General features: G+C 50.8%; 1 protein-coding gene across 7 annotated transcripts; it reads right to left on the bottom strand.

The window, feature by feature from the left end:
- Positions 1–1,274: 1,274 nt before the first annotated feature.
- Positions 1,275–36,438, bottom strand: VIPR1 (vasoactive intestinal peptide receptor 1). Of its 7 annotated transcripts, none has more exons than XM_033212196.1 (13): positions 36,361–36,438; positions 24,518–24,623; positions 18,985–19,092; positions 12,722–12,828; positions 11,210–11,313; positions 10,583–10,715; positions 7,860–8,013; positions 7,261–7,321; positions 6,924–6,990; positions 6,460–6,551; positions 3,741–3,870; positions 3,461–3,502; positions 1,275–2,755 (listed from the first exon to the last, which is right to left on the bottom strand). In XM_033212196.1, the coding sequence occupies exons 2-13, from the start codon at positions 24,576–24,578 to the stop codon at positions 2,564–2,566; spliced, it is 1,251 nt and encodes a 416-aa protein (XP_033068087.1). In that variant the 5' UTR covers positions 24,579–24,623; positions 36,361–36,438; the 3' UTR covers positions 1,275–2,563. The 7 variants fall into 7 exon arrangements, with proteins under 7 accessions (XP_033068087.1, XP_033068085.1, XP_033068084.1 ...); XM_033212194.1 differs by lacking the exon at positions 36,361–36,438 and adding an exon at positions 35,538–35,774 and having other exon boundaries at positions 11,210–11,310; XM_033212193.1 differs by lacking the exon at positions 36,361–36,438 and adding an exon at positions 35,538–35,772.
- Between the last annotated feature and the right edge of the window lie 24,510 nt (positions 36,439–60,948).

Genomic DNA, 60,948 nt, shown 5'->3' with positions numbered 1-60,948 from the left:
TGGTGTAAGCGTGTAGTCCCAGCTACTCAGGAGGCTGAGACAGGAGAATTGCTTGAACCGGAGAGGCGGAGGTCGCAATGAGCCAAGATCACACCACTGCACTCCAGCCTGGGCGACAGAGTGAGACTCCATCTCAAAAAAGAAGAAGAAGAAGATGCTCAGGGAAGAATGAAACAAGTTCTACATGTCCCAGCTCAGCTTTTCTACCACCAGTATCTCACAGGTGGTCACCACGGCTGGTCTGGGCAGGGGTGGGGGCTACTGAGAATGTTCTCTCTAGCAGTCCTGGGGATACCTGAGGTCAAGGTTAGGGACAATGCCTCCTTCTCAGTCTTATGACTGACCATGCACAGGGCAGGGCATGGAGTGTGAATCTAGATGGAGAGACCGTGCCACTCCTGGATATGCTGGGCAACTGATCAAAGAGCATTTCCCTGGAGGTGCCTCTGCCCATGGCTCACAGTCACTTCTATTCCGACCTGAACACCCCTGACTCTGGCCTCTGAGGATGCTGGTTGGAACTGTCATTGATGATGGGTCCTGGGATGGTACTGGGTCAGACAAGGCATTGAAGAAGCTGGGCAGGCAGATCTGAGCCTTCACCAGCCCATTCTGACCACATTTTACCAGCTTGACATCCCTCTCCTGCTCCTCTAGCAAGTTTGCAGGAGGTGGGACCCAAGGAGGTCAGCATGGGCAACGGCTTTGGAGACATCTCTTGCTGACTGATGTTATTTGCCATACTGCCTCTGTGTCTAAACCTTTTTATTAGTGGCATATTGTCTCTGCTCACTCGACTTGTGTTGGTGACATTTGTTTTGTCCACTACCTAGCTCCTCTTGGCTAAGCCCTGGGTAATCGCAACATGGTCATCCTAGACCCTTGTTTGCAGGAATGACTGCGGCCTGTGAAACACTCACACTCAACAATTTCTGGGACTCTGGGCAGCTCTGCCAGCTGCTTTGTATGATATGAGATTATAATGGTCTTTTTGGCTGGATTTAAGGAGTGGGGGGCCACAATGGGGACCTGGTCTTACTTCATCACGCGCAGAGGAGAGAGGATACCACTCAAAAATATGGGAGCTGAAGGCCCTTAGAACTGTGAATGCCTCATATGAAAATATGGATTTCTGTCAAAAGCCAAAAGAGTGGAGGCATCTGGTTTCAGTAATGTATTAGATCACCCATCCTTTGGGTGGGGGAATATGGCTCCAAGTTGGAAGCTGGTCCCATTTTAGGCCATATGAGAACATCAACCACCAGGGGAACCAAGCCAGACCAAGCCAACATTTATTGTTGCACAAGCCTGTTGCAGTCCTGAGGGGATCTTCTGAGGGAGGTGTGGGTAGGAAACTGAGTGGCCACCAGGGTGAAGGGCAGACAGAGGAGGCTGTGACCAGCAGGCTCCTGTCCAGATGATACGTGGGCTGGAGGCCTCCTCGCCACACTCCAGGGAGGGTGGGGTGGGAAGGGAGATTTAGGGATAATGGTATTAATAATATAAGTGGTAAACAAATAACCAAGAGGATCCGGCTGGTTACAATACACAAAAGTTAGCAGTAAGAGTCTGTGCTTTCACTTTCCTATCAGCCAGATCTGAGTTCAAATCCTGTATGTGTAGCAGGGTGAGGTACTTGTTCTCTGTCAGAGCCCATGGGTGCACATCTCCAAGCCTAGTTACAACAGTTGGCACATAGGTTGGTGGACAAGGAGGGCAGCTCTTGATTCCTGTTGCTTCCACAGCACAGAGGGATGGGTATGGCTGGTGTGACAGATCCCACTTGACAGATGAAGCCACTGAGACTTGCAGAGCAGGTAGGCTTAGTCTGAGATCTCGCATTCGCTGGTGGCTGCCTCCTCATTTCCCAGAGGCTTCAGAGTCCCTCAGTCCTTGGGTTGCATCGTCCTCCCACCAGACTGACCCTGGGGCCACTCCACTTCGGTAGGGAACCACTAAGACAACTGTGGTCCCCAAACGAAAACTCCAGAATAACCCACTTTGAGGAGCTGATAGTTAAGCGTAAGAGAGAATGGGGGTAGTGAGCTGCATCTTTAGTGAAATGCCTGAGTGGTAATGCTTAACCCAAAGGAACTTGACAGCAATGGTGAAATTTCAGGCACTGCCTTGGTGTTGGTGCTGGTGACCTTCCGGGGCAGAACCTTTCTGCCCTCAGATCACACCGGCGTTGTTTGAGGATCACCGGTTGCTTTCCTCCGATTGGGCAGAGGAGCTAGCAGGGGGCGAAGTCAGGATGAAAGTATGTAGACTTTTTGCCCTTGATTGGCGCAGGGAGCTTTTGGAGGAATCTGATGACTGAGTTCCACCTGCAATCTTCCAGGAGAGGCGCTGCCATCTCTCTTACTTGCCAGAAACGCTCCAGGCAGGCGCTAGGGCTGCGTGCTCTAGGAGTGTCCGGACCAGAGACCAGGGGGCCGGGGGGCAGCCTCCGAGCCCGGGGCCGGGGCTGGCCGCGCCCGGCGAAGGCCTCTGTCCCCGGCGTCTGCCGGGGTGAGTGGGAAGGGGCGGGAGGGGCCGCCTTGGGCCCCTGGGATCCTGGTGGTCAGACCAGGGAGACTTCGGCTTGGAAGCTGGAGGAGCGGCGGGCACCGGGGCTGACGCGGGTCAGCATGGAGACCTGCGTGCTGCACGTGGCGCTGTTGCTGCCTCCCGACGGGTGCCGGTATTTGGGGTTCCAGCCCAGGACGCCCTGCAGGTGCCAGCGCCGCCATTTCCGCCTCAGCTCCGCCTGCACCTAAGAGAGGGGAAGGTGGTCAGGTCCGCTGCTGTGGAGCCTCTTCCACTGCTGATTGGGCTGCCCTGGACTTAGGGTTCTGAACTAGCCAGTCTTATCCTCTTCAGGAAATCAAAATGGAGAGACCCCGATGCTGCCTTGGGCGGTGCACACTTGGGACTGGGTTGAGGCCAGGTTCAAAATGAGGCCTTGGAATGGTAGGAGGTGAGAGGCAGAGAGGATCCGAGAATACAGTCCAAGGAGAGAGAGGGATATGCTGCCTAGGGGTGCCTATACCACAATTCTTCCCATGCTGGGTCTCCAGCTCACTTGACTGGGTTTTTGTGTATAGTAACCAGAGCTCCACAGCAACTCAACCTTCATTGGAAGCCTTACCCCTCACCACTCATTGCACACAGCCACTTAACTAGGTGTTTCTCAAACTCTGTTGTGCACAGGAATCCCCCTGGGGTTTAGTAAAAACCTGTTTGTTTGTTTTTTTAAATAATTATTAAAATGCAGATTCTAAGCTAGCAGGTCTGGGGTGGTCCCAGAGATGTGCATTTTTAACAAGGGCCTAGGTGACACCAGTGCTACTAGTTTGAGGACCATACTTGTAGTAGCAAGGTTTAACCCGTCCTTGCTCTGCACATATCCCACCAGTGTTTCTGGACCCTGGTCCTGGGAGTTCCATTGCCTGAGCACCAAGGACTGGGAGGGGCTTACCTCACCATTGAGGAAGCAGTAGAGGATAGCCACCACAAAACCCTGAGAAGGAAGAGTGCAGGAGAGGTGAGGTAGACAGACAGGAAGCCCCCAGCCCTGCCCCTCCCTTGGCTCCAGCCCCTGTGTTCCCCTGGTTAAGGAAAGAGCTAAGCACAAAGTAGGTGCTTATCTAATACTTACTACAGTAAAAAGATTGGAATCCAGTGGCAAGGGCCAAGACTCCAGGTTGAATTCCCTTAAAAGCCAGGGAAGAATGCAGCCTTAAGTCAACAGCCCATACCTGGAAAGACCCCACGACGAGCTCAAAGACCATCTTCACTTCAGGCTTAAAATTGTCAGGAAAGAAGGCGAACATGATGTAGTGCACTCCAAACAGGGGGATCAGCAGGAGTGTGGACCTGGCCAGCCTCCTGGAGACAGGGGAGGGACAGGGCATGGGTCTATGTGTCCACACATGTGGATTTGATAGGGCATGGCATGGGGCAGCTGGAGGCACAGAAGATGGAGACAATGACCAGGACGTGTGAGGATGGACTGTAGGTTCCTCTAAATATTATGCCTTTCTCTGTTCCTGTTCCACAGCTGCAGTGCCTCTGCCCTTCTGCCCCCAGCGCTCCTGGCCTGGAGGGAAGCATGAGAGAGAAAGAAACCCCCTCTATTCTCACCCTTCTGGAGGAGAGAGGGTAAGAAGTAAAGGAGAGTCCAGTGAGAATGATGCTAACAGAGACATGTTAGCTGAAATCCACTATTGGGAGTTCTGTTGCCTGGGCCCCCTGGTCTGGGAGAGGCTTACCTCATCATTGCAGTAGAGGATACTCTCAGCCATCAAGAGCAGTAGAAAATCTCTTAGGCAACAAGAGATTCTGGTTCTTCCTCTCCTGGTCTCAGTTTTTCCAATTTGTATAATGCAGTAAGTGTATGCTTGACATAGTCAAATTATAGAAACAGGGGCTCACTATGAACTTGGAAGTGTTTTGGGTACTATGAAGCACAGTGCATCCATGAGAGACCATGAGAGAAGACGTACTAGGAAGCAAGTCTTTCTAACTGGGGTGCTGACCACATATGCCCAGGGCCACTTGGGAGGGTGATGGGGACCCACGTTCATGCCTGATCACCAGGGACAACCCAGAATTAATCAGTATCACCCTCTGTCTGTGTTTTTTCTGCTGTGTCTGCTTCTCCAGAAGTTGCCAGCTTCTCTGGGATTGCATATACTCCCAGCATGCTCTGAAGGACCAGATTCTCCTTCACAGCCTTGTATGGTCAGTAGGGTCAGTATTCATTCTAAATGCTCACCCCCCTCCCATGGTCCAGGGCTCTTCCTGGTTCAGGCCTCCCAGCCACCTGACCTCATAGCTGATTCAGGCAGTGTGAGCCCATAGATCCCTGGCTAGGAGAGGTGGGATGTGGATAGGGAGGGTCTCTGACTCTGTCTCTCCTGTCTTAGCAGTCAGTCCAAGGAAGCCTAGTCCAAGGCCTGAGGTCCCACAGCAAGCTGGGGGCAGAGGAGCTGGCCTTGCCCATCCCACCCCTTCCTGGACCTGGTTCTCAGCGATGCCAAGATCCTGAGCACTGCCCACGCCTCTTCGGCTGCAAAACTATCCCACGCACCCGAGGCTAACAGATGGAGGCTTTCTTTAAATCAAAGGCTTATGGGGAGGTGGAGAGTGGGAGCTGACAGCCTCTCCTTGAGGAGCTTCATCTCCGACTGCCCCCACCCCTTCTGCCTGCTGACAACTGTTTCCTTTCTGTCTCACCACACAGACCTGGCCCTGACCATGGCCAGCTCTGCTTGCTTCAGATTCAGGCCCTTTTGTACCATTGTAAGTTGGGGGAAATAAGGTCCCATCGGCAAAGGAGAGGATGAAGGTGCACAGGCTCAATGTGCTGCCCCTTAGCTGCAGACCCCCACTGAGCCTTTCCTTCTCAGACAGGAAGGGAAGCTCCGCCCACACACCTGGCAGGAGAGAATGCGGTCACACCAGGAATGTGAGTCTTAGTCTCATCAGGGAGAATCACAGGATTCCAGAATAGAATCCTAAATCCAGCAGCATGTGACATTCTAGCCAGGAATCTTAGAACCACAGCACAGACTCTCCAAAGAGAAGGCAGGCCGAGAAGAATCCCAGGGCTGGAAGGCCTTGTGGGACGTCCCGGGTTTGTCTTGTGTGAATAGCACTGATACTCAATCTCCTACTCCCATCTGTGGGCATGCAGACCCTACCTGCCTTCCCACAGCCTCGCTTTTCACATGTTTCATGTTTCTTTAGCTCTGTCTTCAAGCCTTGTTGCTCCCTCAAAAAACCTGCCTCTTCCTCCAGTCTTCCTAAGCAGGGGGAACAGTATTGACACCTTTCCAAGCCCTGGTCCATGGACACTGTGGCCTCTTCTCCCTGCCCATGGTGACATGCTCCAAAACCCTCGAGGAGAAGGGAGTGTATGTCAGTTTCCTCTCTGTAAAATAAGGATAATTTTACAGGGCACTGTGTGGATGAAATGACATGATGCATGGAAATCCCTTAGCATGTGCCTGGCATGTAAACTGCAGGAGTCATCATTATTACTGAGGAATACTGAGTCCTGAACATGGCTGTCTCATTGGCAGACTGGGGTCTCCCTGAGGGCATGCATCTACTATGTGTTGATTGCACCCCTTTTCCATGCGAGGCACATGCCAGGGACTGGGCACATGGTATGAACAAGACATCGGTGTCCTCTTGAGCTCCCTGGATTGGCAGCAGATGCATACCTGGGAAGGATGCTAGGTGAGTGTGGGCAGGAGATACATGTGTGGGGCTCTGAGTGCAGCCTGGTGAGAGTGGGGCTGGAGCAGGGGACGGTGGTGGGCTGAGCCAGGCCATGGTGGAGTGGGCAAGAACAATATGGCTCCTTGGTGACTCTGGATGTTTGGGGTGGGAGGACTTCAAGGAGATGTGGGATGATTTGAGGACTGGGGATGGAGGTTCTGGGGGCTGAGGCACTAGGCCCACACTCACGAGTATGGACTGCTGTCACTCTTCCTGATATCTGGGGGCCGCAGTTTCTGAAGCAGGATTCGGATGATGCAAATAAACAGGATGAAGTTCACCTAGTGGGTGAGGACCCAAGTTCAGGCAGTCAGAGTGGGAAGGCTGAGGTGTCCAGGCCCCTCGGCTGCTGGCCTGTCTTCTTTCCCAGGGTCTTGCTGCCCCTCTCTCTATCTTACCTCTCCTCTGGCGCTTCCCCTTTGGGCAGGCCATCCAGGAACTCTACCTCCTTCACATCCCTAAGAACTGTGCTCCCAATCCGCTTACACTCAAGGAAGAACTGGTGGGACAGGGGTGGGGATGATCCTGCATTGGGCATTAGGAAGCTACGTTTCCGTTCTGACCTAGATACTAATTTCCTGTGTGACCTTGGGCTAAGTTGCCTGCCCTTTGGGCCTATTTTCCCATCTCCAGGTGGTGGGAGGGTACCTTACCAAGATGGAGGTGAGGATGGGGCCCTTTATGATCCACCACAGTGAGGAGTTGATGGTGTCCCAGCACCTGAGCAGAGTGTGGGGAGGAATGAGAGGGTCTGTCCTCAGCCAGAGAGAGAATCAGCAGCACCTCCCCCAGTTGTCCCCAGCTCTGCTCCTGAGCCCTTTAGCGGCCCCGGGCCCAGAGTCTGTTGCTCCCCAGGTCCTCCTCCAGCCTCCCCTCTGGCCTGAGAGCTGTGGTTTTTGTCCACTCACCAAGGCCACATGGCATTATCATCCCACCCAGGGGCCTGCCCAAGTGATGGCGCCTGGGGGAGTGTGTGGGGCAGCAGCTCACCCATAATCCTCAAAATGGATCCTGGCGATAGTCCACACTATGGTGAATGTGCTGGGTACCCCTGTCAGGCCCAGGGAGAGTGATAGAGCAGAGAGGGCACAGGAAGCAGGGGTAGAGGGCATGAAGGAAAGATTTCGGAGAAAAGCAGAGAGAGGGAGGGAGAGAGAAAAGGGTGGGTTGTCAGGCTGTTGTCTTTGGTTGCATAGGTTGTTCACCGCGGAGGGATTCTCCACTGAGGGGGTGAAGCTGTATGCCTGAAGGGCTCTGTCTACCTAGATGGACATTCTCTTTCCAATTGTGACAGAGGCCCTCTATAGATTAGCAGTGGCCCTGTGTATTTCGGGGGCTAAAGGGAAATGGAAAGATGTTCACAAAATCTGTCCCACAGGTCAGCCCTAGGTGCAGCTGCAGCCTGAGGGACTTGTCCTGGGCTCAGACATTTTGAGGACTTTCTCGACACTTGGCTGATATTCTTGCAGGCAGGACCTGCAGCTAAGCAAGACGTAGGACTGCAAGCCAGCTTGGCACCCTTCCCCTAGGGAGTTTTCCAGGCCTTGCCCCCTCTGTCCCCAGCCTGGAAGCCCTCCCTGGTACCATACCCCAGCCGATGAGTATGTACCCCCAGAAGTACTTCCGCTCGGAGAAGAAGGAGACGGCAAGCAGGGTGTACAGATAGAGGCCCTCCACCAGCAGCCAGAAGAAATTGGCCATGACGCAATATTGGAAAAAGACCATGGCTGCCTTACAGCCCACCTACAGGGGGAGGAGAAAAGACAAGGTTCACTGGGGCTGTCAAGGGTCCTTGACTGCCAACACCCATGTCTGGGGGGACAAACACAGTTGCAGTGCAGCCAGTTTAATTTCTTTGTTGTTTTGCATTATCCCCTTAAAAATGTACTCATTGGTTTTCCCATTTTCCCTAATTTTAGATCCTCTGATACTTTGGGATAAACTGGTGATTTTAATGATCCATCCATCAGTTCATCTATTCATCTTCCCATGTATACATCTACCCATAAGCTCATTCAATCATCCACCCACCTATCCACGAATCCATTTATTTACCTACTCACCCACTAAACATTCACAATCAACGCATCAATTTATCCATCTTTTATCCATGTATCCATCCATCATCTATCATCTTCCCATCTATCAATCCATCCACCTACTCACCTATCTCTCCGTTCATCTACCAACTCATTCAGTCATCTACCCATCCATTCATCTCTGCACCCACCCATCAATCCACTCGTGCATCCACCCATCTATCTACCTACCTGCCCCTCTGCCCATCATCTGTCCAATCTTCCTTACTTTACCCATTTATCCTGCTGCCTACTTAGCCATCCACCAACCTGCCCATCCACACCCCCACCCCACCCACTCATTCATCTAATGTCAATTTGTATTGAAGGTAGCTGGAAGGTATGAGGGAGAATTCTTGCCTGAGTTTGCAAGAGTCTGCTGAGTGTGGTGGGGTGGAGGGCTGTGGACTGTGGAGTGGGGCCCAGATGGAAGTGTGGAGGGAGACTGGGACTGAGAAGAGGGTAGACGATGAGGAAGTAGAAATGAAGAAGAAGAGAAGAGGGGAGGGTTGGCCATTCCTCCTGGGGTTCAGAGGACCTAGTGGAAGAATGGTTTTCTCAGGCAGACGAGGACCATGAAGGAGTCAGGGAGACCCATGAGTAGGGCAATCATGGACCTCTGGGTGGCCCTCTTGGCATGACTGGAAGGTATTCTGGGCCTTCTGTCCCCTCCCAGAAAGTCCCCCATTTCAGATCAAGCCTAGATGTCTGTGAGCCAGGGCTTAAAGCCACCCTCCACCAGGAAACTGTCTGGCTTCCACTTCCTCCTGTACCCAGAACATTGGTTCCCACCCTTCCTTCCTGTACCCTTGGTTTGAGAGATCCTCAGAGAGAAGCCTCCCCTCCCCTAATGCCCGTACCACTCCCTTCGGTTGGAAAGTCCTTCCTCAGGTCTCACTTCAGTCCCTCCAGTTACAGGAGTTCTTGCCTTCCCATCTTCCCCCCATTTGCTTTTGGAGAATAACTCAGCTCTTTTTTTTTTTTTTTTTTTGAAATGGAGTCTTGCTCTGTCGCCCAGGCTGGAGTGCAATGACATGATCTTGGCTCATTGCAATCTCGGCTAATTTTTGTGCATTTTTAGTAGAGACAGGGTTTCACCATGTTGGTCAGGCTGGTCTTGAACTCCTGACCTCGTGATCTGCCTGCCTCAGCCTCCAGAAGTGCTGGGATTACAGGCATGAGCCACCACGCCCGGCCATAGCTCAGCTCTTTACCAGGACAGTTATCTGTGCTTCCTTCTAGTCTTAGAAAAGCTTTGCAGTAATGAATCAGGAAGCCAGTCTCCATAATTATCCTTAACATGTGCATAGGAGGCAGCAGGTTCCTCCTCAGGTCCTGTGGCTTGCACTGCTCATGTCTGACTTGGCTTCTGGGACAGAATCTCTGAGAAGCTCTGGGAATGGCCAAGGTGGGTCCCCTAGATTTTCTCTCCCCCTTGTTGAAATGCCTGAGATTTCAGTATGATCATTTCACTCTTTGGGGAGAAGGTACTGCTGACCCCTGATATAATGCACTGCCTCTGGGGTTATGCATGAAGCAAGGAGATACTGACCACAAGGAATGAGTGGGAGCTGGGCTGGTCTCAAGCTCTCTGTCAAAGCTTGAGGTACTCAGAGAGGGTCCCTCAGAATCCCTTGGAGATGGCTCCCTTAGTGACTGGCAATGAATTCCTTAGATGCTCCCTTTACCTCTCTTCCTTAGGAAGGCCCAGAACCAGCTTGATGTCAGGATCAGAACAAAAGAGGAGGAATGCATATGTTTGGACCTACTCCAGATGGCACGGGGATGGGGGGAGTAGGAAAAATGGCATGGTGAACAGAGCCCTTGCTATGCAGGTGACAGAGGGCAGAGTTGGAAGGAATGGAAGTCCTTGCACGGATGGGGACACTGAGGCTGTAAGTTCCCCAAGGCCACATAGGAAGTTAGCAACAGGTGGTACAGGGGCTCTGGGCTGTGGCCATGAAGTGTCCCATTTCCCATCTGCTTTTCTCACTGGTGGGGGCAGGTCCGTGAGCTCCCAGATGGGTGAGCAACATCTTCTGTTGCCAGAGGGGAGTGTGATTTGAGGAGCTGCCAGGTGGGGTTGGGTGGGGGTTGGGCCATCCTTGGATTGAGGGGTGGGATGGGAGGGAAGAGTGAGGAGGGAGAGGGAGAAAGAGGGGAAGAAGAGGAGATTGCGGTGGCTAAAGATAAGGGCGAAACTGAGGGAGGTGGGCCAGGGCCAGGGTCCTCACCGAGCCCTCGGAGCACCGGTCTGACTCCCCGCTGTCGAAGAGGGCCAAGTCTTTGATGAAGACAGCAGCAGCTCTCAGGATGAAGGATATGAAGAGGTGCATATGGATGTAGTTCCGCGTGCAGTGGAGCTTCCTGTGTGGGGTGGGCAGATCTGGGAGGCCAAAGGGGCCTTGGATCCCCACCCCAGTCAATGCTGTCCTATGCTCTGAGCAAGGGTGGGGCAGGGGAGCATGTGTTCTCCAGAGGGCAGGCCCTGCCTTGAAGGGGGTCCCATCCCGAACTACGAGCCCCACCCCCAGGTACCCCATCTTCCTGTGCAGCTGGGCTCCCAAGTGCCTCAGCCTCGTGTGTGACCCCAGAAACCTCATTCCTGTGTGCAGACCCCACCCTCTGGTGCCCTGTCCCCAAGTGCAGGGCCATCCTAGGGGAGACTAGGTTGCAACACATGGAACAGCTCGGTCATCTGCCTTTCCCAAGGGAAGCTGGCCTGGCAGTAGCTGGGGACTGTGTGCTGCTGGGGGGCGACAGTGGAGGGGTCAGGGCATGCCTGTGCCACACTGGGCTCCACTGTGGGAGGGACACTTGCCAGGTTTCCTTTGAGGCCTGTCACTTGGGCTGGACCTCACCTGAAAAGGCTCAGGATAGCTGTGGCGACCAGAAGGGTGGCAAGGGACAGGCCGTAACCGATGGTATAGCCGGTCTTCACAGAACCGTAGAACACGGTCTGCTGCTGTTGGAGGGACAGGGAGAGGCTCTTGGGTGGTGGGGTGGGAGGCTCATCTAGGAGGTATTGGCAGGGGTGGGGTGCCCTACACACTCTGCCTGCCCACTCCTGCCTCAGCAAATGAGCAGGCTGAGGTCTGGGGCTCCCAAGAGCAGCTGAGCGGAGCTCTTCAATCCCCTGACCCCTCGCGCCCTGGTTTCCACAGACAGGGCAGGACTGTGTCTTAGGGTGGGGTGGGGGTTGAATGTACTCCCTCTCTTTGCGTCTTTACGAGGGACAAGTTGGTGAGGGAGAGAATGAAGACCTTGCACGTCCCTTTTGTTAATTTCATGTCTCCAGCCATGTGCCCGGGTTCCCTTCTGTGCCATCTCTGAGCTGGGCACCCTAGGGGCTGGGTCTGCTTGCCCTTCAGACACCCCTTGAGGCCCTGTCTCTGTGCAGGGAGGAGAGGCATGCAGAGGTTGCAGGGTGTCAAAGAAGACACTGGCACTAATGTCCCATTTTGGGCTCTTGGGAGTTGGGGTCGGTGGGATGAGGGCAGTCTGGCCTTTCTTGGGAAGGAGGGCAAAGCTAGACCCCGAGCGTGTCTTGCTTGGTCCCCTCTCCTGATGCCCTCCCCATGGACACAGGTGCAGTGCAGCACAACAGCCACTAGGCAAGTCCCTCCTTCCTCTCCGCCTCCCACGCCTGCCTGAGAAGAGTCAAGTGGTTAAGAGGGAATGAGGGCCTATGGCTCCAGTGGGCTTCAAAGGCCTCTGAAGAAATTGCTGCCCTTGGGGGTGGGTGGAGTGAAAGCCCGTCTGAGAAGGGCGCCTGAGGGTGGGGCAGATGTCATCGCAGACAGACACACATACATGCATTTGCACCCTAAAGCAGTGAGGGGCTCCTAGCTGAGGACTCCAGCCTCCCCATCAATGTCCTTACCAGGTTCCCCAGTCTTTACAGAGGCCACCTATGTTTTAACTGCTCTGGGACAGATATCTGTCCTGGGACTGAGGACAACAGGCTCTGTCCCTGTTCCTGACTGGCTATTTGGTAGCCAAGGCTCGTTCCTTCCAGGAACCCCTCTGTTTCCTCTCTGGATGAGATGGGGTGTGGTGTCTGCATGCCCTGCCAACTCCCGGGCTGAAGTGAGACTCCCATGAGGCAGTGGGGCGGCCCAGCCTGGGGGTGCTGCTTCAGCTTTCACTGCTCTGGGGGCCCCTCCTGTGGGAAAGCCTCCTTCCATACCCTGTCAGGGGGAGCCAAGGGTTGGGACCCCAGAAAGGCAGGCCCGGAGGAGGCTAGAGGAGGGCAGACTCCAGGAGTCCTGCTCCCACACAGACAGCAACTGCATCCCTTGGTGGGAGAGATCAAAGTCGCCTAGGTGGGCCCCGGAACTCTGCAGGTGGGGTGGCGGTGCTGTGAGGCCCACCTCGTCCAGACTCGCTGCCTTGTCATCCAAACCACAGGCAATGGGGTACGGGCCAGGCTCCAGGTGTGTCCAGCCTTCGTCGGTGCAGCTGCGGCTCACGTTGCGGCCTGGGTGGAGGGCAGGGGCAAGGACAAAGGCTGAGGCTGGGAGCGGGGACCTGGCTGTCTCTGCTTGAAACAGGGCAGAGAATTCAGCCCTACTCCCACCAACCCTGGTGCTGTCAGGCTCCAGCTGCCCTGACCCAGTTACCCAGGGCACTGTGGGGGCACCCGGGGCAGGGAGAAGCCTCTTCAGGGCTCCTGCACCGATGACAAAATCAGAGCAGACATTCTTGGGCTCAGTCCTTTTGTTATGGTCTGAACCTGACCCCAAGTACAACATACACTCTGATCCTTGTCATAGACCCTGCCTGGATCCTTGTCACAGAATGATTCCTGACCCTTGCCGTGAGCAGAATGCTGACCCTTGTCACAAGGCCACGGCTAGGGGAGGGGGGCCCAGGCCTGCCCAGGCCTCCCCAGTCAGCCTGCCTGGGCCTGTGGGGCTGGGTTTCCTCTCACACCTGGAAGGGCTCAGATGTGCTGCTGGATGGGGAGCAAGGGTGTGGGGATGAGGAGGGGTTGGGTTTGGGAACACCTGATAAGCATGCAGATCTGAAATCCTCATGAATGGAGAAGCCAGGAGCTCCTGGCAGGGGAACCTGTGCAGGCAAAGGCATGTGAGAGGGAATCAGGCAGCACAGCATGGCAGGGGCTTGGGGCTGAAACAAGCAGAGGCTGAGGCTCCAGGGAAGCTGCACTGTCCACTGTCCTCAGAGGCTCGAAGCTGCAGCAAAGGGGCAGGACCGCTTCAGGGCTATGTGAGGTGAGGGGTACCACTGAGGGTCCCCACTCTCCAGCACTGGGGAGGTATCCTCTCCCCAGAGAGGGAGAGAATGGGGTGAATAGAAATTAGATGAGCCAGAGAAGAATCTCGCTTCCCCATCTTCATACCCGTTCATCACCGCCACCGCCACCGCCACCACCATCGTCACCATCAGCAGCATCACGGTTGTCAGCCTCATCACAACAACAAGTTTTGAATACTTTTCAAATATCAGCGCTGGTCAGAGCACTTTAGGCACATCCTGTTTAATGTCCTCAGTCATCCAATGAGGAAGGTAACTCAATTTCACAGTTGAGAAGTGGAGGCCCCAAGAGGTTGGTTACTCGCCCAAGGCCACACAGAGAGGACAGAATAGAGCTGATCTGGTCTCCAGAGTCTTCCCAGGTAAGCTTGGTTCTCACTTTCATGGAGGTGACCTGAGGACTTACTGTGGTGACCAGATAAAGAGTTGCAGGAGGGTCAAGCTGTCCTGTGAGCTCAGGAAGGGTCACTGGGCACGTGTGTTTATTTCCAAACTTGGCTGTATGCGCAGAATATACCAGATGATTCCATATTTGCCATTTCTGTGAATCTTCCTGGCAACCCTTGGAAAGAGGTCTTGTCACCCTACTTCATGGATGAAGAACTGAGGGACAGCTGGGGGTGGGGATGGGACAGCCAGGAAAGAGCAGCTGTGGGCTGGGTCTATTTCCATTGCGTGGCCCAGGGAGGGCAGGAAGGATTTGGCTGAAGAGGAGGCATTCGACTGGGCCAGTTTCCTGCCTTGGCATCCCCTTTTCTGCCCTGGGCTCCCAACCTCACTGCTGCAAGAGACTCCTAGGAAAGGAGAAAAACTTTCAGCTGTCCCTCTGCGCCCCTGTCAGCTTCCCATCATTTCAGTCAGAGGTGGGCCTGGCCCAGAGCCTTCAGCCCAGCCCCTCATCAAATGGCAAGCCCTTCCTCAGCTCCAGTTCCAGGGAGCTAACTGCAGGCCCTGAGGCCCTGGCTCCCACCCACAATCTGATTCTTTTGAGGACTTCCCCTAGGAGACTTGGGCAGGTAGAAAAGAGGGTTAAGGGCTGCTTGTGGTGGCGCATGCCTGTAGTCCCAACTACTCAGGAGGCTGAGGCATGAGAATCGCTTGAACCCAGGAGATGGAGGTTGCAGTGAGCTGAGATCACACCACTGCACTCCAGCCTGGGTGACAGACAGAGTGAGACTCCAACTCAGGAAAAAAAAATGAGGACTAAGGCCAAAATCACCCAGCCTTGAAGCTGGGACACTGGAGCTTTGGGCTCCCTACGCACCAGAGGGACCAGGGCTTGAGGCCAGGCTCAATGACATAGCAAGCATCTGGTATCACAAATTATGCCAGCAAACCTGGGTGACTCTGGCATGTACACAGCAGCTTCCCATGCCGCTGTATTTGTGTGTGTGTGTATGTGTGTGTATAGTGGCAGAGGTGTTAGGGTAAACATTAATGTGTTAAGGCTAGGAATTGGTAGTTTTTATTATCCCACCAAAATATGGGGATCCCAGGGTTAAGAGAGGTTAAGTGATTTGTCCATGGTCACACAGCAAGGGAGCAGCAGGTCTGAGATGCAGACCAAGGTCCGCCTGACTCCAGATCTTTCTGGGCTCCCAGCAGTGGACAAAGAGACACTCTGTTTTCTGGAGCCCTGGCTGCCATAGATGGTGGAGGAGAGGAAGGGAGGGGACAATGGGTCATCTTTGGGGCTAGGTGGCCTCTTTGAAGAGCGCTGGGACTGTGGTCAAGGCCTCATAGCAAGCTGCTCTCAAGGAGATCAAAATGGCAGTCACCATGGGATCCCAAGCAGCAGCCAAGAGTCTCCCTCCAGTCTGGGCCTGGAAACCAGCAGGCCCTATATCTGGAGGGGGGACATGAAGGGCAGGAGGGAGGTAGCAAGGGACTTTAACCCTGTGCTGGGAGGGACATCACACTGGAGGGGTCAGGGCATGCGACAGTGGGGGGGTCAGGGCATGCCTGGGCCAGGCTGGGCTCCACCATGGGAGGGACACTTGCCAGGTCTGCTTTGAGGCCTGTTACTTGGGCTGGGCCTTACCTAAACAAGCTCAGGATAGCTGTGACAACCAGAGGGGTGGCGAGAGCCACCTTTCTCCCAGTCTCCTCCCACTCACTATGTCTCAAAAAGCAGTCATGGCCCCCGCTTGTGCCTAGGATCCTCCACTCAGTGCCTGGAGCCAAGAATTGAGGAATGATCCTCTCCCTCTTCTCCCCCATCAGTCACCAGCCCTTTCTCAGCTTCTTCTTCCCCAGCACCACAACCACCTCATCTCCCCTGGATTAAGTAGGAGCCCCCTGCTTTCCTGTCAGCTCCACAGCCTGAGACAGCTGGAAGGATCATGCTAACACCCAGACCTGACCGTGGAACTCTCCTGATTCCCTGCCGTGGAACTCTCCTGATTCCCTGCCATAGTGCCCCATCCCAGCCAGCAAGGATGAGCTTCCTAGGCTGGCAGCAATGTTTTCTTATTTACACATCATGATGCAGGTGGTGGGGGAAGGGAGGCATCCCATAGACCCCACAGACATGGTTAACATAGACTGTACATCGAATTTTCTCAGCCAGAATGGCTCTCCCATATTTATTTTTTAAAAAATCTCCTCAAATATTTGAAGGTAGATGCCAGGCATGGTGGTTCACGCTTATAATCCCAGCACTTTGGGAGGCCGAGGCGGGAGGATCACGAGGTCAGGAGATCAAGACCATCCTGGTTAACACAGTGAAATCCCGTCTCTACTAAAAATACAAAAAATTAGCCAGGCGTGGTGGCAGGTGCCTGTAGTCCCAGCTAATGGGACGGCTGAGGCAGGAGAATGGCATGAACCCGCGAGGCAGAGGTTGCAGTGAGCCAATTTGCGCCACTGCACTGCAGCCTGGGTGACAGAGCGAGACTCTATCTCAAAACATCAATATAATAAAATAAAAATAAAGAAGGGAGCCACCATGAACATTTTGGTGCCTTAATGAGCTATTCCTCACCTGGCCAAACTCCCTCCTTCAGGTATTTTATCCAGCCTACATAGATGACTTTTTTTTAACTCTCCACAATTTTTATCTTCTATAAGCTTTCTTTTAGCTTTCCCTGTAGAACCAGGTCCCTTCCTGTGGGTAAACTTCTTCCCAGGTCTGTTATCTAAAAGGGTGTGAGTTGGTGTTGCCATCATCCCTACCCTACTTGCAAACTTCCCTCTTTGGAATTTCAGGTCGGTTGCCCACACCTTAATCTACTTGCTCAGGAGAACACCGTCTTTTTTCTGTTTTCAGTCCCTAATCGCAGTCTCCTATTTCTCTCCACCATTTTCAGAGACCAGGCCCACAGAGTGTGGCTGTGTAAGTTGTTCACTGTACAAGGGCACCTGGCTGGTAGGTATATAGTGCTTGCCACTAGGTGGGCTCTAGTGAGAGGTCATCTCTGCCTGAGGAAGGACTGACTTTTTCTTGTCAGTCCAAAGGCACCGTATGGGCCCCATTGATGGCAGCAGCCTCAGGGTTAGCTAGATGGTGGGCTGGAGTTCAGGTTCTCAAGGGCAGGAGCTGCCTTGACATATTCCAGCAGGGACAGAAGGAAGAGCCACGGGGAGAAATGCAGTTAGCAGAGTCTCGGGGAGAAAGGCAATTAGCAGGTGCTTCCGGATCAGAGAGAAGGCTGGTTTCCAGGCTCAGTGATGGCGTGCACTGTGAAACCTGCCAGAGGAGCTCATTGTTATCTGCCCAGGCACTGGGTGTCCCTGAGGAGGTGGCCAGGCCAGGTGGGCATTGGCCTGGAATATGGCATGGCTGTAACCTTCCCAGACTCCTCAGGAGGGCTTTAAGGTCTGTCTTTCACCACTGAGGTCACAACAGCAGGCACTTGGGGGCAAATCGGCTTATCCCAAAGAGACTCTGGGATCTACCACACATCCCCACTTTACAAACAGGGAAACTGGGGTCCAGGGAGGAAAAGGCCACCTGGAGTGAGAGACGCATGAGTTCTGTTCGCTCTCTGAATAATTATCTAGGTTTTGCTCCTCATGAGTCCTCCCCACCCCAGGCCTGCCCCTCCCCCCATGCTCCCCACCCAGTCCTGCTCCCTCTTCCCCAAGGCTCATTAAACCTAAGCCTAGGGTGGGGCCTGCTTGATTCCTCCCTGCCTCAGTCACGCCCATTCTCTCCATAAACTCTCCCACTTCTCTCCTGCACTGAGCTCACTACCTGAATTCAATCCATCATCATTTCCTGCCTGCCTTGTGATTGGGTTTTCCTGTTTATACTCTTAGAATACTTCCTTCTCACAGAAACCAGTTAGAAATAAAAACCTAAATTGGACTTTGTCAGTTCCCCGCTTAAAACCTCCCACTTCTCACTGGACTTAGGAAAAAGCTCAAGTCTTCGCCTCTGTCCTCAAGGCCCTGTGTGGTCTGGCCTTGGCCCACCTGTCCCTCTCCTTCCTCCCCCGCCCCGGCACTCTCCCTGCTCCAGCCACACTGGCCTTCACGGAGCTTCCTTGGATGCTTATTCCACGGGCTGTTGATTCTCTCTCTCAATTGTTTGCCTGGTGGCTCTTTCTCACCTCCAGGTCTTCAGATTGCAGCTGAAGTGTCACCTCAGAGAGGGACTGTTTGTGAACCTCTGCCTTAAGTTGATCCCCACTCTCCTTATTCTCTCGTCCAGCACTTTTTATTATTGATGATACATCTGTTTATTTCCTTACAAAATGTCTCTCCAATGAGAACGCTAGCTCTGGAAGAGCAGCCCTGGGGGCTGCTTTATCCTCTCCCCACTGTGTTTGTCCAGCTCAGCGCCTGGCACACGGTTGGGTGCTTCATTCACTGCACAGAAGAATGACTGAATCTATATTGTAAACCTCTTTAATGACTCACTAGCAAGAAAGCCACATCCTAAAGGGGCTCCCCCTTTTCTTTTCTGCCTCATTCTGTGGACATTCTATGGACATTCATTTAAGTGGAACATGACAAGGTGTGTAAGCAAAGTCATGTGGTGGCTTCATGGAGCCCAAGAGGTCATAGGCTCCAGCCTATGACTGGAATCATAGGCTGAAAGACTGAATCATGACCAGCCCAAGACAACAGGACTATGGGAGCCATAACTTAATCAAGTACCTGTCAGTCAATCAGTCATCAATTGTTGAGCAAATATTTAGTGAGCCTTTCCCATATGCTTATCTTTATGTGAAGAGCTAATCAAATCCCGTGAGTTCTTTAAAGACCCAGCACCACTGCCTCTTCTGCCGGGGAGTCCCTCGGATTGCTCCAGCCTCTTTGACCACTTTTCTTGGGCTTTCCACTTCCTTGAGAGGTGAGTCCCACGCCAGCCGGCACCACTCACCTCACCTTTTCAACCCAGGGGTCTTACCTTGAATGGGGGAGAAGAGCTTGAAGATGAGGGGACAGGCCAAGACAACAACCTGGCCCCGAGGGGTGGCTGGCCAGCAGGTGAGGTTGTCCCACATCTTGCTGCAGCCTATGGGGTAAGGCAGAGGACACATGGGTCAGCACAGTGCGGGTGCCTCCAGCCCTGGGGCCTGAGGCCACTCTCTTCCTCTCTCTGCCAGGCTCCCACCTCAAGGAGCCTCCAGTCTGAGAGGGGAGGCACAGGCCTGCCCAGGCTGCATGGGGCCTGTCCTGACTGGGAGGCAGGGAGGAGGCCTGACTACAGTTCCTTGGTCCTTAGTGAGGGATAGAGCGCCCCCTGGGGATGTTTCCAATGGCAGTGGTGGTTTTGATTGTTACAGCAATGTGGGGGGGCCTCACTGGCATTTGATGGGCAGCCGCCAGGGATGCCAGACAGGCAACTCCTGCACAATGATGAATTGTCTCACATTCTGCATGGCTTCCAGATGAGCCACTGGCCATATGTATAGGTGAAAACCTTTCGTAATGAACAGAGCCTAGACTCTTACACCATTTTACATATAAACACAAGCCATTTACTTTATTATTTATTTACTTATTTTTTGAGACGGAGTCTCGCTCTGTCACCCACGATAGAGTGCAGTGGTGCAACCTTGGCAACCTCTGCCTCCTGGGTTCAAGCAATTCTCCTGCCTCAGCCTCCCGAGTAGCTGGGACTATAGGCCTGTGCCACCACGCCTGGCTAATTTTTGTGTTTTTAGTAGAGACAGGGTTTCACCACATTGGCCAGGCTGATCTCCAACTCCTGACCTCAAGTGATCCTCCCACCTTGGCCTCCCAAAGTGCTGGGATTACAGGCGTGAGCCACTGTGCCCGGCCAACACAAGCTATTTATTGCACAAGTTTAACATACATGGAGTTTTCCAGGAATGCAGGGAGGGAAGATTGTATTTTGTTTTGTTCTGAACTTCACTAAGAGTTGTTCAATGTTTTGGAAAACCATGATACCCATAGCAGTACTGCCTGTGATACTTGAGTCACTGATGCAACTACTTGTGTCCATCAGTCTGCATTTGTAGGCCTTGCATTCTCAGGGTTTATATTTGTAGGTACAACCTTCAGACTACATCTAGTGTGATTATGCTTGAATATGTACATGGTACTTTATTATAAATTACTTTCCTTTTAATATTTATCTTACAGTATAGCTAGAACTTTATTTTTAATAAAGTGGACGGGCGTGTGTCCTGAATTTCATATTATGATAATAAAGGAGGCATTAGAAAATGTTTTGAGACTCTGTCTCCAAAAAAAAAGAACTACGTGCACCCCAGTATACGCATCACCCCATCATAGTCTCGCTCTGTCGCCCAGGCTGGAGTGCAATGGCGTGATCTTGGCTCACTGCAACCTCCACCTCCCGGGTTAAAGTGATTCTTCTGCCTCAGCCTTCTGAGTAGCTGGGATTACAGGTGCCCTCCGCGACACCCAGCTAATTTTTATAATTTTAGTAGAGACAGGGTTCTGTCATGTTGGCCAGGCTGGTCTCGTACTCCTGACCCCAGGTGATTCACACCTGCCTCTCAGCCTCCCAGAGTGCTGGGATTACAGGCGTGAGCCACTATGCCCAGCCCACACCTAGTTCTTGAACAACACAGATTCCCCCATTGTGGTCGGATTGTGAATTGTGATGGAGGGGAATAGTTAGGGAACAAATTCAGCAAAAACCCTCCATTGTGGCCACATTCTCCGCCACAGCTATCAGCCTTGCAGAGCCTGGCCAGTGAAAGATGCACAGTGGGGTCTTCAGGGGTCTGCTTTAATAGGCACATGCAAATGCCATCATTTAGTCTGTTCAGGAGCTGCATGCCGCTGAGGGACTAGGACTGCTCTGGACCGTCCCATGCAGGAGGCTTAATTGTCTCTTTGCAATCCTGCCAGTCCCATAGATTTGCTCAGAAAACTCAACCCCTGAGCCAAAGTCAACGCCAGCTTGGCCAAGCCCAGCCCAGCCCAGCTCAGGTCCAAAGGTTCACAAGTTCCCAAGAAGGGGGTCTGGGAAGAGGAGGTGGAGGGACATCCTTACTTGGGGAAGAGGCTCGGGACTCTGTGTGTTGGAGTGGGCTGGCAGCAGCAAGGGGCACCTTCTGGGGCTGCAGCAGTCAGGCCACACCTATAGCTGAAGCCTGAGGAGGACCCCTGGATCCCCAGGGCTTGACCAGAGATTGCAGCCTCCCTTAGTCATGGACCCTGACCACTTTTCCCTGTCTTGAGGGCTCTTATGGCCTCACGCTGGCTGCCAGTCCCTCTTCCATTCTGGGCCAGCCTCTCTGAAAGCTGAGTAGGGGCACTTCAGGTCAGTCAAACCCTGCTGGGGGTTCAAGATCCTGTTAAGAATACCAGCAAACACTCATATAACCTTTGCATGTGCCAGGCACTGTTCTAACCTCTTTGGATGAATGACTTATTTAACGCTTCCATTTTACAGATGAGGAAACAGAGGCACAGAGTGATTAGACAAGCAGCTCAAGGTCATGTTGCTGGTAAGCGGTACAGTATATTCACATGTTCCCACTCCTCTTGGTTGGAAGGGCTGTCATTTCTCTGGGAATTTTGCTGCTGCTGGACTTTGTTTACCCCTCTCTGACAGCACTGGGCATGCCCTGTTATGCAGACCGGCTATTGTGTCTGGGTGCCAGCTTGGGGTAAGGGTTGGTGAGGCAAGGTGAGGCGGGGCCTCTGCTATGTCATTCTGTAGACTTGTGTGCACACAGAGATACACACAGTGACATTTGTGCTGGCGGCCAGCACAGGCTGGGGAGTGAATCTGGGGCTGGGTCTCTGGCCCTGAGTTCTGCTTCACTGTGGTGGGACAGAAGAGAGGAAACCAGGCCCTGCCCTTGGGAGGCCACACTTGGCCTCAAGGAATCTTAGCACAACCAAGGCTGGGCTGTGAACTAGTGCTGGGGTGAGGGCAGCCAGCAGGGCAAGGGAGCAGGACGAGAGGCCAATATGAGGGACATGGTCTCGGAAGCAGGGGACGGGGTGACAGCCATGAATATACTTGGTAACTGGAATGGCCTGTTGTCCTGGGCTAGGCAATGGGAATATTTCCTGTGTACCTGCCCTAATGAGGCTCCGCAGGTCCCATCACACATGTCACCGGGCCTATAGAAATACAGGGCCCAGGCTGGCTGTGTGTGCCCATAGGTGGGGGTGTGCCCCCACCAGGAAAGCCCAACCCAGAGCTTGGGGTAAGGGTTGGTGAGGCAAGGTGAGGTGGGGCCTCTGCTGTGCCATTCTGTAGACTTATGTGCACACAGAGATACACACACTGACATTTATGTGCCAGTACACAGAACACCAGGCACACATGCAAACATGCACACATGTACACTTACCTGAACACAGGCAACAGACACAAGCAAATGGGCACAGAGAGACACACAACTCACAGAGACATACATTCAGAGAGACAGACATGTCTGGGGATACTGCTGACACTCACACTGATAGACATGCAAGCCAACACACAGAGACACAGCACACTGGGCAGACACACCTACGCATGTCCAGAGATGGCATGTGCCCATGCTTAAATAGACACATACTTCTGACTCACAAAGATACTCAGAGTCAGACACAGAGCTATAGACCCCAGAGGCACAGACGCAGCTCCAGACAGACATGGGCCAGGAGTGCATACTTAGATGTGCATGAACATGCACAGAGCCCTGCACAAGGCCACGGACAGACTCATGTCCACAACCTATGCCTGCCCTTCTCTGCATCCCAGCCTGGCTGCTGGTGACAGGGTGTTGGCACCCAACGGGAACGCTGTGCCAGCAGTGACCTCATCAGAATCACGAGGCTGGCCTGCCCCTCGGCGTGGGAGGTGCGCAGTGGAGTCTAGAGTCTGGGCCTCTCGGGGCTGCCTATGATCCCACCGTTGGGGCTTGCCAAAGCCTGTCTGCACCTGGTCCTGGCTCCCTGCACTGGTGGAGTGGGGTGGGGCCTGTAGGTAGTGGGCAGGCCCAGCCACCCCTGGACCCATGCCTCAGTCTCTGGGCCGTAGAGTCAAGGGGTTGTCCTGCTTTGAGATCAGGGTAGGCAAAGCCCATCTGTGAGGCTACACTTACTCACTTACAGAGCAGGAGGCAGACAGCCTGGGCACCAGGGCCAAGAAGAGGGACCCGGAAGGGGCTACATAACTGTCAGCTTTAGAAGGTGGAAGGGGAACTAGGGAGCCAGGAAGAGGTAAAGATGCTCCCTGCTCCTGAGCAAGGCTGTTACATAAGTGTAAGCTCAGCCTCAGGGAGATAGCCTGGGATGGAGGCCCAGAATGAGCCCAGCCATCTCACTGCCTCCAGCCCAGACGTGCCAAGCTGCTGTCCCTGGCAGTAAGACTTGAACCTGCCAACCATGCCCCAGTTCCCATGGGAAGTCTACCTCAGTGCCTCCCACCTTTCCAGACCCTCTGTTTCTCCAAACCTGCTCACCCCTCCAAGTCTGGTTCAAGTGGTACCAAATAATTCCACCCGTTCTTACCTGGAGCTGCTGAGCCAGAAAGAGGGTGCTGTCATCTGTCCTGATAGCCCTGCTGTCCAGTCTAGGTAGCTGGGCACCACCCTTCACACTGCCAGGTGGAGCTCTCCCAGCCCCCTGAGGAGGAATGGCTGGGGCCCTCATGTGCTTAGCCTCTGGGGCTGACCTTGACTGGTCTCATCAACCGAATAATGAGCTGATGGTTCATCTGGCCACTAAGGGTGGGTTGGGATGGAGAAGCCAGTGTTTGTGCCTGTATGTGTATGCTTAGGGGCTGGGCATGTGTGTGTGTGTGTGTGTGTGTATGAGTGTGGTGTCACTATCGGTCCTCTTGGTGTGGCAGAGGCAGAGCCTGGGGTTGAGAGGGAGGAGTGAGCCTAAGTTTCCAGGCTGAGTATTGGCTGTGGTGAGTATTCCACATCTGTCCAGACAAAACTTGTGCCCTTTCTTGCTCTGGACCACTAAGATGGCTTTGAGCTTCCATGCGGTCCCTGTGGGGGTCACATATTGTGACTGAATGTCCCTCTTCTTCCTTTGAGATGCTAACAGTACAATGTTATAATCTTGGAGTATGGTATTATGGGGCTAGTTCTCCCCATGTCAGCTCCTGACAGCCTACCCTCATTGGTCACAGGTCCCCCACCACGCAGCATGCTGGGCCTTGTGTCCTGGGTGGGCTGGCCGCCATGGAGATCTTCACTTTTCGTGGAGAAGAGGGATAGGGACCCCCAGAGGCAGAGCTGGCTCCATGTACCTTTCAGAACCCCGATTTAGTATGTCCTCCTCAGCTGCGGCTGGGAGCTCCCCAGACCTGGGGTGGGAATGTGGAAGCCTGTTAGCCCCTTTCTTCTTCCATCTGGCTCCCCAGCCGCTCCTCACCATCATCCAACAAATGTGGAACGAACGTGACTTGGATCTCAGCTCGAGACATGAGGAATCGTGGGCTCCCTGGGGGCATGTAGCCCCCCCTCTGCCCATGGGGGCCTCACCTGTTGTCTCATTCTCCAGCTGGGCCTCCTCCAGGCACTGCTTGTGCTGCACCTCGATCATCTGCACATAGTCACACTCCTCCTGCAGCCTGGCTGCCTGGCCACCCTGGGGACAAAGACAGGGAGGGCCCATCAGCCTCGTTCATAGACTCAGGAGCACCAGACCCAGTCTCTGGATGCACCTGCCCTCTCCCTGGAAGAGATCCAAGTTCCATATGGAACCCAATACCAACCCCAGACTGAAACCTGAACCTGACTCCAACCTGTTGTCCATTGCCCCCAAACCTGGGTCGGCCCTGAGGACCCTGCCATAGCTTCTTGATGGCTCCTGCAATAGTGCTGCAGCTATAACTGCTTTGTCTCTTTGTGGGTGGCACAACTCCAGATGGCGGCAAGAGGGCCTCCCCTTAGAGGCCTGAGCTGGCCCTCTGGACTCTGCCACTCTCCAGCTTGGCTTGAGAGTCTGTCTCTGTCTCGGTCTCCCTGATGAGTGGGGCCAGCTCATGCTACTACTCGGTTATGTGGAGTTGGATCCTGGCCTCTGGTTTCCAGTGCCAGCCCCAGGAAGAATCTAGGAGTCTAGCTGTATTTTCCAGCTGCTGTCATTCCAGGATTCTGTGCTCAGTCCCCTGGGTCACCAGGCTAGGAAGGGGACTCTGGCCTTCCTTGCCCAGACCTCACCTGTCTCCTTTTTAGTTTCTAAATAATTCAAGCTATACCAGATCTACTGAGGGTAGGGAGGTTTAAGGAAGTAAGAGAGCACCTCTAGGATACCACCAGGCCTCCCCTGTCTCTGGAAAGTGAAGAGAAGGGATGGAAAAGCCCAGGCTTCTTCCCTGCTCCTCCCTGTACCCTGGCCAGGGATCAGGGGTGGGTCAGACCATGGTGACTGGGGACACTGACCTTGTGGAAGACATGTGAGTGGGGGTGATGGCTGTCTGGGAACAGCCAGAAAAAAGTAGGTCTTGGGAGCTCTTAGATGGGTTAGGGTGGGTGAAGGCCTCCATGGAGGAAGCGTTGGGCTGGCAGCAGCTTCTGCATCTTTGGCTTTAGAAAAGTGGCTGCTGGTCCCGGCAACCCCACACCAGTTTCCTTATCTCTGCCTGGGGAGAATGTTGGTTTCCACCAGGGCCATAGGAGAGAGTCCAGCAAGACCACTCCAGAGTCAGACATTCTCAGTGTCTCCTCCAACTTGTCCCTCCCACCCTGGGACAGGATCCTTACCTCCCTGGGCCTCAGTTTCTCTGTAGGCTACATGGGCCTCAACCACCTCCCCTGCTGACTTAGAGATTTCTTGAAGTGGGTCTGTGGGAAGAACATAGGTGGGGGACCTTCCTTTAAGGAGGTCCCTCTTGGCCTGTAGGGACCAAAGTGCTTAGTACTTTGACCATTGTTTTAAGTAAATCAGCTCCATTTACTGGGATGTGCATCCCAGCTGGCAGCCAGCAATCCATTGCTGTGGTGGGAGAGGGGTCCAAGCTGAAGCTGAACAACTCAGTGCCTAAGAGGCTGCACAGCCAAGTCCCTTCCACCCCAAACAGCTCTCTCATTCCTGTTGAGGGCTCTCTGGTCGAGCTTCTGTCTCACAGGTCACCTGAAGGCCAACACTCCCAGAAGCAGCTAGCACCATGGTTGACCTCGTCCAGGTCCATGGAAGGCCTCCCTCTCTAAGACTCCTTTAGATTTCCCCAGAATCCAGACCTCACCTGTGTTGCCCTGAAAGCTGCACAGTGAACATGAGCTCCATCTTGCACCTTTACCAGCCAACCGGGGTAAAGACATTAGCTGGTAAGTCATTTAAAACATATTGAAAGTAACACAGTTGTGTGATGGAGCATGATACAGTTATTTGTATAACTTAAAAGATAGGAGGCTTCAAGGAAACTGTGTCTGTGATTCCTCTTTGGGGTCATGTGCTTCCTCTCTTTTCCATAAGGGTTACTCAGCCTGAAATGCTCAAGACACTCTGTCTCAAGGGATTTGTGGCTGGTTCATCCTCAAGTATAGGGGGAAGAGTGGCCAGGTAGATCTCAGAGGTGGCTTCTGGAAGAGGAACCTGGGTACTGGTCACCCTGCCTTATATCCCATCATTGGTCTGTCTTGCCTGTCTTGGAGCACGTTTCTCACCAAGGTACCATCCCAACCCCATTTCCCAGCAGCAATAGGGTTCATTCTACTTTCTGGCCCCTTTCCAGCCTTTCCTGATTCTCCTGTCCATTCTCACCTCTCATGACCCTGTAACCTGAAAACAGGATGGATATTAGTGGATATTTATTGTTTCTGCCTTCCACCATCCTTTACTCTCTTCTGGTGCCATGTTCTCCTCTGTATCTAGGAAACAACCTCCTTCCCTACCTCCAGTTCATGGAGTGCTGATGAACTGTCTTCCAGGGCATTGACATGTGACCAAGGCTTAAGTCAATCAGAGCATTCCTGGCCACAGTGCCTGACACATAGCCCGAGTCAGGCTACTCAGAGCCAGGAGGCTCACTCCTTGGACTTTGGATTAAGTGATTAAGCAAGTGAATTTGCTTTTTCCCACTGGACTGGAAATCTTAAAGGAAGCAAGGGCTCAAACTTCTGCTGTCTTCTTCTTGACAAGTGGAACACAGGGATGAAAACTACACAGCTGAAGGCAGAATAGAGAGATGGAGAAAAATCAGGTTCTGTTAATATTGTCTGGGTCTGTGAATGCAGCCATACCTGAAACCAGCCCTACTGCTAGCAACATGAGCTGATGCCTTGCCTTTATAGCTTGGCTCAGTTGAGTTTTCTGTTGGTCGCTGTAAACAAAAGTGTCCAGCCTTGCCCTCTGAGGACAGGACAATGGACGCCCTCACCTTCTGGGCCATCTTAAGCCAGGACTGTGGCCATGTAGTTTGCCAAGAAGTATTTGTTTCCCAATGACCATGGGTGCCTAGGATTTCTGGCAGCTTTGGCTTGCAACTCTCTGAGGGTAGAAGAGTGTTGGGTCAACTTCTCCAGCCAACTCTTCTCCCTCAGCTGCACAGACACAGAGCCTTTCCTTAGAGGCAGTTTGGAGAGAAAGGAGGATTGGGTACTGAAGCCTGTGGTGTTTATGAAAAAGTGGGTGTGATCTGGAAGATGAGCTCTCTCTTTGTCACAATTTAGTTTAGTGTTGAGCCCTATCTGGGGAGGGGTAGAGGAAATGGAGACCCAAAGAGGGACCTGAGGTGACCCCGCAAATGCGCATTCCCAGATGGGACCTAAGTCCCTGACCGCTGGTCTGGACTGCATCAGTCCTCCACAGCCTCGCCTTGGGTCCTCTGGTCAACCACTGCCCTTTGAGGGACCGGGCCAGGGCAGCTCCCTCTAGTCCTTATCACTGAGGAATTCAGGCAGACTTTGGACTTCCTCTCCCACTTATTTATTTCCCTATTCTAAACATCCTCATTATCCTTCTGGACTTCAGGCACACAGAGAAAGTTGAAAAATTCCCTGGCTGAATATAGCCAAGCCTACTGATCTTGGGGAAGTGTTCCAGGGTGGGATATAGCTAGAGTCTGGGCTTCCTACAGAATGGGTATGCTGTACTCATTCTGTAGAGGTAGGTCATGGAGGATGTGCGAGTTAGACAATTAGAAGTGGAGTAAGAGCACCCCAGAAAGTAGAGCAGCATGTGCGCAAGCATGGAGGCATGAAAATGCCTAATACATGCAAAGTTGTGAGAAGCCTGGTGTAGCTGCAGCAAGGAGTTCCAGGGGCATCGGGAGACAAGTTGAGAGATGTAGACTGGGGTAGGATTGGGAAGGGCCTGGAATGCCAGTTTTCAATGTGAACTTTCACTCCTGGGCCGTGGGGGCCAACAGAGACTTGAATCAGGAGACTGAGGATGGGGGATGCACATTTTACAAAGATCCCTCAGGTTGCAGGTGGTGGGGCTGAAAGCTATTGCACCAGTCTAGGCAGGAACTACTGAAGCCTGGGCAGGACAGTGGATACAGAGAAGAGGGGGCATAGAGAGGAGGGGGCAGGTGGAATGAACAAGACTTGGTTAGTTCCTGTCTCCAACTAGACTCAGGATTCTCCTGCCAACTCCCTGTCATTCACCTCCCACATCCAGCTAACACCATGGCAGAGGACAGAAGAAGATCAGGATGGAGGAGATGCTGTGGACTTCTTCAGTCTTGCCTGGGTCCCTTCTGGGCTTAGGAACTCCTGTCCTAAAGAAGGTGCTGAGAGCCCAGCCTGGCCCAAAACTCTCCAGCCTCAGCTCAACTGCAGGGTCAGGCTGTCTTTAAGTTTACTTTTTGGAGCTCAGTCTGGCACAGGAATTGGTGAGGGGCTAGAGAGAAAGCCCTGCTTTTGCCTCTCCATGTGGGGTCCTCTGAGATCTGGAGCAAAAGCTAGGTGTGGTGATGGGGGTATGGGTGAAGATGCTGGGAGTTGTAGCTGTTAGATGCAAGGGGCTCTGAAAGACAGAGCGGGCCATGCTCAGGTTCGTAGGCCATGTTCAATCTCCTCAAGGGAAGCCTGAGATCACAGCTACTGTCTCGAACCAGAAGCCCCAGCCTCATCATCTGGGGCCAGGGAACTAGGGCAGGAGGAGCCAAGTAGCGCAGCAGGAAGCATGAGTCCCTCTGAGGAGCAGCTGGTCTCTGAGAGGAGCACAAAATGCAGCAGGCTGGATAAGGTGAGGCAGGAGAAAAAACTGTCTGCAAATTACCAAGCATGCGGAGCCTCCATGGATGATTTGTGCTTCTGAGGTTTGTCAAGAGGGCTATTTTACTTTTTTCCTGCCTGCGACTGTTAATGAAGGCAGGGGAATGGGAATTAGAGGACAGGGGGCTCAGGAGTGGTTCCATTTACCCTCTCCCCCATGACCCCAGCCCTTTACAGAAACCATCTCATATCTCATGACTTATTTGCTCTAGTCGGCCAGCCCCCTGCTGAAATCATGGGGTAAAAAAGAGACACGGGGGAATGGAGGAGCCAGAGAGAAAGCAGTGTGATCACAGGCACACAGGACAGCAGCCCAGCTTCCCATCCTTGCTGGCTTTTGCATGTGAGTGGGCGAGGACGTGCAGACCTTGTAGTTGGGAGGCAAGAAGGGAGAGAGGAGAGAAAAAGTGGGAGGAGGGAAGGGCAGGAAAGGAGCAGGTAAAGAACATACGAAGGTAAGTTGGATCACGGGATCCAGGAGTCACAAAAGAAAGGAGAAACATGCTCCCAGCTTTGCAGAAAGCGCTAAAGGAAGTCAAAATAAGACTTCCCCTCACTGGAGCAGCCTGCTAGGGTGATGGGAGTGTGTAATAGTTTGACCTCGGCAGTGGTGACACAGGTGTACACATATGTCACAATTCACTGAGCTGTCAATTCAGATTTGTGCATTTTACTAATTTTAAAAATATCTAAAGTCCCAGCACAGCATGGACACGCCATAGCCCACCCTGGAAGTAGTAGTCCCCTCTTCATGAGGTGGCAGAGCCTAGTTCAGACCACAGGTTCCAGAATGAGACTGTCTGCCGCTTCCTGGCTGGATGACTTGGGCAATTTACTCAACCTCATCTATAAAATGGGGACAGCAACAATACCACCTACTTCTAGAACTGGGGTTGAGGATCACGTGTAAAAGACACCAACCAGGCACCAGGAGCATTAGCAGTGACTGTCAAAGCTCTAGTCGTCCTCATGCCAGGCTGCCCCTGCCGTCCACACCCAAGCCTAGCCACAGCTGTAGTGCCTTGCATAACCCCAGGCAGGCTGAAGTTCCTACCTAATGACAAGTGCCAGCCATACCCACCAGAGGTCTCGAGTCTGCCAGTTAGCTTCGCCCTGTACTGATTTCTCGTCTCTTCCTTGTTTCTTTACATCCCTTTGCCAACAGCCCAAAGCTTCCCTGCTGCAAATTCTTTTTTTTTTTTTTTTTTGCCAGCCTCACTTCCTCTTGGGGAAGGCTGAACTCTGGTTCTGAGGAGAATGAGAACTGTTGTGTGAGGGTTGATGGGGTTGGGGAGGAAGAGGGGGAGACAGAGGGATACAGGATTGTGCTTGGGAGAAGAAGAACTTTCCACATCTCAGAGTGATATCAAGACAAGGGCTCTCATAATTAGCAGAACCCGAGTGCAGACATTCAGCTTGTTCCCATCTAAGGGTTCTTCTTGGAAGGTTTCTTTCGGGGGCATGAAGCCTTTATTTGCAGAAGAACACAGGCTAAGCATTTAGTTTAAATCCTCTGCTGCTTGTTTGTGATCCTGGCCACACCTAGGAAACTGAGTTTGCAGGACTCAGCTTATAAACACAGTGCCTGTGGGTGACATTGGTGTTGGAGCCACCTGCAGAGGGCTGGACTCCAGCACAGGTAGCCACAAGGCTATGAGTCCTTAGTACAAGGAGGTTGGTTGGTGACCTCTTCCCCCTCCTCTGGTGACCTGCTGTGCAGGAAGAACTTGTTCTGAAGTTAGGTAGTAGAAGGCATTTCCTGAGAGATAATGGGCAGCATGAGATGGGCTGCATGAAAAGACTAGGTCCTGCCCAGTGGAGTCCAGCCTGGCTCTCACTGCCAAGACACCTGGCTTTCTCCCTTCCAGCTCGCTGGACAGTCCTGTCAGACACAGACATGAAACTCCTGCGAGAAGACCAAGCCCTGGATAATATCACCACTCATCCTGTGGTGCTTCATTACATTCCAACTGGGGATATTTGAAAGATATTAAGCAATTCCTGTCAATTTTGTTAGGTGTAATGACAGTATCATAGTTATATAGAAGAGTGTCCTTTGGTTTTAGAGATGCATTCTGAAATGATTTGGGGTAAAAGGTCAGGAAGTTTATAATTTACTTTAAAATACTTCAGCCCAAAATCAAATGAAGCATATGTTAATTGTTAGATGTTAACAATTGTCAAACCTCGGAATTGGGTATTTGCGCGTTCATTATAATATTCTCTCTGCTTGTTTATAAATTTTCACCAAAAAATTAAAAATTTGAAACACTATACATGTGGTGGAGAGATTAAACTGCTTTTTCTTCTTCAGAAATAATTCTAAGGGGCCAGGTGCGGTGGCTCAGGCCTGTAATTCCTAGAACTTTGGGAGGCTGAGGCAGGTAGATCACCTGAAGCCAGGAGTTCGAGAGCAGCCTGGCCAACACGGCGAAACCCTGTCTCTACTAAAAATACAAAAATTAGCCAGGCATGGTGGTGGGGGCCTGTAATCTCATCTCCTAGGGAGGTTGAGGCAGGAGAATCACTTAAACCCGGAAGCTGGAGGTTACAGTGAGCCAAGATCACACCACCACACTCCAGCCTGGGTGACAGAGCAAGACTCCATCTCAAAAAGGAAAAAAAAAAAAAAAAGAGAAAAGAAATACTTCTAAGTTATGTGAGAGAGTTTGTACATACTGACATTTTCAATAGGTACAATAAAAATCATTTTGTATTGGGAAGTCAAATAGGGTAAGGCAGAATCTGGGGGTTGACCAGAAGGGGTTAAGAAAGGGACTAGGCTTTGCATAGTCCCCAGGCCCCATTCCCTGCTCCATGGCCAAAGGGGCCACAGTGAAGGGTCCAGCAATGGCGGAGTTGTGGCAGGTAGAGGTTAGCGCTCCTACCCTTGTCTCATGGCCCATGTTGGATTTCCACTGAGGCTGCCCATGGTGTGAAGGCCCATCTGCTCTGAGAGGCCCCATTGCCTACCTAGGCCTGGAGCCTTACCCCCAAAATGTTTTGGTCACCTCATGAAGACACCTCCCCTAAGCCCACGACTCCTGCCTGCCCTGGGAACCCCTGGGCAGATGAGGGCCAGAAATAGCTGTGTAAGGTTCCACAGGGCTCCCAAGCCGGGGACGGAGGAGAAGGGATGACGGTCACACAGTTCATATAGCCACCTTCACAGCCTTTACCTCCTTGAAAGTTCACAGAAGTCCTGCCTGAAAGACAAACTCCATTTCACAGAGTTTGTCTGGTGCTCCAGGGGTAGATTATGTCCCACTCAGGAGGCGGAGTTGGCTCCAGCCCAACCCTCTCCTCTCGCTTCTCCTGCACACTGGGCCGAGGCCTCTCACCTTCCCTTTTGTGGTGAGGAACCCGAGGCCCCTCCACAGAGGTTAAAGACGTTCCCAAGGTCAAGCCATTGCCATGGAGTGGAGTGAGGACCAGCTCTCCTGTCCCCAGCCTGGGCTCCCCAGGGATGCCCTACAAACCTCAGAGAAGGCCTAGTCTTAGTGCACCAGGATGGGATGGTGGAAACTTCCAAAGGGGCTTGCTTTTCCAGCATGGTACCCTGGGAGCCCTGGCCAGGCCTCACTGAGGTGGTAACCTCACTTGAGGAGGAGCCTGACCCAGATGCAGCCATGTTTTCCAGAGCTCATAGGGTGGCCTGCTGGGGGCCAAGAGGGCCTGGGCAGCTGTGGTCAGCCTCTGGAGAGGGTAGAGTCAGGTGGCAGGGGCAGCAGGATGCCGGTGGCAGGGTGAGGCCTTCAGGAGCTGGTGGCCACTAATCAACCTCAGAGTGGGGGAGAAGCCAAGCCTCTCCCAGCTCCTGGGACTTCTCCTTCTGGGGCCAGGCCCATTGGTCCTGTCAACAGAGGCTGTTTTATGGTTTAGGGTGAAAGATTGGCTCATCTGGTCAAACTCTTCAGAGAACCGTCCTGCTTCTTCCAGGGAGCCTCCACTGACTGTTCCTCTCAGCAACCCCTCCCCCGGTTCTAGGAGACTGTACCCCACATCCATTTGGGCCCTTCCTCCTAAGTCACTGGGTCTAGTCTCCCATACCAGATAGAGAATTTTCCCAGGAGGAGGCCTGTGACTCTCCTCCCCCAGCCTCATGCTGGGCATTGCCCTGAGCAGCTCTGCTTCTGGATGAGGAGTCCCTGTGCCTGCTGTCTGGGGGGCAGGGGCAGTGGAAGGCTTGACAGGTGACCTTGGGGCAGACTTTCTCCTCTGAGACACTGGAGGTTTTCTTTCCTTTTTTTTTTTTTTTTGCCTCCCTGTTCAGAGATTTCCCCTTTCCAGGCTGAAGTCACGGCATCATAAACAGGAGTGATAAGGCCTTGGGCCTTCAACCTGAACTTTGCAGCTGCCATTTTATGACTCTGATAACTCCTGGCACCCCCCACCCCAACCCCCACTGTCACACCAAGTCCAGCTAGAGCAGCATTGCCTGGTGTCCATTCCATGAGGGAGTGATTGGTAGCTGGCGGGGAGGAAGGAGAAGCAGGGAGGGAAATAGGGACCCCTCACTCCAGCCTGCCCTCACCCAGTCCTGGTTGAGTCCCTTCTCCTCTCTCTGTGGACCCAGCTCCTGCACTGGACTGTAAGGAATATGGGAATAGAGAGACCCCAGCCCCTGACCTCATAGGATGGCCAGAATAGCCCAGCCTGGGAGGTGGGTGTAGGGCTGAAGGGTGGAGTTAGAGGGGGAAGGGTCGAGTTGGTTGGAGCAATCAGGGAAGGCTGTCTGGAGGAGGAGATAGAGTTGGGCACTAAACGAATAAGATGTGGAAAGACAGGGGGAGGGTAGGCATTAGAGGGAGGAGACAGATTTGGGCTGTCTCTGAAGTGTGAAGCAGAAGTGGCCTGATGTGAAAGGAGGCCTTTCTGAATCCACTCTGCCCCTGAGCTCAGAAGCCTCTCGGGATGGAGGAATGGGGTGTCAGCAGTGGTTCCAAGATCCCTGGCTCATCCAAGAAGAGTTTGAGTGTCTTGAACCCGGGGTTGGGAGGGCCAGAGGGTTGTTGGAGAGGCCCGGAGGCTTCATGCAAGTTGTGCCAGAGCTGTGGGCTCTGGGACAGAGTTTGGTGAGACTTTGAGTGCTCAAGAGGTTGGTCTCATGGCTGTCATGGGTGGAGGTGAGGCTCCTGCCAATTGTCAGAGGTCGCTCCTAGGACAGGCAATGAGCTTCCCGTGCCCAGGGTGCTCAAGACATCCGCTAGATGGAAACACAGAGATTCCTGCTCCGGTGGAGGTGATGGTGAGGGAAATGATCACGGGAGAGAATGAACTAGATAATCAAGATTCCTCACCCTCGTGCAGCCAAATTGGAGTGGGCATTTAAGGCCCTACCTAAGCAGCAACTCTAGATTACTCAAGGTCTGGGGTAGGGAGGAAATCAACCTCTGTCTAGGTCTAACTGGTGGCAGACAGATGTGGCTCTTGTGTCTCTGGACCTCACTTTGCACCATCTGTAAAGTGGGCTTCAGTAGACTCAATGAGTGCTGAGGTCTTCCCTGTTCTAGAGTGAGATGATCCATGCATCTCCTGCCTCAATCTGCCTCATGGCCCAGGTAAGCCATCCACAGATACACACATCACACCCACACATGGGGCACACGAGTACACATGTATCAAGAGCATACACATACCCACGTTGAGAGGAAGCAGAAGTGGGAGGAAGAGGGAGGCCACTGCTTGTTGGCATTGGCTTCCTGCTCAGCTCTCTCCGTGCACAGGCCTGGCCCCTCCTGTTAACCACCACCCTTAGCCCCTCACTGCTCACCAGCTTCCACCTTGGGCTCTGGTACCTTTTTGCTCTGCTCAGTGGGAGGGCACAGGGAGGGATGTGCCTGTCATTCACCTGATCCCAAGAACCCCTTCTCAAATCCTGGGGCCCCCAGCACTGGTTCTGCTGCTGACACCTCCAGACAGTCACAGCACACAAGGACGGCCCTCACATCCTCCCTCTCACCTACGGTGTACCAAACCTTCCATCTCAGTCGGCCGCAGTACCTGATCCTGCTCCCACTGACCGCCCCACCCCACTGCTCACCGGCAACCACCACAAGAAAGGCAAGTCTGGGGCCCACTCTTCCCCACTGCCCCTCCACTGATGCTGTGCCTGCTCCGGGCTGCTCTGGGAGGGACTGGGCACCACCAGTATCCCAGCCCTCGCGTCTAGATTCGGTCTGGAGCGGTGGGAGGAGGCGAGACGAGGTGCTTGATGTCCCCTATTCCTCTTACACAGACACGCGCACGGATGGCCCGGCTCCCGCCGTCCCCCACCTCCCCCACCTCCCGCAACTCCCAGGCTGCCGGGACTCAGGGCGGCCGGGCGAACACTCACCGCTGGCCCAAGGGCGCAGGCGAGGGCGCCTGCCAACACGCATAGCCAGCGGGCGGGCAGCGGACTTGGCGGGCGCATGGTCTGCCCTGAGCCCGCGGCGGGCGGCCCCGCGCGGGCAAAGAGCTGGCGGGCGGCGCACCAGGCGGGCGATGGCCGGGAGCCTGGCAGAGTGGCGCTGGCGCGGTGGCCCCAGAGCTAAGAGGCGCAGCTCAGGGCTGGGGGCGGGCCCCGGGGGCTCGTCTGACGGGCGGCGGGTCTAGCCAATGAATGGGTGGAGGCGGGGCCGCCGCGCAGGTATGGGGCGGGGCTGGGGCCCCCCTGCGAGTGAGGAAGCTCTGCTCTCCCTTTGCCAATCCCACACCTCGGTCTTCCGTCTTGAGACATTCATAGGCCTTCGCCCCTTAAGGCTCATCACCTGGGAATCTCGAGACCCGAACACGTCCCATCCTTCCATGCTCCCACCTCCGTACGCCCCCTCATCCCCACCCCAGGGCGCTCCTCACGTCTACCCTCGGAGCTACCTCCTCCAGGAGGCCTCCCAGCCAGCCTCCCCATTTCCCACCTGTGCGCTTCGGGGGGCTCCTGCGCGCAAACCCGATTACGAGACATGAAGTGCCACTTATCTTCCCAGGCTGCGAGCTGAGGCCCAGCACGTGACCTGGGGCTGACAGAGATCGGGTTGTTTGATCCATTTTCAACAGCCGGGATTCATCCTTCGCGCCGAAGAACCCGGGCGAGAGGAAGCGAGGGCTCGAAAGAGGCCCGACTCTGGATTCCTTGGTGTTCCCTACTCTCGGGTGACCTGACGGAGCGCGTTCAGTACCTGCTGGGTGCCCTGGCCCTTCAAACCTCGGGGGACCTGCTCCAGGGAGGATGGGTTGTCCGCACCCTCGCAGGTCTCGACCAGGGCACCTCCCCAGGGAGGCTGGGCTGCAGCGCCCTCGCGTGGGGAGCGAGGTCTGCTCCCAGCCCGCGGGCCGACTCCGCAGCTGACCTAAAACGAACCACAGACCTCCTCCTCCTCCTGAATTCTATATTTTACAGCTGGGGATACTGGGGTGCAGAGAGGGGCCAGGACCCTGGCCACCTGCCTCTGGTGCTGAGCTTCCAACGGGCGGCGGCTCGGCCTCCGGGTGACACCGGGCCAGCCCCTCCTCTCGTTTATTCTTCCCTGGAACCGGGAGCGGGGTCACCAGCTCTGCGCCCTGGGAGCGCGTCTTCTTGTGGACCAAGCGCAGGTGGCTGCTGGCCCTCTTTCTACGGGCTCGAGCCTGCACAATCGAGGCTGGAGGTCTGGTCGCGGCGGCAGGATAGGGTGGCTGGCGGAGCAGTGTGATAAAAGGCGGGACGGAGTTCGGTGGAGAGGCGGAGGGGGCAGCGGGTCCCAGAGCCCTGAGCAGAATGTGCCGCTACCTGAAGGAGGTCCCGTGCTAGGCTTTGGCTGAACAGCAGGCGCGCAGGAGCTCCCTGAGGACCCACCAGGGCTTCCCTCCCTACAGCGAGGGAACGTCGGGATGCTGCCATGGGTTGGACTTGAGGGGAGTCGGGGGAAAGCCGGGAAGGGATGAGTGTCCTGGCCCCTTTCTTCAGGGCGTGCTTACACTTTTTTCTACTCTCTCTTCTTCCTCCCCTTTCTTCCTCGCTTCCAGCATTCCAGCCCCTGCACTTGCTCTTTTTCCCTTCCCCCCTCCCCCTTCCCTTCATGCCTACCTCCCTCCTTTCTTCCACGCACATTTATTAATCGCTTTCTGTGTGCCAGGCCCTGTGCTGTGCCCTGGGGGCACAGAGATGGATGGGCGGCATCCCCTTGCCATGAGGGGATCTTGGGGAGCTACTGTGCTCCCTGCAATTTCTACCTCCTTCCCGATATAATCAGTGAGCCTGGACACAGGTCCTTCCTTAGATTTGGGAGCTGTAGAGATGCCTCTGTCCTAGCCTTTCTTGAGTTTGTACTCACTCTCCCAGTGGTGGGAGGGTTTGAATGATCCTCAGCCCTCTCCTCAGCTATCCACACCCCTGACGGCTGCTGATAGCTCAGAAATCAGGGGTCTTTGTCTCTCCTTATGACCCTGTGTACCCCGTCTCAGGTCTCAGTTCCCTGGCAGGACAGTGGAATTGTGTCGTTTTCCTGCAAAGTCACTTCTGCTGGCATGGTGTCCTAGGAGCCCTAGATGTGAAGAGCACATCTGTGGGTTTGGGGTGTTGTGAATCCTCAGCCCCCACTCCTCAACACACACATACACACACAGCACCTAGCCAGCTGCAGGATGCTGAAATCCTACCATTAATGTGTCATCCCCCCCGGGTTGTTGAAGTTCTCCGCTCTCCTAGAGGACAAGGTTTTGGACACTTGAGGGTGTATGATGGGTGTGAGGACTGGAGAGGCAGACCTCACTTTGCCATGTGACCCCCAGTGGATGGCTGGTGTGCAGGATGAGGAGGGAGGGAGAGGGACTGGCTACCAGTGGGGATGGACTGCCTTCCCCTGGCTCTGGAGCGGGGCCCACACTACCCCTCCTCTGTTGGAGGGCTGGATGGCCAGGCTGGAGGCAGTGAGTGGCCAGTAAGGCATCTGATGCCTTTGCAGGCCTTGCTCCCCGGAAGGGGGCAGGTGAATCAGAAATAATTGTTTCCTTGCAGATTCTTTGGGATAAACATCACTTCTTTGTTCTTTCGGAATTGTTCTCCTGGGGCATCCACCCTTCCTTACCTATCAAAGGGCACAAAACATTCAGAAATGAAAAGAGCAGAAAGAAAAGCAAAACCAAACAAAAGCCTAAAAAATTCAACCAACATTAAATGTGACCATGTTTCAACTAATTGTCTTGTGTTCTGAGGCACTGGGGTGAGGGGGGTCAACCATGGGCCCACTCTTGGGGAGTCCTGTAGAATCTGCTGAGGGAGCCATCCTTTTGTGCACCCAGTTGATCTGGGAAGGCTTCTTGGAGGAAGAGGGATGTCAGAAGCAGAGGTGGGGCCAACAGACAACCTGAGGGAGTGGGAAGCCTGTGGTCCCAATCTCCCCACGCTGTCCAAAGCCTAAGCCCCTCTGGAGTCTACCTTGCCTTCCCAGTCCAAGTTTGAGGAGAGCCATCGTCGCCTCCTACTCTCTGTTCCTCCATGTCCTTCTTGCTTGGATTCCTCCCTGGGGTGGTCTGTTCTGAAGTCTTCCCTCTGGGATCCCTAAAACCTGTCCCTAGTCTCCAGCCCCATCTCATATCCCTTCTGGATGTCAGAATCACATGGGTGCCAAGGACACGGGAGGTGGCGGGAAAGAGAGAGAAGTGGAGTCACTTGCCATCCCCCGTGACAACAGGCATGGCACAAAGAGAATCTGCAGTTACTCATTCTGAGCCTGCCTGGCTTCCTGCCTGTCTCTTCCATGCGGTGTGTGCCGCCCTCGCCTCCTCTCAGAATCGTGCACTCAGTGACTTCAAGACTCCCAACTCAGGGGCTCCATGGTGGAGTGGGAAGGGGGCTGGGGAGCCACAGAGTGGCCTTGACCTGTATGGTGGAGGCCAGTCCAGGAGATGGTGAGGAAACCACCTGGCTGGGGGAGTCACTGCTCTTGGATTCCCCTGACAGAGCTACCCACATTGCTGTGTGGATGCCAGCAACATTTGCTTTCTCTGGGCTTCTAAGTTGAAGGGACCTACACTTTTGGTCTTTATCCATAGAGTGGGGCTGGCAGCTCCGGGAATATGGAGTGATCACCACCTCCCCAGGGTGCACCTTCTTTTGGGACCAGTTCTTCCTGTGAGAAGATGCACCTTAACTCCAGGCTGTAATTTGGTGGAGGGCAGGAGAGGCCTGGGCAGGCATTTAAAGAATAAATACTCCCTTCATCCCTTCCGTAACAGCATTCAGTGAATACCATTCATTCACCCTTCACATCTCACCACCTACACTCATCTGGGGGTTGGGGATGTGACTGTGACTTAGACATGGACTGTCCTCTTCAGGGAAGCCTAGCACTGCTTGGGTGTGGGGTTGTGGGGGATCTTCTGGTGGTGCTACAACTGCATCTAGGAAGAAAACCAAGTTCACAGGAGAGCAGGTGATGGAGAAAGAATCATCCTGACTTAATAGATTTGGAAATGAAGCCCAGGGACAAGTTCTGAAATGGCCATCCCTGGTCCTGGAGGCTGAGGCTTAGAGCTCTGTTGGGGGAAGGGTGGTGCTAACAACAGGTGTGTCAGTTCAGGTCCTCTAGTGAGCAAATGCTAAGGTGGAGTTAGGAGTGTGAACGTTTATTGGATGGCAGGGGGACCTGTGAGAGGCAAAAAAGGAGAAAGTAGGATTGGGCAAAGAGAAACTCCAACTGTGATGCAGATCTGAAAAAGTCTCCACCAATTTGATAGCAAGTTCCAGGGCAAATGCTGGAATAGAAGCCTTAGTAACCCTACTGTGCTTGATCAATGTCTGGGGCTGTCTGGGAAGAGTATTGACAGGCCCAGTCATAGACTTATTCACCAGAGCCTGAAGGCAATGTGGCCAGAGGCTCCAGCTCATTGCCCTCCTCACAGTTGAGTGGCAAGCTCTTTCTAAAGGGGGATCCAAGTGATGCCCCTTTACAACTGCCACAGAGGGGAAACTGAGGCATGGAGAATGAAGTGTGTGAGAGAACTCCTGCTCCAGGGGATAGAGGAAGAGGAGACCTAGGTCCTAGCCTTGGAGCTCCTGGTCTGGGCACAGAGAAGAAAAGCCTGAGAACTCCTTCCCTCAAAATCCCAGGGCTCGGTTTGGTCCAGGGGGCCAGCAGTCTGTCACCAGACAGCTTAGCAAGGGGATTGTATTAGTCTGTTTGCACACTGATGATAAGGACATACCTGAGACTGTGAAATTTATAAAGAAAAAGAGGTTTAAAGGACTCATAGTTCCATGTGGCTGGAGAGGCCTCACAATCATGGCAGAAGGCAAAAGGCAGAAGGCAGGCAAAAAGGGCTTGTGCAAAGGAACTCCCATTTATAAAACCATCAGATCTCATGAGAATTATTCACCACCACAAGACCAGTACGGGGGAAACCGCCCCCATGATTCAATGATCTCCCACCAGGTCCCTCCCACAACACATGGGAATTACGAGAGCTACAATTCAAGATGACATTTGGGTGGGGACACAGCCAAACCATATCAGGGGTCATGGTGTTGGGAGTGTGGGAGACTCTAAAGGGGAGTACTGCTCCACCCTGTTTTCAAAAGCAGCCACAGCTTCTGGTCAAATGCTTGCTGCAGCGTGTGTGTGTGTGTGTCCGTGCATGTCCGTGTGTAAGAGAATGTGAGTGTGTGCCCTTGTGTGTGGGCATGAGTTCATACAGACACATCTACTTCCAGCCAGGGGTCTGAGAGCAAGGCTTGACCAGTGTGTGCAGGGAGGAAGTAGAGAGTTAGGGGCAAGGTTCAAGGTAGGTAGGGCAGAGAGGGGCTGAGTTTCAGAGGGTGCCCATGACCACGGACAGCACTGCATCATCTCCCAGAGCTCATTTCCGAGGCAGTGAATTTCTGAGTGGGGTGAGGCCACTTCTCAGCCCAGGGAGAGCTCAGACTAACTCCACAGGGGATCTCAAAGTTTTCATGCTCACCTCCCCCTTCCCAGTCCTGCATTCCTGTGTGTAGCTGACCTTCGGCAGAGATTCCGGAAAAGCGAGATAATGTAGGCAGGACAAAACAGACATGGAGTTTAACACAATTGATGCCACCAGAGATTAGTGTGTGTGTTAAAAATGTGAGGGTATCCACTGGGGAAAAAAAGAAAGTATGTAACTCCCAGATAACCAGAAAAAAAGAAAAATGAAACTAAGAAAACTCCACGTATCCAATAAAAGATTGTTTGTTTGGGAGGATTAAAAATAAAGATTGTTTGTTTGGGAAGATTAAAAATAAAGGCTGTTCGTATGAGAGGATTAAAAATAAAGATATATGACATCAAATCATGTATCAGAAATAATTACAAACATGAATCATCATAGTCAGTGGGAATGAGTGAGAATTTAAGATAGAAGACAAAAGGCACACAGAGGATAGTTCATATTGACAGACCACTCAATCTCTCAAGAATATATAAAAATGCCAAGCATCTATGCATCTAATGCTATATCCTCAAGTTATGTAAAAAAGAGAGAGACTGTCAAATCTACAGTCATAATGGAAGAGTTTAACACCCTTCTCTCAGGAATTCTTTTCAGCTCTCAGAATAAGGACAGCCACATCTCCCTGTATGTGTATATGTAACTAAAAATATGGTGTCCAGCAACCAAAGCAAGTTGCAGAATGATATGTATGGTACAATGTTACTTTTATAGAGTTAACAATACTATCTGCAAATAATACCATGTAACTTTTATGGATACTAAGTATGCAGTAAAAGTGTAAATCATGTCCAGGAATGATAAACACAAAGGCATGTTGTTAGTTACCTCTGCAGAGAGAGGCAGGGAAGTGGAATAAGGGAGATGTATTCGTTTTTTTTTTTTTTTGAGACAGCGTCTTGCCCCAGGCTGGAGTGCAGTGGCAACATCTCGGCTCACTGCAACCTCCAACTCCCAGGTTTAAGTCATTCTCCTGCCTCAGCCTCCCAAGTAGCCAGGATTACTGGCACACACCACCACACCCGGCTAAGTTTTGTATTTTTAGGAGAGACGGGGTTTCGCCATGTTGGCCAGGCTGGTCTCTAACTCCTACCACAAATGTGGCTGCTTGAAACAGCACTCATAATTTTTTTTTTTTTTTGAGACGGAGTCTCGCTCTTTCGCCCAGGCTGGAGTGCGGTGGCGTAATCTCGGCTCACTGCAATTTCCCCTTCCCAGGTTTATGCCATTCTCCTGCCTCAGCCTCCCGAGTAGCTGGGACTACAGGCGCCCGCCACCTCGCCCGGCTAGATTTTTGTGTTTTTTTTAGTAGAGACCGGGTTTCACCGTGTTAGCCAGGATGGTCTTGATCTCCTGACCTCGTGATCCGCCCGTCTCGGCCTCCCAAAGTGCTGGGATTACAGGCTTGAGCCACCGCGCCCGGCCGAAACAGCACTCATTATTATCTCACATTTTCTAGAATCAGAAGTCCATATAAGGGTTAGCTGGGTCCTCTGCTTGAAATCAGGGTGTCAGCCAGGACTGTGTTTTCATATGAAGCTCAGGGTCTTCTTCCAAGTTCATTCAGGTTGTTCAGTTTTCATTGTTATTCCAAGTTCTTTCAGGTTGCTCAATTTTTTGCAGCTATAAGATTCGCTATTTTTTTATTGGCCACTGACTTGGGTGTCATTCTCAGCTTCTAGAGGTTGACCTCAGGTTCTAGCCATGTGACTCTCTCTGTAGGCAGTTCACAACATAGAGGTTTGCTTTTTTTGACAGGCCAGGAAGAGAGTATCTGCTGCAGCTTTGAAGCTGCCTGACTTATGTCTCTGAACTCTAGAACCTCCTTTTAAAGGGCTCACCTGATTATGTCAGGCCCACCCACACTCACAGGGAGGGGATTATACAAAGTGTGCACACCAGGAGGCTGGAATCTTGGGTGCCGTCTTAGAAATCTGCCAACCGTAGGAGGGATACACAGGGGATTCTGAACTGCACTGAATATTTTATTTCTTTAAAAAATACCTACAGCAGGCCAGGCATGGTGGCTCATGCCTATAATCTCAGTACTTTGGGAGGCCAAGGAGGGCAGATCACAAGGTCAGGAGATCGAAACCATCCTGGCTAACATGGTGAAACCCCATCTCTACTAAAAATACAAAAAGCCGTGCATGTTGGCAGGTGCCTATAGTCCCAGCTACTTGGGAGGCTGAGGCAGGAGAATTGCTTGAACTCGGGAGGCAGAGGTTGCAGTGAGCTGAGATTGTGCCACTGCACTCCAGCCTGGGTGACAGAGCGAAACTCTGTCTCAAAAAATAAAAATAAAAAAATATATAAAAAATAAAATCTACAGCAAATATGACATTATATTATAGTCTAATAAAACTGGGTGACAGACACTTTGGGTTTGATTTTCTTATTCTTTTCTCCCATATGTTTGGAAATATTCCACACATAGATAATTAATAAATTTTAAAACACCAGAAATCACCCTTCTAAGCAACTATTATGGTAAGGAAGTAAAAATTTGAATTATACATTATTTAGAAATGAATAACAATGAATATTAAAATAAGAGATATGAACATTCTAGTAACTGGAGGAAAATTTGTAGCCTTAATTACATTGATAATAAGCAAGAAAGACAAAATTAGTGAAACAAGTTAACAGCTAAATATACTAGAAAAAACAATAAATTAAATCCAAAGAAACAAGGAATTAGTAACTATAAAAACAGAAAACAATGAAATAAAAATGAAATATTGAATTGATTAAAGTAAATTTTCCTCTTGAATAGACCAGTAAATAGACAAAGGTTTAGCATGGCTGATCACAAATGAAAGTGGAAATACACAAGAGAAAGGACATACTTCCAAGAATACAGTATATTTGAAAGCTATGAGGGAATATTATTTTAATGCCAATGTATTTGAACATCTAGGTGAAATGGGTGCTTTTCGAGAGAAATATAAACTATTAAATTTACCCGTAAAAAATGCCAAGCTCAGTTTTATAAGAGAATTATATAAACCTTTAAGGCACAGATAATTCCTATGTAATCAAACTGTTTGAAAGCAGTGAAGAGGATGAAATGTTTTCCAACATATTCTATGAGGTATCGTAATTCTGATACTAAAACAAAGCAAATATATGGTAAGTAAAGAAAATTGTATTTCCATTTTATAATTTCATGGATATCAATAAATATAGACATCTATGAATTAATTTAATACATATTTAATGTCTAATGCTTAATTAATGTTCATACATGAATATAGAAGCAAAAATTAAACAACAGGGTCAATAAAGTACAAAGTTGTCTTAGTTCCTGAGCTAAGACAAGGGAGACAAACCACTGCTGCCCCACTGGGGAAGGTTTGAGGCAGGTCTGTTGTCAGCTGCTGTGCCTTAGGCAGGGCGCTGCTGGCCACTGCCTGGTGAGGTGAGGGGACCTGGGCCCAGGGCAGGTGTGGGCAGAGGCAGCCTCAACTGCCAGGTGGGAGTTGAGACTGGAGGAGAGGACCCTGGCTGGTCATAGAGTGGTTGCCCTCAACAAACCAGATGTTTCCAGAAAGGGATGGGCCCAGAATCTGGGCTCCCATGGACTGAGAAGTTAGAGCACAGCCCAGGTCTGTGCCACTCTGACGAGAACCTTGGGATCCTGAAGAAACGCCCAGAGAAATCCAGGTACAGCCATATCCTGATCCTTGCAGAGCAGGGGTGGGAGTATCTATTATTTCTTTTGACCCATCAGCCAGACCTGGGTTCTGACCTGGGGCCTTTGCAACAGCCACTGCGTCATTCACCAGATTGAAGGTTGGGTTCTAGGACTGGGGCCAAGCTTGTGGCGAAGACCAGGCAGAGACAGCAAGAGATCTGAGCTAGGTTGGGGAAGCTCAGCTCTAATCCCTCCTCTGTCCCCCATTGCAGTCACAGGTGTCCAGCGTAAAGTCCTCTAGGGACCCTAGGCCCCACTGTGCCCATAGGCAAGCAGCCTTGCTCACTAAATGCTGCTTCTTATCATCTTTATTACTCTGATGATTACCAGAGTGCCGGCCCCATGTTTGGCCCTGGGAGTGTGTGTCTACTCTCCCTGGGGAGACATGGCTAGTTTAGGGTCCCAAGGCCCTCTTGAGAGTGGCACAGTCCCTGATGGCTGCCCACAGTGGCCAGGTAGGCTGGTGCCCTGCCACTGGACAGGGACTGTGGCCTGCAATCTGGGGTCTGCAGCAGATAGCCTCAGATCTCACTGGAGCCAGAAGCCCCTGGCTCCCTCCTCGCCTTTCCTTCATTTGGGTGGAATCTCAGTCCATTGACTCAGGTTCAGGAAATATGGCTTGTCTTTATTTTCCACAATTCAAGTTAATTTTGACTTTATACTCTCATTACACCGGATTGGCAAAAAATAGAACTTCAGCCTTTCTTGGGTTCCTGCGTGGTTTGTTCTGGGAAAATGTTAGAGTTCTCCTTCCTTCTCGCCCTCCATTGGTTGCTGGTTCTGCCAAGACCCACAGTCGCCCAGCCTGCATGGTTCTGGCAAGTCCAGGGCCTGGGGCTTTGGGGACTGAGGATTTGGTGTGGCTGGAGCCTGGTGTCCAGGGCCCAGCCTCCTGTGTACCCTGCAGTCCCCTTCCTGAGGTGGGAGCAGGCAAAGAACAGGTGGGGAGCAGGTATTGAGTCTAGTGCTGCTCAAGGGAGACAGTTTGGAGGAAGCCCAAGGAAGTCCTCCCCTTTTCCTCCTGGGTCCCCAGGCTTGCCACTTGAAAACAAATGCCTGGACAGGAAGTGTCTTGAGGTCACTTCTGCTTTTCTTGCAGCCTCCACCCTCCTCTGCAGTGAGACGAATCATTTCTGGGAGAAGAACAGCAAAGACCATCTCATGCTCTCATTGCCAAGTTGGGTCCCTAACGCTTTTCCCAGGTCCTCACCTCCATTCCCTTCCAAGTGGGGCTGGGACAACCTCAGGCTGTGGTGGTGCTTGCTTTGCGGAGGGAGGAGAGGCCCCAGTAGCACCGTCTTTTCTCCTTTTGAGGAAACTTGATGAAGGCAGCACTCAGCAAGGAGAGCAGGCCCGGGAAGCTGGGGGTGGTGGTGACCAGGGGAATCAAACTGGGGCTGCCTGACAACCTAGCTGCAGAGAAAAACCAGCTGGGTAGGACCACCTGTGCAGGACTGGGAAGGAAGCCAGGAAGATGTTTGCTGAAGATAAAGAGGCGGGAGGAAGAGAAAAGAGGAAGGAGAGATAGGGGAGGAGGGATGAGGAAGGAAGGGAGGATGAGGAGGGTGGGCAGAGGATGGAAAATTGGGAGAGAAGAAAATAATGAGAGGGGAGGAGGGAGTGGGGAGGGAAGGAGAAGCCAAATGCCGGAGCCAGGGGAGGAAGGGGAAGTCTTTTCTTCCAAGTGCATCCCTGACTTCTCTCTCTCATCCATTGCTTCCAGTCTCAAGTCATCTTTAACTCATCCCTCACCTGCTTACCTGTTCACCTGCTCACTACAATCGCTTCCTCAGAATCTCTGGCACCCCACTCTCCAATCTCAGTATCTGGATTGAGTGTTATTATTGTTTGTTAAGAAGAGCTTCAGGTCGGGTGCGGTGGCTCACACCTATAATCCCAGCACTTTGGGAGGTCGAGGACAGTGGGTCACTTGAGGTCAGGAGTTCGAGACCAGCCTGGCCAACATGGTGAAACCCCAGCTCTACTACAAATACAAAAATTAGCCAGGCATGGTGGCGCACTCCTGTAGTCCCAGCTACTTGGGAGGCTGAGGCAGGAGAATCGTTTGAACCCAAGAGGTGGAGGTTTCAGCGAGCTGAGATCACGCCACTGCACTCCAGCCTGGGTGATACAGTGAGACTCCATGTCAAACAAATAAACAACAACAACAACAACAAAAATGAACAAACAAACAAAAAGAAAGCTTCAAAATACATGAAGTGAATAAAGTATTATAATGATCTTCCATGCACCCATCACTTAATTTGTTTCCTCTGTCCCTCTACCTCAACCACGATCATTTTGGATCCAACTACAGATCTATCATTTTATCTGTAAATATTTCAGTGTGTACCTCTAAAGGATAAGGACTTTAAAAAATAACCACAATACCATTACACACAACACCATTTTCACTCCTAAGAAATATGAACATTCCTTAATAGCATTAAATATCCAATCATTATTTAATTTTCATTCCTTGCCTATAAGTGCTTTGATTGATTATTTATTTATGTATTTTTACCAGTTGTTTGCTTAAATCTGATTCACACATTCAGATTTCACACAGAGACTCCTCTCAATCTCTCTGCCTATGCTTCTCTTTTCCTTGCAGGCTCTCTTTTGAGGAAACTGTGTTGTGGGTTCTGTACACGAGCATCCTCCTGTCAAAGTTTGTGGCTTGTGTCCCTGTGGTATTAATACATTTCTCTCAGACTGACTATTGTGGAACACATTTTAAAACATCGGCGAGATCCTGTGGCTCCTTAGTTCTCAGGCCCTGAGTGACTCCTCCATCACGTCCCTTCACCTCTCTTCTTGTCTTCTGCTCTCCCTGAAGCCATACCAGCCTCCCTGCTATTTTGAAAATTTATTCCTAGACCCCTCTTGTTTTTTGGTCTGTACTGGCGGCTCCCTCTGCTTGGAATGCTCTTCCCCAGTATTCCCATGGCTCCCCACCTCTCTTCTTAATGCCAGTCCCCCTCCTTAATACTGCATACGGATTCCTTCCCCCTAACTCCTAAACCTCTTTACTCTCTACTCTGTTTCATAGCACTTATCGCCTTCCAAGGTGTTGCGTCTCTAGGGTACCTGGAGGTAGTTCTTACATCTGCCCTTTCTCTACCCACCTACTCCTCCCCTCTGGCTCCCAACCCAGTGGGCACTGCCTACTTGGTAAGGGACTTCCAGGCCAGGTGCCAAGGGAGGGGAGGAACTGGCCAGACCAGCTCACGCCTCTGTTTGCACAGGTCTGGGTAAAAATAGCCTCAGCTATGCACGCCTCTCTCGCTTCCTCTTTATTCTGGATCCTGCCCAGGCCTGAGTCACTTGCCAGCTGTGCTTGTCCCTAGGCCTATTCTTGCCTGAGATGGGACGGGACCCAGAGGGACAAGGACAGGGACCCTGACAGCTTAGCAGCTCTGCTGCAGCCCATGTGAACCTTGATGCCTGCTGCCACTCCAGGAAGCCACCCTGAATTGACTGCTGACTTCTTTTGCTTTGTGATGACCCTAGCTTTCAGATTATTTAACCCCTTCTTTGGGGGTAGGCCTGTCTGTCCTCTGTCTTGCATGGGGAGGAACTGGGGTGGGAAAAGAGTAAGGAGGAAGCTGGACTCCTGTCCTGGGAGCTCCCAGGCTAAGTGGGGAGACCAGAGTCTCTTGTAGGAATGAGGCAGGGTGTGAGTGGAGACTGCAGGCAGAGCTTAGCCTCTCTGGGTGGTGCAGATCAGAGGAAGGGCTTCGTGGGAACTGTGCTGTCAAGGAAATGGAGGGTCGGGGGAGAGGTCTTGGACTGGTTGTAGAAGAATGCATGTGGGTGTAACCTATGGTGGGAGAATGGAGAGAAGGTAGAAGGCAGAAGGCTTGCTGGAGCTAAGAACACGTTTGAGGGTAACCGGGCACCAGCGGAGGGCCATACGGTGGAGTAAGAAAGTATGGAACTGTGCGTAGTAAAGAAATGTCTTACTCCTGGTCTGGAGGAGTGCCAATGCATGGGGAAACCTGGGGCTGAGGAGCCCTTAGTCTGAGGCCAGACTAGGGCTGGGTCTTATCCTCCCGTCCACACGGTGGGGCTGGATGCTTTGCCATAGCCAGGCTGCTCTAGCCTGGCACATGCCGGCCACTCAGCTGAGGGAGTCACTCACTTCCTTATCCTCCTGATGTCAGTGTGAAGACGCATCACACAGAGTTAATCCATCATCCAGTGCCCTTCTGATGGGGTGGAAGCCACAGCCCCTTTACTCTTGACCCACATGGTTCAGTGATTGGGTGGGGCTCATCCTCTGCTCTGGCTCTAGTAGTGAGCACCTGCCTCAGGCCTGGCCAATGGGAGTCACGCCAATGGTCACATGCCCCAATCTGGGCCAACGAGCATCAGCCCTGGGGCTTTTGCTGGAACTGTGGGATAGAAGCTTGCTTTTCTGCTAGTAAACTGGGAAAATGCAAGCTTGCTGCTGCTGTGGCATATTTACCTGCCTGAAATCAGGAAACACAAGGAAATCAGATCCAAGCGATAGAGACAGACAGATTTCTGATAACATTGTTTGAGTTCCTGAATCCAGTTGCACCTGAAGCCCTGTGAACTTTTCTGTTTCTGATATATAAATCTCTTCTTTGCTTAGGCCAGTATATGCTGGCTTCATGTTAAGTGAAACAGAAAGAGTTCTAATACTGCAAGGTCCCACTCCAACTCCCCAGCCCTCAAGTTGTTCAGGGACAGCAGAATGGAAGAGGCTACCTTGGGGAGGAGTGGGAATGTACGTGTGGTTTGTTTTAGCTCAGGACAGAAAGAAGCACTTCTTTTGAATCTTTGTGTTGGCCTCTGATCCTGCCCTGGGCAGTCTCTCCTGGACCTGGTGCCCTTTTTTTTTTCCTTAGAGAGATGTTCTGCTCTGTCTCCATATAGTGAGCAGAGCCAGTGTGGTTTCCCCAGACCTCCCCCTCAGTCCTGCCAGGATGTGCTGCTCCTTCACAGTAAAGGCTTCCTGCATCCCCTTCCACCCAACCCCACTGCTTTCCATCTGGAAGAAACATTCAGTGTCAGTGTGCGAAAGGAAGACAGTCTTTACAATCTTGATGACAGTGTTGATCTCCATTTATTTCTTTATTCTGGGGATTCATTTCCATGTGAAATCTGTCAGGAAAGCACATGTCGAGAGGAAGTTTTACATGCTGAATTTGTGAGGATATAGCTTCAGCTACGTGGGCTAGAGATGGGAAGAACAGTGGCTTAATTAAGAAAGGGATTTATTGCTTTTTCATAGAGAAGCCAGAGTTGGTGTGGAGGCTCTTGCTGTGACATGAAAGGTCCAGAATTCTTCAGTCTTTCTGCTCCACTAACCCTTGGATGTTGTCTGTATCAGTTAGTGTACTGGTTTGCTCTGGCTGCCATAGCCAAGTACCATAAGCATGGGGGCTTAAACAACAGAAACTTATTTTCTTGCAGTTCTGGAGGTCAGAAGTCCAAGGATAGGGTGTTAGTAGGATTGGTTTCTAAGGACTGTGAGAATCCCATGACTCTCATCCAGCTTCTGGTAGTTGCTGGCAATCTTTGGCATTCCTTGGCTCGAAGAAGCATCATCCCAATCTCTGCTTTCATCTTCACGTGGCATTCTCCCTGTGTGGCATGAGTCTCCAAATTTCCCCTTTTTATAAGGGTATCAGTCATATTGGTCTAGGGCCTGCTCTAATAAGTTTATTTTAACTGGATTACCTCTGTAAAGACATTTACTTCAAATAATGTTACATTTTGAGGCCCTAGGGGTTAGGACTTCAACATATAAATTTTTGACAGGAGAGCCAAAATACAATCCATAGTAGTTATTTAGTATTATATAACAAATTAACCTAAAACTTAGTGGCTTAAATAAATTATTTATTAAGTCTTATGGTTTTTGTCGATCAGGAATTTGTAAGAAACTTGGATGGACAGGTTTGGCTTGAGACCTGTCATGAGTTTGCAGTCAGATGTCAGCTAGGGCTGTAGTCACCAAAAGGTTTATTTGGGGTACGATCCATTTCCAACCATTTTCTTTCTCACATGGCTATTGGAAGGAGGGCTTGGTTCCTCCTCACCTAGACCTTTCCACAGGGCTACTTGAGTGTCCTTATGTCATGGTGGCTGGTTCTCCAGAGTAAAGGACCTAAGGGACCGAAATGGATGATAGAGTGCCTTTTATGACTGTCTGTGGGAGTCATACACTGTAACTTCTGCCATATTCTATTGATCACAGAGGCCATTCTTGGTTGAATGTGGGAGGAGGCTACACAAGGGTGTGAATATTAGGAGGTAAAGACCCTTGTCCACACGGCCCAGGTTGCGCACTGCTGCTTCTGCTTTCCAGGCAGGGGGAAGAGGCAAAAGGGAAGAAGATGGCATGCCCCTTCCTAACAATTGAGTGATTTGGAAGTTGCACAGTCACCACTTCTCACATCCCATTGGCCAAAACTTAATCACTATGGCCACCCATGGTTAAAATACACAGCTGAGCAATATAGCCTTTATAAGAGGCAGTCGTGTGCCCAGCTTAAAAACTCTATTACTATGTGTCTCAGTTTGGGTCTCCTTGGAAGCAGAACCTGGAGCAAATTACTTGGGTTCAGGTAGTTTTTTTGGTAAGTGACCCTAGCAGTCTGCAGGAAGGGAGCAGGGAGTGTGCCCTCAAGGTCTCTGCTTCAGAAGATGAGGGCCTGACTCAGCGAGAACCTCAGAAGCCTCCCAGAGTGAGTGGGAAGCTGGGCCATTTATCTATGGGTCCCACTCTGGAGAATTAACTCCCCTGCACTTCCTGGCTGCATCTCCCACTCATCCCCCAGCTGACTCTGTGGCTTTTAAAAATAGCCCTGAGACAGGCAAAAGGAGAGACCTATGACTGTTGAGGTGGGATGTTGAGGACTGGTATAGAGCTGGCCCCTGCAACTGCCGCTGTAATCAGAGGAGGGGCCCCAAACATCTGCTACACTCTGGAAGAAGCAGAGGTCAGACTGGGGAACCATCCTAGCATCTTTCATATAGTTGGCCAATTTTGCCTGCCTTGCCCCCTACCCAAAGTTTCTAAGGACAGGGGTCCAGGTTGTGCAGCTTAAAGACCTCCTGTCAGCCACTGACTCCCAAGGGCAAGTGCTGTGGGCTCACTTTAGTTTGTGCCTGGGAGTTCACTTCTCAGCCCTGCTGTACCAGGCTTCAGTGACAGCCCAAAATGGTCTATCTCCAGGAAAGTCCTGGAATGTGGACTCTATCACTCCCAGACCCCCTACTTGGAAACTGAGGGCTGACCTATCGGTCCTTGGCCACCACCTAAAATCCCAATTCAAGGGGCTAAGTCTGGTGCCTGTCAGGCTCTTTTTTCTATTCCACCCTGCCAGGAACCCTCCCCTGCTAAGCTCCTTGCTGGGCACAGTGGAAAAGTTCAGAAGTTGAATCCATAAATACAAGCTAAAACAATAAGTAGAAAGAAGACAAGATGGAGTAAAGTCCTTTTCTGGGCAGTCTGGTTGCCAGCCCCTGCCCTAGAACATTGATTTCTAAGATTTCCTGGCCCATCTCTCCCAGGCCTCCCAACTAGAGGTCACCGCTTCCCTTTTTCATGGGGGTCTATCCACAGCAGAGGTTTGAACCTTCTTACTGCCATGGACCTTCTTTTGAAGACTGTGGACCCTCATTAGGACAATGTTTTAGTTATTTATTTTTTCAATAATTTTGGGGAATAGGTGGTTTTTTGTTACATGGATAAGTTTTTTAGTGGTAATTTCTGAGATTTTGGTGCATCTGTCACCTGAACAGGTGGCTTTTTCATATAATGACTTTTTTCCCTTTAGGTAGATACCCAGTAGTGGAATTGATGGATCAAATGGTAGTTCTAGTTTTAGTTCTTTAAGGAATCTTCATACTGTTTTCCATAGTGGTTGTACTAGCTTACTTCCCTCCAACAGTGTAAAAGTGTTCTCTTTCACCACATCCACTCCAATATCTATTTTTTTATTTTTTAATTGTGGTTATTCTTGCAGGAGTAAGGTGGTATCGCATTGTGATTTTGATTTGCATTTCCCTGATAATTAGTGATTGAGCATTTTTTCCATATATTTGTTGGCCATTTGTGTATCTTCTTTTGAGAGTTGTCTATACATGTCCTTTGTCCATTTTTTGATGGGATTATTTGTTTATTTTCTGCTGATTTGTTTGGGTTCTTTGTAGAGTCTGGATATTAGTCTTTTGTTGGATGCATAGTTTGTGAATATTTTCTCCCACTCTGTGGGTTGTCTATTTACACAGCTGATTATTTCTTTTGTTGTGCAGAAGCTTTTTGGTTTAATTAGGTTCCATCTATTTGCTTTTGTTTTTGTTGCATTTGCTTTTGGGTTCTTGGTCATGAACTCTTTGCCTAAGCCAACGTTTAAAAGCGTTTTTCTGATGTTATCATCTAGAATTTTTAGGTTTCAGGTCTAAGATTTAAGACTTTGATCCATCTTGAGCTGATTTTCACATAATGTGACAGATGAGGATCCAGTTTCATTCTTCTACATGTGGCTTGTCAATTATCCCATCAGATCATTCAAGAGAGGATCGTTTAATTTCCAAGTATTTGTATAGTTTTGAGTGTTCCTTTTGCAGTTAATTTACAGTCTGGATTCATTTAGTTAGTATTTTGCCGAGAATTTTTGCATATATGTTAATCAGGGATATTGGTCTGTAGTTTTCTTTTTTGGCTATGTCTTTTCCTTGTTTTATTATTAGGTGATACTGGCTTCACAGATTGATTTAGGGAGGATTTCCTCTTTCTCTGTCTTTTGGAATAGTTTCAGTCATTGGTACCAATTCTTCTTTGAATGTCTGATAGAATTCAGCTGTGAGTCCATATGGTCCTGGATTTTTTTTTTTTTGTTTGTTTGTTAAAAATTTTTAAAGTTACTGTTTCAATCTCGCTACTTGTTATTGGTCTATTCAGAGTTTCTACTTCTTCCTGATTTAATCTAGGAGGGTTGTATGTTTCCAGGAATTTATCCATCTCCTCTAAATTTTCTAGTTTGTGTGCATAAAGGTGTTCATTGTAGGCTTGAATGATCTGTCATATTTCTGTGGTATCTGCTGAAATATCTCCTGTTTCATATCTAACTGAGCTTATTTGGATCTTCTCTCTTCTTTTCTTGGCTAATCTCACTAATGGTCTATCAATTTTGTTTCTCTTTTCAAAGAACCAGCTTTTTGTTTCATTTATCTTTTGGGTTTTTTGTTTGTTTCAATTTTGTTTAGTTCTGTTCTGATCTCTGTTATTTCTTTTCTTCTGCTGAGTTGGTTTGGTTTGTTCCCGTTTCTCTAGTTCCTTGAGTTGTGACCTTAGATTGTCTATTTGCACTCTCTCAGTCTTTTTGATGTAGGCATTTAATGCTATAAACGTTCCTCTCAGCACTGCTTTTGCTGTATCCCGGAGGTTTTTTTTTTTTTTTTTTAAGATGGAGTTTCACTCTGTTGCCCAGCCTGGAATGCAGTGGCACAATCTCGGCTCACTGTAACCTCTGTCTCCCAGGTTCAAGTGATTCTCCTGCCTCAGTCCCTGAGTAGCTGGGATTACAGGTGCACGTCACTATGCCTTGTTAATTTTTGTAGTTTTAGTAGAGATGGGGTTTCATCATGTTGGCCAGGCTGGTCTTGAACTCCTGACCTCAAGTGATTTGCCTGCCTTGGTCTCCCAAAGTGTTGGAGTTACAGGTATGAGCCACCTCACCCAGCCTCAGAGGTTTTCGTAAGTTGTGTCACTATTATTGTTCAGCGCAAAGAATTTTAAAATTTTCATTGTGATTTCATTGTTAACCTAAAGATCATTCAAGAGCAGATCATTTAATTTCCATTTATTTGTATAGTTTTGAGTGTTCCTTTTGGAGTTAATTTTGTTTTATTCCACTGTGATCTGAAAGGATACTTGATATAATTTTGATTTTCTTAAATTTATTGAGACTTGTTTTGTGACCTAGCATATGATCTATCTTGGAGAATGTACCATGTGCTGAAGAAAAGAATGTATATTCCTCAGTTGTTGGGTAGAATGTTCTGTAAATATCCATTAAGTCCATTTGTTCTAGGGTATAGTTTAATTCCATTGTTTCTTTGTTGTCTTTCTGTCTTTATGACCTATATAGTGCTGTCAGTGGAGTATTGAAGTCTCCTACTATTATTGTGTTGTTGTCTATCTCATTTCTTAGGTCTAGTAGTAATTGTTTTATAAATTTGGAAACTCCAGTGTTAGGTGCATAAATATTTAGGATTGTGATATTTTCCTGTTGGACTAAGCCTTTTATTATTATATAATGTCCATCTTTATCTTTTTTTTTTTTTTTTTGAGACGGAGTCTCACTCTGTCGCCCAGGCTGGAGTGCAGTGGTGTGATCTCGGCTCACTGCAAGCTCCGCCTCCTGGGTTCATGCCATTCTCCTGCCTCAGTCTCCCAAGTAGCCGGGACTACAGGCACCTGCCACCACGCTCGGCTAATTTTTTATTTTTTTATTTTTTAGTAGAGATGAGGTTTCACCATGTTAGCCAGGATGGTCTCGATCTCCTGACCTTGTGATCTGCCCACCTCGGCCTCCCAAAGTGCTGGGATTACAAGTGTGAGCCACCGTGCCTGGCCTATCTTTTTTTTTTTTTTTTACTGTTGATGTCTTAAAGTCTGTTTTGTCTGATATAAGAATAGCTACTCCTGCTCCTTTTTGTTTCCATTTGCATGGAATATCTGTTTTCACCCCATTACCTTAAGTTTATGTGAGTCCTTATGTGTTAGATGAGTGTCTTGAAGACAGCAGATACTTGGTTGGTGGATTTTTATTCATTTGCCATTTCATATCTTTTAAGAGCAGTATTTAGGCCATTTACATTCAATGTTAGTATTGAGATGTGAGATACTGTTCTATTCATCATGTTTGTTGTTGCCTTAATGCCTTGTTTTTTGGTGTGTGATTGTTTTATAGGACCTGTGAAATTTACGCTTTAAGGATATTCTATTTTGGTGATTTTCAAGGTTTTGTTTCAAGATTTAGAACTCTTTTTAGCATTTCTTCCGGGGCTGGCTTATTAGTGGTGAATTCTCTCAGCATTTGTTTGTCTGAAAAATACTTAGTTTTGCTGGATACAAAATTCTTTGGCTGACAATTATTTTTGTTTCGGGAGGCTAAAGATGGGTCCCCAATCCCTTCTGGCTTATGAAGTTTCTGCTGAGAAATGTGCTGTTGACCTTGATAGGTTTTCCTTTATAGGTTTTCTGGTGTTTTTGTCTCACAGCTCTTAAGATTCTTTCCTTCATCTTGACTTTAGATAATGTGATGACTATGTGCCTAGGTGATGATCTTTTTTTGCAATGAATTTCCCAGGTGTTCTTTGAGCTTCCTGTATTTTTAGAAATTCTTTTTTCTTTGTCTTTGTTAGATTGGGTTAACTTGAAAGCCTTGTCTTCAAGCTCTGAAGTTCTTTCTTCTACTTGTTCTAATTTATTGTTGAAGCTTTCCATGGCATTTTGTATTTTTCTAAGTGTGTCTTTCATTTCCAGAAGTTGTGATTATTTTTCTTTATGATGTCTATGACTCTGGGTATTTTTTCATCCATATCCTGTATTTTTTAAAAATTTCTTTAAATTGGTTTTCACCTTTCTCTGGTATCTCCTTGAGTAGCTTAATAAACAACCTTCTGAATTCTTTATCTGGCAATTCAGAGCTTTCTTCTTGGTTTGGATCCATCGCTGGGGAGCTCATGTGATCTTTTGGGAGTGTTATAGAACCCTGTTTTGTCATATTACCAGAATGACTTTTCTGGGTCCTTCTCATTTGGGTAGACTATTTCAGTGGAGAGGTCTGAAACTCAAGGCCTGCTGTTCAGATTCTCTTGTCTCATGGGGTGATCTCTTGATCTCTTGATCTCCTTCTTCCCTAGGGATGGGGCTTCCTGAGAGCCAGACTGCAGTGATTGTTACTGCTCTTCTGGGTCTAGCCACCCAATGGGCTACTGGGCTCCAGGCTTGTGCTGCAGTATGTCTGCAAATAGTTCTGTGATGTAATCTGTCTTCAGGTCTCCTAACCATGGATACCAGCACCTGCTCTGGTAGAGGTGACAGGGAAATGAAGTAGACTCTGTGAGAGTCCTTTGTTATAGATATGTTTAGTGTACTGGCTTTCTTGAATGCTGGTTATGCTAACAGTGAAGTTGTCACGTGGACACACTCAGGATTTCTTGTTAGCCAGGATGTTGCAGGCAGTGGAATTAGGTGTTTTCTTCTCCTTCCTGGGATCAGGGTTGTTCTGTCATGAGTTGCTATAATGGCCTGAATTGGTTGACCTCCAGCCAGGAGGTGGCACTTTCGAGAGAGCACCAGCTCTCTTGTAGTAGTAGTAGGGGGATCCAAGCTTGCCCTAAATTGGCCAAGGTAAGTATTTCAATTTCTCAGGTGATTGGTGGGCCCATAAAGCTCCCAAGAGTTTCTGTCTTTTGTGTTTGGCTGCCAGGATGGGTAGAGAAATACCCATCAGGTGGGGGCAGGATCAGGCAGCTCAGACTCTTCCTGGCAGCACTTGCTGTGGCCACTGTGGAGGATGAGGGGTGTTTCTCAGGCCTATGGAGCTATGTTCCAGAGGGGATCTTGGACACCTCTGCTGTGTCATATAGTTCGCCAGGGAAGTGGGAGATAGCTGGTAGCAAGAGGCCTCACTCCGCTCCCATGCAGCTGGCGAGGCCTATCTCACTCTTGCAATGCTCCCACTCAGATCTTGCCCCAGGCTGTGAGCTACCCTGCTGAGAAAGCAGGCTTTCAGACCTCACCCCTCCTCATCTGCCCACTCCATAGGTGTCTCCTGTGCTCCTGCACTCAAATCTGTAGCAGCTCCTGCTTGTCCCCTGGACTCTGCTCAAGAAAATTTGTGCCCAGTTGAAACCACTACCCATTTCAGCTGGGAGTTTTCTTCACCCTGCAATCCCTCCCCAATTCTTCTGGCTGCCTTCTCCAAGGGTCCCTGTGAGATATAGTCAGAGATGGCTTCCCTGGGCTCAACCTGGAGACCGGGAGTGCCTATAAGGCACATCCCACTGCTACCTCTACTTTGTCTATTTCACACAACTTCCTAATTCTGTCTCAGCTCTAGGCAAGGCTAAATCTTCCTCTTATGATCTGAATTTTCAGATTCCCCAGTGGGGATGTGTGTTCAGAGGTAGATATCCCGCCCCTCACACTTTGGGGACTCAGTTTTTTGCCTGTTTCACAGAATTTGCAGCAGCATGCCACTTCTTTCAAAGAATCTGTGAATTCTTTTGGTTTTCCTTGCACATTCCTGCAGTGGTTCTTGGAGCAAAAGATCATGGTGTTCTGTCTGTCCATGTGGGAGCTGCACGTTAGCCCTGTCTCCCATCTACCATCTCCTCCAGATAATGTTTTAAAATGCACAAGAAACAAAACATAGAATTACAAAGGAAATCAATTGAAATGCAGTCATCAAAATATTAAAAACACATTTTGGTCACAGTAACACATGTGTTTCTTTATTAATGTATCAAATAACAAGATCTAGTGGCAGGCTGAGTAACCCCAGTGATTTTAAAGTAGTGATGAGAATAAATGACATTTTGAGACATCTCCACTAATGGTAACGTGACATGAAAGTAGCTGGGATTTCTATTGGTGATAAAGTCACAGCTCTTGCTGCTACCACTGTGCTATGTTGTCTACTTTCATCATGGAAAAGAATGCCAACCTTCAGTTAAAATGGAATAAAGTAGCCATGTGTTGCCACCCAAGTATTTGGACTCCATAAATTTCTATTCATGCATTTCTTGAATGTCACTGGACTCAGGGCTAAGATTACCTATTCTATGGGAAGCCTTAACTGAGATCTGTTGCATTCTCAGGCCTCATGGCCCCAGCTGGACACTCTCCCTGCCTGGCTGGTTTTGACTGAGCCAACAAGGGCAGGGACCCTGCCAGCATATGTGGGCTATGTAGATGTTCTGCATCCAGACCTTGGGAACAGGAGGGTAACTCCAGCCTCAAGTCATGACCACCATGGCTTCCAGGTGAGGCTGGGGTAGAGGTGGAAGGAGGGTGGGACTGGAAGGTATTGGCCATTTCCTGAGGAGGGACGGGGGAACACTCTCCCAACTCTGTCCTCAAAAAAGGCATTTCTACAGATGGATGGAGAGGGCTAGCCCCTGACCACTTCCTGGCAGGCCCTGGCCCTGGATAGCTTGGGCTTGGTGCTGGGGAAACTATGAGTCCTACAAGATTCCCAGAGAGAGTGGAGAAATGTGGAAGGTGCCTCATTGAACTCCAGAGCTCTTCCCATGCATTAGGGGTGGGGGCTTCCAAGAAAGTGGTCCTGGAACTAATGCAGGGCTTTGTCTCTAGAGCTTACCCTGCAGCATCCTGAGTTGTCCTAGACAGCCAGGTATGAACCAGGAAGAGGGAAAGAGGAAGGAATGCTAGTTCAGCAGCTACTGCTGCATCCTTAAACTCAGGTGTGTAAGAAACTGCTTTATGTTCCATAATCCAAATTATTTCTGATTCTGGGCTCCTACTCTACTATAATGATAGAAAATTAAATCCCAATGATTTTCTAGGCTTGTTGCCTTTCTGGTGGTTGAGTCAAAGCTCTGGGGGATGATGTAAGTACAGCTATTAAGGGGTTTCCATAATGGTTCTGGAGGTTCTCTGTTATTTTCCTGCTGTGCCTGTGGGATCAGAAAACTAAGGCTTCTGGCTATGCCTGGGGAGCTGGCTCTCCAGAAGACAGAGAAAGTCTCTTCTGGGCTACTCCACATGCCCATTTCCTCTTTGGGTTCTTACTGCCCCTGCCAAGCCTCTGTCTGGGGAGTGGGCCCAGGGAGCTTTGCTCTTGAGTTTCAAGAACTTTTCCTGCTGTCAACACATCCTGATCAGTTTTGAGACTTTTTCCTCAGAGACCTCTGGGATCATCTATGAGCCAGGGGGGACTCATAGGTGTTCCTTGTCTCCTTTTGGATTCCTTTAGAAATAGACTCCAAGAGCAGAATTCGAGCACAGGCAATTTATTTGGAGGTGATCCTAGGAAGCACTCAAGGGAAATGAGGAAGTGGGACAAAAGAGAAGGCAGCCAATGCAGGGTGGGTAACGACCAGGTCACCGCCATGGGTGCCTGGAACTTCAGCTCTGGGAGGCTGCATGGAACATACCTCAGAGTCGTGCTATCCCCATCGGTAGGTGGAGGAAGCTGGGGCATCTCTCCATCAACTCCCATAGGTTGTGGGTCCTTTCATGTCCTGTGGCCAAAAAAGCCCTCAGATAGGGAACTGTGGGTGCCTGCAGTAAAAAGTTACAGGTGTCTTTTGCTAGGGGAGGTGAATGCAGAGGGGATACAGGCAGGGCACTATCCACTCCACCCTCTCTTCCCTGGGTGATGTATCCAGGTCCACAGGTTGTTTGAGGGGAAGGAGAGAAAACCTCTGCTAACTTGTTAAAAATATCCTCCTGTGCACTGGCTTCCTTCAAGGCTGCTTTCCCCACCAGTAGTGCTCGCATGCCTGTTTTAGGGAGTCTCCTGGATAGAGCTCTGTAGGCTGGATGGGGAACAGTGCAAAGACGAACTGGACTGAGCCTCAGCTCTACATGACTCAGACAAGGAAGAAATAAGACTACATTAAGATAGTACTTTTATGTGAGGCAAAATGTCAGCGGGGAGCAAGACAGCTGGGGACCCTCAGAGAACGGAGGCAGCATCTCTGCTGGGATTCTGGAAAGTGTCAGGGAGATGCTGGCTTGTGAAAGTGAGGTGGGATTTGCAAGGTGGTGGAGGAGAGTGAGGGCATCCTGGCAGGAGGCACAGGAAAAGCGAAGGAGCTGCTGCTTGAGAGTCAGGGAGGACAGGACTGCAGGGAGAGAGGCCTGACCAGGACTAGGAGAGGAGCCTTCAACAGGCAGGCAGGCTGGGGCTAGCTCCACCCTACTGAGCCCTCAGGCACTTCCTCCTGTGGAGGCCACCAGGAGAGCCGGTCTAGCCACCAGTGCAGTCTTGGCTTCAGAGCAGCTCAACCCAGCAGTGCCAGCTGCCAGGAGCTCCAGTTAGAAGCCACTACCCTCATTAGCTAGCATGGGATCAGCTGCTTTGAGTCTCAGAGCTCCGGATGT

The sequence above is a fragment of the Trachypithecus francoisi genome, unplaced genomic scaffold, assembly GCF_009764315.1.
Source record: "Trachypithecus francoisi isolate TF-2019V2 unplaced genomic scaffold, Tfra_2.0 Lachesis_group0, whole genome shotgun sequence".
NCBI lineage: Eukaryota > Metazoa > Chordata > Mammalia > Primates > Cercopithecidae > Trachypithecus > Trachypithecus francoisi.
Note: the sequence above shows the minus strand (reverse complement) of the source record. Positions and strands in the feature narration are given on the sequence as shown.

Bases quoted from the DNA above. Each gene is read 5' to 3' on its own strand.
- VIPR1 (XM_033212193.1), bottom strand. From the start codon at position 35,615: ATGCGCCCGCCAAGTCCGCTGCCCGCCCGCTGGCTATGCGTGTTGGCA. The intron at 7,322-7,859 runs GTATGGTACCAG...TGGGCCTGACAG, and splicing joins GTACATACTCATCGGCTGGG to GGGTACCCAGCACATTCACC. The intron at 2,756-3,460 runs GTAAGCCCCTCC...CCCCTCTCTTAG, and splicing joins ACTGCTTCCTCAATGGTGAG to GTGCAGGCGGAGCTGAGGCG.